The following is a 55,741-nucleotide window of genomic DNA, read 5'->3' on the forward strand; positions in this document are numbered from 1 at the left end:
ATAATGGCCTTCAAAAATTCACCATCGAATTTGAAGAAACATATCAAGTTAAAAATAATATAATACACAAAACACAGCAGTTTGAGCTATCCGTGAGCGCTGGAAGTTAACTAACATAAGCTACCTGCAGTTCATAACATGCTGCGATGTTCACTTAACGTTAACTAGCTGGCTATCATAAAGGCTGTGTCACGCTGAATGGTGTTTTTGATTGACCCACACACACACATATATATATATATATATATATATATATATATATATATATATATATATATATTATAAATCGTAAACCATGGTTCTTTTCATTCTGCTTGATCACGTGCCCCAAAAAAGATATTTAAAATAAGCAAATCAATATGTCTTTTTTGACTGCTTTCTTTAATAACTACATTACACAATAGTTCTACTTTTAATTTCAGTATTTGAGTAGTAAATTTTTTAATAAACTACTTGCAATACTTAAGTAAAAAATATGTTGAATAATTTAGTACTTCCACTTAAGTACGGTGCTTAAAGAGCACTTCAACTTCTACTCAAGTCACTTTTTTGATAGAGCACTTGTACTTTTACTTAAGTCTGGGTTTCTAGTACTTTATACATCTCTGGTCTTAATGCTTATTGTGTTTGCAGAGGACGTGATCGGCAGAGATCTGATTGAGCGGATGATCAGTGCAGAACCAGAGAGCCGTCCTTCAGCAGCGTCAATTCTTAAACACCCCTTCTTCTGGAGTCCAGAGAAACAGCTGCAGTTCTTTCAGGTGTGCGTGCGTGCGTGCGTGTGCGTGTTTAAAAGAATAGTTCACCCGAACATTTTCTCATCCTCCACTTGTTCCAAACCTGCTTGAGTTTCTTTCTTTTGTTGAACTCAAAGAAAGATATTTTGAAGAATGTTGAAAAACAGTCATTGATGTAACATTATTTGTGCTACCACAGATGTTAATGGCTGCTTTTCACCAGCATTCTTCAGAATTTCTTTTTTTGTGTGTTCAACAGAAGAAACTACGGTGATCCCTAATTATCGACTTTATTAACGATTTTTTTAACAACATCCATTTCTTGCTTTATATTTGAGCACTGTTGAGGAGGTTCTTAAAGACCTCTGATTGGCCATCGTGTTCACATGCTCAACAGATAAAACTGTGATTGGCTCTGAAGTTCATTGCTTCATCATCACTGTTTGAGAACATCCTCAACGGCACTCAAAGGTTTGCTGGAAATAGATGTAGGAAAAAATTTAATTGATACATTTGACAACAACAGAGCAAAGAAATTGAGTCTAGAAGTGCTTGAGTTTGAGTACATGGTGAGGATATTTTCATTTTTGAGTGAACTATCCTTTAACTAGTACATAATGAGGACCAAATATCATTTTGTTTGTCCGCATGAGCAAAACTGCTTGTAATTTGTACAAATGTCATGTAAAAATGTAGTTTCCTATTCCTCAGTAGTTAGCACTATCACCTCACAGCAAGAAGGTCGCTGGTTCGAGTCCCGGCTGGGCCAGTTGGCATTTCTGTGTGGAGTTTCCATGTTCTCCACATGTTGGTGTGGGTTTCCTCCTGGTGCTCCGGTTTCTCCCACAGACCTAAGACATGTGCTATAAGTGAATTGGATAAACAAAATTGGCTGTAGTGTATCAGTGTGTGTGAATGAGTGTATGGGTGTTTCCCAGTATTCAGTTCAATTCATGTTTATTTCTATAGCGCTTTTACAATGTAGATTGTGTCAAAGCCCCTTAACAAAAGTTCTGGGTTGCAACTGGAAGGGCAGCTACAATTTAATACATATGACGGAATAGTTGGCAGTTCATTCCGCTGTGGCGACCCCTGATAAATAAGGTATCAGGTAAGCTGTAAGTAAGCTGAAGAAAAATTCATTTAAAAAATCTGTCTATAGAAAGTTCCTACAAAGATAGCCGTAAAAGTTTGTGTGTGTGTGTTTGTGTGCGCAAATGCAATGAAGGAAAAAGGTGCAGTGTTGATTACTGTGCAATTCTTGTGTTTTGGCTGTAGGACGTCAGTGACAGGATTGAGAAGGAGCCTCCAGACAGCCCCATAGTAGGTCGTCTAGAAAACTTGGGCAGATCTGTTGTAAGAACCAACTGGAGAATGCACATCTCAGCGCCACTGCAGGCCGGTCAGCACTCATTTCACTGACACTCATATAATGAAAAGGAATTATTAAATATATATATGGTATAAAATGTGGAAATTTCAATTCATGTATATTTGCATGTCTAATATATAACTCTCTCTCATTTGGCAGATCTTAGAAAATTTCGTACATATAAAGGAAACTCAGTGAGAGACCTACTTAGAGCAATGAGGAATAAAGTAAGTGTTTAGAACTTCAATGTGTTTATGCTAATATAATATAATAAATAATATAATATAATATAATATAATATAATATAATATAATAGTATATAATATAATATAATATAATATAATATAATATAATATAATAGTATAGTATATAATATAATATAACAGAATATATAGTATAGAATAATGTTCACCCATATAATGTTCAGTAAAGTAATTTTTAATGAATTTGAAAGAAGACTTGCTGACTAAGGCTAATCTAAAACTAAATTCATATATTAAAAAATACACTATTTTTGTGAGCATTATAGTTCATTTGATTGATTTCACTTATTTTTTTTTATCAGTTTAGTTAATCTTTGCTAAATAAAATAATTCTCTCTTTAAAGCTTCTTACTGCCCCCAGAATTTTGAATAATGAATTAATATATTGCAATATGATCAATTATAATAAAACATAATGGTCAAAACTCTGGATATATATATATATATATATATATATATATATATATATATATCATGAGTAGCAGTGTGATGTATCTGAATATTGGCACTGATGGGAGGTGTGCTTTGTGTCCCCCCAGTCATGATATACGTCCAGATCGCACTGCTATGAGTGTGATGTTGCGTTTTTAAAACAGTTTGACGACATTATCGTGTATATAAAAAAGAAAATCAAACACGGGGAGTCTAAAAACCCTTTTGTATCAGGAACTACTTTCTTCTGCCATTCATACACATCTGCAGCTTGACGTCAGAACAGCAGAAGCCGTTACCAATTCACCAACGTCACTTTAGAGTAGGCATGGGACGATAACCGTTTTCAAGGTATACCGAAGTTTGGAAAAGTCAAGGTTTTAAAACCGCCAAAACTTTCTGTAATACAGTTCCTAAGGTATGTGTAAGATTTTTTATTTATGTTTTTTAAGACAACAGTATCTCTAGCAGAAAAGATATTCAAAGATGCCGTTTTAAATTGTGAAGAAATCTGTGTTTTAGAAACAAATGAAGAGAGCAGAAGTCAATCATTCATTTGAATTATTAAGTCTGACATGTTTACTGCTACGAAATATTTTAAATGGTTCTCAAAAATTAATTGTGTTCAAAGGGGAAATTTTTTTTGTTTTTTTTACCCAGACATTTAAAAAGAATATATAATAGAGCAGTAATCAAAATATAGTGAAACCATGATATTTTTCTCCAAGGTTATCATACCGTCAGAATCTTATATCGGCCCATGCCTACTTTAAAGCTAGTATTTGAATGATTCTCTAGTGTAATATCTAAAGTGATGACAAAACAGGTGATTTTGCTCACATTTTAAGATTATAAGGCTGAACGGCATGAATCAGTGTACAGAAATATCTTCTTACAGTATTACAGTCTATTACAGTCTACAGTATTTCTCTGTTGCAATCTGGATATCACAATAAATACCCCCCAAAAAAGCAGCGCAATCACTACCAGATTGCTGTTGTGTTTGCGATAAGTAAAAACGCTAAACACATGCGGGCATTTCTTCTTTCTTTCTGCCAACACAACACACATTCCTGATATGCGAGTCCCATCTCACACTCAATACAATACAATTATATGGTATCATATAATCATCAAAAAAGAAAAAAATACTTTTTCATCCTCTAAAGGCTTATTAATTGGTCTCTGTCGCCATCTTGTGGATGGACAATGTCAACCATCTTTGCTCAAAAACAGGCTAATGGCTGCAGACGCGTTGTCTCTCATAAATTATAAATATTTTAAAATAAATAAATAAACTTATAAATAAACTGCATATCTGCAATCTAAACAACTACATTCTTGACTAAAAAAAGCCTCAAAAGTACATTATGATGTCCAACAGCAGCAATATTTGTCAAACTGTAGAGTGTCCTCTGCTTGATGCTGTATGTGGGTGGAGTAATACACAAGGGTGAAGGGGCGGTAAATATTTTTTATGATTGCTGTTACTGGCGGAATATCGCGCAGCAATTAACCAATCAGATTCAAGAACCAGACAAAACTGTTGTGTGTTGTGTGTTGTGTTGTGCCTCTTTGAACTTTTACCTTCTGGTCAACGCTACAGAGCACTGCGCACCAGAACAGCCCGACACAGAAACAGTTTCTTCCCTCAGGCAATCCATCTCATGAACACTTGATGATAATAATTGCGAAACCAACATCACTACTTGCTATACACTTTTATACACATATACACTTATTTAACAACACACTTTACATGCCAACTTGCACATAACAGCTGCACATATAACGTTGTATATAGTAATAAACATGTACATACACTTGTCAATCTGTATATTTGCACTCACTACTTACTTCTATTTTTTTTTATATATTTATTATCTGTTTTTTGTCCTGTGTCTGTAATGCTGTTGCACTGTAGAAGCTCTGTCACCAAAACAAATTCCTAGTATGTGTGAACATACCTGGCAATAAAGCTCTTTCTGATTCTGATTCTGAGATATATATATATATATATATATATATATATATATATATATATATATATATATATATATATATATATATATATATATATATATATTGCAGAAAAACTAAATATCATCACTGTTCAGTTTTTTCCAGTATCATGCAGCCTTATTTATTAATATGTAAACTAAAGTAAAAATCAGTTTGAGCTTGTAATGTTTTCCTGCAGAAACACCATTATCATGAGCTCCCGCCGGAGGTTCAGTCTGCTCTCGGTGAAGTCCCCGATGGCTTTGTGGCGTATTTCACCTCACGGTTCCCCCGGTTACTGCTCCATACGCACACAGCGCTCAGCATCTGTGCCCCAGAGAGACCCTTCCACCCGTACTATCATCACTGACGCCCGTAGAGACACACTGTTTGTTCCTGCACCGGACTGAAGAGGAAAAGCAAGATCCTCAAATAAACACTGCATCCGTCTGCACTACTGGATGAACTGTGAGCACATTTCATTGTGAAGAGCTACTGAGTCCTTTCTCTGAAAACATCCAACTGGACTTGCTGAGAGAAGATGTATTTTTTTATGCATATAGTGTCCTCCGAAAATATTGGTTTTCTTGGTAAATATTAGCAATGGAGGATATGGATGTACACTCGATTAGCCCTCCTTTTTAAAATATTTTCCAAATGATGTTTAACAGAGCAAGGAAATTTTCACAGTATTTCCTATAATATTTTTTCCTCTGGAGAAAGGCTTATTTATTTTATTTGGGCTTGAATTAAAGCAGTTTTAATTATTTTTAAAACCATTTAAGGTCAATATTATTACCCCCCTTGAGCAATATTTTTAATCGATAGTCAACAGAACAAACCATCAATGACTTATACAATGACTTGCCTAATTACCCTAACTTGCCTAATTAACCTTTAAGCCTTTACATGTCAGTTTAAGCTGAATACTAGTGTCTTGAAAAATATCTAGTCAAATATTATTTACTGTCATAATGGCAAAGATAAAATAAATCAGTTATTAGAGATGAGTTATTAAAACTATTATGTTTAGAAATGTGTTTTTAAATATGAAGTTAAAGAGAAATTGAGAAAAAAAAATGTATACAGGGGGGGCTAAAAATTCTGACTTCAACTGTGTGTTTATCTTCATATACACTATTAAGAGGATGAGAAAATCTTCAAGAATCGCACCTGGAGAATTACACTTGTCTCTTAGGCTCTAAAAACTACCATCTGACGTCACCATAAATAGTTTGAAAGGTTTTCAGGAACAAAAGTCTTCTAGTCTCATTCAAAAACAAACTCAAAAGATCAAAATATTAAACGATACTGAAGCTTTTTCACAGGTTTCCATTTTACAGAGAGTGCCAATACTATTGGAGGATATTATTGCACTTCATGGTTTTATAGATCAGTGTAACCAGTAAGTTACTGTGTGTATTACAGGGCTTTTACAGAGTGGCTGCTGGTTTTAGGATGTGAACCAAATAACAAAGATATAAAAAACACAACTTTTTTATCAGCTGATATTAGCCTGCAGTTTGGCATTTGTTCTGTCAGGTTTGTTCATTTTAGTTCAGACTTTTATTGAATCGCCAGCCGACTCCTTATAATCTTAATAGAAAGACTTCGATGTGGTACTTATTTCATAAAAGAATAGTTCTTCTCAAAATTAAAATTGGAAACACAAAAGGGGGGATTTTTTATTGTTACATTGAGTGGGTAACACTTTACTATAACAGTACATGAATAATGATGTATTAATAAATCAACTGAACATGATTATGAATTGATGAGTTAAGGCGTGCGCTAATCATGAACAAACTTTAACTACGACGTGAGTTCATGGTTACCTTAATTACTTGTTAGGACATGTTGTTAATTAATGTATTAATTAACATTAAGTTTAACCTAAATGTAACCAATATTATCTCAGGAGCTGTTAATGTATAATTATGTCATGACTTTACTTGGAGGGGCACATCACCATTAACTCATCCTTAACTAGTCATGAACTCCTGCGTTTAAACTGTTGATGATGACAGAAGACTTTTCTGTTGTTATTCAGTGTAAATGCACTAGATGGACGTGCATGAGAAGTTCATGAGTAGTTAAGTATGGGTTATTTATAGTGTTGTCACGATACTGGAATTCGGAACCTATCGGTACTGAAATTTTAAAAATGTCCATTTCCCACTAACATTTGAGCACTGTTGAGCTCGTTCTTAAACAGTGCTAATTTGCCATTGTGTTCACATGCTCAATAGAAATACTGTGATTGGCCATGAAGGCCATCAGTTCAACGATCTCACGGCTGTTTACAGAGTGCAGCCACAGATACAGGGACACTGTAGCATTTTAAAGCCACGATTCATCAGCGGATCGCTCGTATGCCAGCTTACAGACAAACCAGCTGATTGACATGACTTTGTAACGCTCCAGTGTCCCTGTATCTGTGGTTACACCCAGTAAACAGCGGTGAGTTTGGTGAACTGATGACCTTCATGGCCAATAATCACAGTCATTTCAGTGCTCAAATAAAGACTTATAAAATTCCAGTATCGATTGGTACCGAATTCCATTGATACCGAATGCAACCCTAGTTAATGGTGATGTGCCTGTCCAAGTAAAGTCATGATATCATTATGCATTAACATGTCATGAGTTCATGATGGTTAAATTAAGCATTAATTAACAAACAAGGATGTACTAACAAGTAATTAAGGGGCCGATCACACCGAACGTGCTGTGTTGAGAGGTGCTTTTTTAAATGATTTACTAATGGACGCAAGCAATTTGAACGCTACTTATGCACCGTGCGCGCCTCACGTTTTAACCGTCTGCTGCGCCTCACGTTTTTGCCGCTGCGTACTCGTAGTTGATAAAAAGTAAACTCTGAGTGGAAAAGTGCGTTAAGTCAGTCGCGTCTTTTTCATTCTCCAATCAAATGAAAGCAGAGGCGGGGTTTCCTCTGAGGTGAAAGCAGTGTTTGTGTTGTCAAGATGACTATGAAGACTTTTGAAAATAGAGGAGAGAGACTAGTGGTCACTGTTTTTTATTGTTATTTTTACTGTTTGACTTCACAAATCTTGAATATCACAATATTATTAAATGTTTAAATTATATCAATATCAACAGCAACACTCGCGCACAATACACAGCTGATTTATTGTTGCCAAACGACATTAAAAAACGCACTGTACTTCTGCCTCGTGTTTTTGTAAGGCAAAAGCACATTCGGTATGATCGCCCCTAAGGCAACCGTTACTCACACATGAACTCAACTACTGTTGTAGTTAAAGTAGGCATGGGAATATAAGATTCTGACGGTATAATAACCTTAGATAAAAATATCACGGTATTGTAATTACTGCTCTAAAATATATTCTTCTTAAATGTCTGGGTAAAAAACTACAACTTTTTCCCGTTTGAACACAATATAATTTATTTTGAGTAACATTTAAAATATTTTGGAGCAGTAAACATGTCAGGCTAAATGAATTATTGATTTCTGCTGTCTTCATTTGTTTCAAAAACTGATTTTTTTTACTATTTAAAACGGCATCTTTGAATATCTTTTCTGCTGGAGATACTGTTGCTCTAAAAACGAAAATAAAAAAAATCTTACACATACCTTAGGAATGGTATTGCAGAATATTTTGACGGTTTTAAAACCTTGGCTTTTCCAAACAGCGGTATACCTTGAAAACGGTTATCATCCCATGCCTAAGTTAAAGTTAGTTCATGATTAGTGCACACCTTAACTCATCATTTATTTATAATAATGTTTAGTGTACATATTAATACATCATTATTAATGTATCCTTATTGTAGAGTTACCTCAGTTATAAACAGTTTAAAAAAAAGATCATTTTAATTTGTGTTGAACTATTCTTTAGCTGAGTTACATGCTAAAATGATATCATAAAAGCAAGCACAACTTTTATTGACATCTGCAGATATATGAAGATCTTCAACAATTAGTGGTCTAAAAAAATCATTCTGTACACCAAGTGTACATCTAAATGTGTCTGTGTCAATCAGAACAACTAGAACCGATTGTTGTTGTTTTTTCTTTTGCTTTGTGTGGTTTTAACTGCAGCTTCATGCTATATTTATAACTGATTTGTTACTGTCCGCCACACATTGCAGTTTTATCCTCATCTCTCAGTGTTACAGCTCTAATGTGGTGTTTCCATTAAGTATTTACACAGCCTGCTGTACACTCAATTTTATACTGATAGTTTCATAAGATATCTTTTTATAAATTTAATAATTAAACGTTGAGGATTATTGCCACTGGAGATATTAACTAAGTGAGAACATATTAGTGCCTTTGTTTTTCTACCCAACAGAGAGTTAATGTACTGATTATGTTTCACCAAAAGACTGTCTGTGCGGTTATTTGTTAAAGTGGCACAGACCCAAGAACTGTTATACTTGATATTCACATTGATGGTGTTGTATGTTTGGATTTCCATTACACAAAATACTGGTTATGTCTGATGGTGTTCACATACTGTGGTAATTGCAAGGTACTTCAATAAAGGCTGAATTACCATTGTGTATCGTTCATACCATGGTACTTTTTACTACAGCATCTAAAAGTACCCTGCACAAAAAATTCTGACAGTTAAATTCTGTGTTTATTGCACACAAAACTAAATAAACTGAATGTTTAAGTGATGGAGTATCTTTGCGATAGTTTTCTTTGAAGTTTTGTTGTATGTTTCCAGAATTTCATGATAAATTAATCAGCTTCTAGTCCGTAATTTTACATTGTGCTATTATTTAGCAAATGCAAATAAGTCCATCTCAATCATTTCTTGATTGCTGAAAACAAAATGGCAAACTCAAAATCAAGATTATCTACTCACCGGCCACTTTATTAGACACACCTTACTAGTACCAAGTTGGACCCCCTTTTGCCTTCAGAACTGCCTTAATCCTTTGTGGTATAGATTTAGCAAGGTACTGGAATCATTCCTCAGAGATTTTGGCCCATATTGACGTGATGGCATCACGCAGTTGCTGCAGATTTGTCGGCTGCACATCCATGATGTGAATCTCCCATTCCACCACAAAGGTGCTCTATTGGATTGAGCTCTGGTGACTGTGGAGGCCATTTGAGTACAGCAAAATTGTCATGTTCAAGAAACCAGTTATCCTGCTGGAAATAGCCATCAGAAGATGAGTACACTGTGGTCATAAAGGGATGGACATGGTCAGCAACAATACTCTGGTAGGCTGTGGAGTGGACACAATGCTCATTTGGTACTAATGGGCCCAAAGTGTAAAAAAAAAGAAAATATCCCCCACACCATTACACCACCCCCACCAGCCTGAACTGTGGATAAGGCAGGATGGATCCATGCTTTCATGTTGTTGATGCAAAATTCTGACCTTACCATATCAATGTCGCAGTAGAAATCGACTCATCAGACCAGGCAACATTTTTCCAATCTTCTATTGTTCAATTTTGGTGAACCTGTGCAAATAGTAGCCTCAGTTTCCTGTTTTTCGCTGACAGGAGTGGCACCCGGTGTGGTCTTCTGCTGCTGTGGCCCATCTGCCTCAAGGCAAATTGTTCAGAGATGCTCTTCTGCATACCTCTGTTGTAACGAGTGGCTATTTGAGTTACTGTTGCCTTTCTATCAACTGTAACCAGTCTGGCCATTCTCCTCTGACCTCTGACATTAACAAGGCATTTACACCCACAGAACTGCCGCTCACTGGATATTTTCTCTTTTTTGGACCATTCTCTGTAAACCCTAGAGATGGTTGTGTATTTCAGCAGTTTCTGAAATACTTTGACCAGCCCGTCTGGCACCGACAACCATGCCATGTTCAAAGTCACTTAAATCACCTTTCTTCCCCATTCTGATGTTCGGTTTGAACTGCAGCAAAATGGCCGGTGAGCGTATAGTTAATACCTAAGAGCACATTATTAATGAACATTTCTAGTGAATCACCCTTAGTTTTTACCCAAACTTTGTCTTATTTGAGCATGCCGTCTTGAAGTACACATGCTCCAGAATATGCAGTGCTTGAAGTGAAGATTTGTAAAGATACTTAAAAAAATGTAAATTCCCTTTGTTTGATAAAATAATACAGATATCAAAGTATTAGTCAGGTCAGGGAGCGCCTAATTGACGCTTGCGTGTTGTGCTGCTCACTCTAAAATGGCGATATATCGTAATGCCTGTAGAAAACGCGCATAGGTTTCCTAAAATCAAATTCATTTTATTAAACTATTAAAATTGACATTTTATCCATAAAATACAGAAGATAAAAATAGTAGTTTTAGTTACAAAAAAAAAAACCCCAACATGCTATTTTTTTTTTTTTCATTGAATTGCTACCCCAGGGGTCATTACGTTTCATTGCACCAGGTTAAACAGAGTATATACAGGAATCAGAGAGTGAAATTCATTACCCTTTAAGACCTTTTTTAGGACTCTTTCCATACATTAAGACTTTTTACCCACTTTAGGTTTCAAACGGATACACCGGCGACATTTTAACTTACAGTATATTTACTAAATATTAATGTTAGAAACTAATCCAAAACTAAAACATTACTCATTTACTGAAAAAAATCGATTTAATTTAGCCAAATCAGCAGGTTGGTGCCTGTAGAACTGCAGAAATAACAGTGTTGCCTTTGTTACTGCAGTAAACAATGATCTCAAATCTAGTAGGATAACATTGATTTCATAAACTACACAGCATCCTGATATTTGCAGATTAATTTAGGCAAACTTTAGCATACAACCATACATTGCATAATACAAATTAAATAAAATTTAATAACTTGCAAAATAGCATTTAAGACTTTTTAATGGCCTTAAATTTGACACCTTTACAGCACTCACTTAGATTAAAAATAAATACAGGCCACAACTGAACATGGAGGATCTCTGAGTGGCGTTCTCCAAAATTAAAGGAAAAATAGAGCAGCCTAAAGGGGAATTACCAATCTACATCACATGACGTCATACTGGTTCAACCACGCATACCGGAATAAAAAAAAAAAAAAAAAAGACCAGTTGCAATAGCAACAAGTCATGTTGTACGGTAGGAGGCCAAAATCGAAAACTTAAATTTAGACTTAAATTTTACCGTACACCACACTGCTTTTAATGTCAACCGCAGACGTCTTTGGCTAACAGCCATCAGAAGAGCTGAATGGAGTGAGGACCTAATTAAAAATGCTGGACTACGCAGTTCTCATTTTATATCCGGTAAGTTTATGCTATGCTGAATCATATACATTACTCGTTTTTGATTTGTATATTTTGGTTTGTATATTTAGAACCACCTTAGAGGATATTGGGCCTCGAGAGTCCCTGGCATTGTTATTTTAGGAGCTGCAGGACAAAAAGTTTAGAAACCCCTGGTTGAGAACTTATTTCAGGAAATAGTAGTCGGGTTTTAGTCCTCATACAGCGCCAGTATATAGTATTTATTTTCTTACACCTCTCTTCCAAAGCCTTTTGGTTTGTTGACTGACATCGAACCACTTCATATGGAACTGTAATGTGATCAAGATCTGCCTGGAACCATTTAAGCTTTACATTAACTTGCAAATAAATGCTCATCAGCCAATCATAATCAAGCATTCAATAAGTTGTCATCAATTAAAATCCTGAAACTTCAGCTTTTCAAACATGAATATTTTAATTAAACACTCAAATATAAACTCATATTTATCATTAATAGTATCTAACAGTCCAAAATTTCTCTAAAAGGATCTTTATTTTTGGAATACCAGATTATTTCAAATATTCTTACACATTAAAAGATTCTCATCCAAAAGCTTTTATACAAAGAACTGTCGAAAGAAACAGGTTCTAAAATATTAAAACATGTACAAGAGCATTCACATGATACAGAGATGGCCACAGACGTGCAACCCAGAAGAACAAACGACAGCGAGAGAGTAAACAACAGATCCAGAAGAGGACATCATAGTGTAGAACTCAGAAAACTGTTCAAGTTTTGCTGTAGGAATATTTACGGGCCCTCAGACTCAAGTGAGAGCCGATGGTGAACTCTTAGCTATACAATGTGACGTCAGTGGGTTAGCGTGCTGAAGTAGCAGCTGTTGTGGTGCTTTTGCAGGCCATGAGCTTCTCCACCATGTTGCGAGCATAACGCAAACGGCTAGCCAACTCTTTACAGCAGCCGAACTCCTCGATTAAGGTCATCTTGTAGGTATAGAACTCCCGCTTCTCGTTGATGTACGTCACTGCTCCCATTAGTGGACACAAAATAAGCTTAGTGTGGTCCTGGAGAGCACAAAAAAAAATTAAAAAATCATTCAAATTTCAGATTGATCTTTTTATTGGCCTCTATGAAGTTCACTTTCAGCAAGGAATAATTAGAGGTTAATCTAACAAAATTAAAATAGAAACTTGTGGCTCCAAACCTTTATAGGGTTCTTCATTCTCTTGAACAAAGACTCTTAAAAGCATAAAGCATGTAACATTGACTTCCATAGTAAAGCAAAAATGAATTAATGGTTACAGATTTTCCAGCTTTCTTTAAAATAAATCTAGTGTTCAACAGAAGTCAGTCAAAAGATTGGAAACAATGAAAAGACGATTAAATGACAGATTTGACATTTTCTGGGTGACCCATCCATTTAAAATGACAAGCCAATTATACAAGTGACCACAGCTCAAATGTTGTATTTCAAGACATTTGTCATGTTTTGACCTCAAACTAGGCATGTAACGGATCACGTTAATCCATGATTTGTATGAACCATGACCCACAGTTTAGAAGACACCAAACCCGCAGATTTTTTAATATACGTTTAGATTAATCCTAAATTTGTAACGATCACAGAGATTAGTCTCTCGCGACATTTATAATCACATGTATGAAAGCAATAAGAGCATTTATCATCCTCATAAATTAGGTTCAAACTTTTTTTTTTTTTCATAGACAAGGTTATTAGCTAGTAAATAAAATAACTTTTAAAAAAATAAATAAATACAAATTCTGACAATTCTTTAACAAGGTAGATTTTCACTTGCATCAAAACCAGCCAAATCAACTTCTGCTTTTTTTTTTGCGCAAAAAACAAACACCACACTAAAAAGCAATTAGAGATTTTACCAAACATATCACAAACCACCTAAAATTAAAAAGTACATAAATCGGTCAAGTGGCAGTTCATTCCACTGTGGTAACCCCTGATAAACCAGGGACTAAGCAGAAGGAAAATTTATGAAACCGGTCAAGTAAGTGCATTAAATCAAATCACAATAAAATGTACATTAAATCTTAACATCGTCGTCATTTAAATGATTTAATGCAAGTAATGTAAACATCGTAAACGAAGCTTGTTGGATTCAAATAATGTAGTGTAAAAAAATAAAAAAAATCTGTGCATTGTCCATTAATATAAGTAATATGATTTATTGAAATACAAATAATGTAGTTTTATTCATCATATTTCTTTAAAAAAATTAGCTTCCATTACCAAAATAAAACACGGCCTTTTGGGCAAAAACGGATGTCTCTCAGACACTTTTAGAAGCGGTCATTTATTCATCCTCACCATACTCAAGGTCTTAGTCTCTTGTTTTATCCCCATAGCATCCATGTGGGATAAAAGAACGGCATCTTAACTTGGTCTTTCGTGAAACAGGAGTTGCCGTTTAATGTATAGTAAATTAAGACTAATTTAAAAGTAGCGTCACTGCGCAAAAAAAGTGATGAATGCATGCTACAATTGACTGTACAGAGTGTTCTTTTTCTTATAGTGCACAGTTGAGGTAAAGGACGTTTTCATTTGCCATTCACTGACAGTCAGTCAGGCTCATGCGGTTCAAACTCAATCTTTTAAAATCGAAATAAACACTTCTCATGAAAGCCGGCATACCAGCACAGTTACATTTAAACATGGGATTCGATTCGCACCTTCTCAAAGGTCCTCGGGACATAGCAGCTTTTGCTGTTAAAGGCAAGTGGTGTGTGCAAACAAACTTATTTCTGAATTGGCTGACGCTGGGATTTAGATGATTTGAAGCAAAAATATTTGTTGAACATGTACTACGTGCCTAAAGCATTCGCTCAATGATGTTCTCATTTTTGGAAGTGGCGTTTAGCGGCTTTTGCATCTGAACTCTTCATTTCATTTAAAAAAATAAAAAATAAATAAAAAAAATACAGGTTCTAAGTTGTGTTTGTTAAAACCAAAAGTTTCTTGTAGTACTGTTTTTGTAATAAAAATGGAAAGCAAATTACATTTGTCATCTCTTTTTGGCTGATTTATAAAAAAAATAAATAAATAAAAAGGTTTTATCTGTGACTAAAAACCATAATGTGATCCAAACCATGAGATTTTAGATCCGTTACATCACTACCTCAAACCGCTCTTGATACTGTGGGACTAGTATTTTATGCATCTTATCCAAAGCATTTTGTTTTGAACTTTGAAAGCTACAAATAATTCAGTGCTGGAACTAATGTGGTTAAAACCTGCCTAGAACTTCAGTTATGCATTTATCAAAAAACACCTTAGAACCAATCAGATGCAAGCATTCATCAGAATAGTTTAATCGATAATTTTATTACTGAAAGTTGATTAATGCTAAATTGCTATAAAGTATTCTCTCACCTGGAAAAAATTGATTTGCACAGTCCCGTTACTCAGGTGTAGCACAATGGCACTTTTTGTGCGGAACCAATGGCGGAGGTAAGGCAACCGGGTCAGTTCATCCCCTTCCCGAGGCGTTATATTTGCTCCAGCCTTCAGCAAGTGCTCACTCATGTAATTCCTGAAGTACTTAAGAAGTGTAATCTAAAATAAAGACAATATATGTTAGTTCTGGACACCAAATCAGTGCGACATATATTCAACTAATTTTCAAAACTATGCAGACCTTTTTGGAGAGTGCGGAGGGATACGAGCGAACGCTGAGGTAGGATTCAAGAGAGTTGCGGTCGATGTACTGCAGGCTGTCACCATCAGCACACATGATCAACCGTGTGGAATCGTTGAACAGAACACCTACACTGTTATCAGACAACTGGTAACCTATTAAAAACAAGTGACAATATTTTTTAAAAATGTGTTGTGTAATATGACACCATCAGATGCTGCAAATTATACTTGTACAAAACTGGAACACTGCGCAAACCATCATTTCATCCCACCCTTAACGATCACCATCCAACAGGTGGAATGTTTCATTTTCCTAAAAATATATTGGTCCAAATTGCATATATTGCATTTTAGTTTATTTGCATTTATCATGTAGCATTTTCAAATTCTGATCTTAAAAGTGGGGTGAGTTCAGGGGGACAAAAACTTTGCTTCCTGGAAAACTGCCAAAAATATATTTGTTTTTCTACCCACACATGCACAATAGAGAGGTGCAGAAATCACATAACACCTCTAGAAGAATATTTGATTTCCTTGAGTTTAGAAAATTGGGTTTTATAAATATAAAATCAACCTTCTATGGTAAACAGTACTTGAATGACAATGCACAGACAATCAATTAAAAGCAACTAGTTATATTTTATAAAACGAGTTATTCGAGTCAAATTTACATCATACTTCAAATGAATCAAGTTTACCAAATGCTATTTTACTCTAATTTAAAAGCTACATTATAAAACCCTATAGAACAATTCAGGTTCTGACACCACTAGGAACAATTTTGAACGGCCTACTTGGCTGTATATGGACATTGTGAAATGCTTTCAGCCCTTTGGGGCTTGCCATACACTGGTGATATGCACCACTTTTGAGTTTCATCCTTTTCATTGTTGCAACTAATAAAAACGGAGTTCAGATAAACCATGTCTGAGCTACAGGTCGTAATTTTATTACACATGCAGGTACATTTAAAATGCAAGTGCTTTTCCCCCCAGGCATTAAAACTAAAAAATAAATAAATAATAATAATCTAAAATAAAAAACACTGATGAACTCCAGCATGGTGTCTTACCAAGACCGTATTTGTCAGAGTAGTCAACCCATTTACTAATCCAGAAGACAGGAATACAAGCAGGGTCTTCAGCTTCCTCTGTAAAAGCATAAGGGAAAAAATATTGCGACAAGCATGTCAATTTGAGAACATGTAACCCTTTCCAAACAGCACTTGACTTTTGTATAAATATGCAGACAGCAATTAAATGCAGTCATACAAAAAATCCTTTATTTGAATACTAAAATACAGCAATTAATCAGTTTCCATGTGCAAGACGCATAAATTCATTACCTTGTCTAATAAAGTCTCTATCAGACGGCTTGGCTGCATTCACGACAGCCAGCTGCTGCAGCATGTCAGTTAGGTGACAGTCAGGCTGCTCTGGTCCATCTCTGAGCAAAACAATTCAGTGACATATCAAGTACAAATGTATTCTCAATTGCTCTAAGCCTACATCTGTTAAAAGATTTGCTCTATTTAATTAGTCAATAAAGCATCGGTAAACTTACCTTTGTTGAAGATCTTCTCTTTGTGGCTGATCCATTTTGCCCATTTTCTCAATTGGACTATCTGTGCCTGTGCACCCACACACACAAAACAAAAAACAAACAAACACATTACAGGTAAATTTCATGTTAAAAATTGTTACTTTAAAATTCAGTTACAAAATTTTCAATGTACAAAGAATGCACCAAAACTACAGATCATTTTGAGGGACTTAAACAAATACAATGGTGCCAACATATTTCATGTTTTACATATTTTATTTCTATAGCTTCTGAGAATCCAAAAAGCCACATATTGATAATGTTACAATAGCGGTTTTAATATCAAGTTTGCTGTATTGCCTCTTGTTAGTTATAGTTATGCAAGTTTGATAAGCAGGAAATGTTCATGACCCAACAACAAGACCACATTGAAAGTCTATACATTTATAAAAAAAAAAAACTAAAAAAAAAACACTTGCATACCTTTATTAAGTGATGAGAGAGGTTTGCGGAGGAGGGCAGGATCCAGGCTGGAGGGGGCGATGGAGAACCTGGGAGGAACAGTGAGACAGGAAGTGGGCAGCCGCATGGGTGCATAACCGGAGGTGAAAAACTCATCAGTCAGCAGTTCAGCCACAGAAGGTCTGAGTGTTGGGTCAGCATGCAGCATCCGACGAATCAAAGCCGATGCAACTGGATTAATGTGCTTAAAAAAAAAAAAAAGTAATAAGTCACCAATCTGTTATTTAAGCTCATTTAAATGGGTTAAGCATTCCACATTAGAAGCTACAAATTCTAGATGGTACGAAATCAATTATTTTCAGAGAATCATTGTGCTTTGTGATTTCTCAAGTGGTCAGCCAAAGATTAATTACATTTCAATCTGAATACAATTTATTCTTGACCATTTTCCTAAAACTGATGCCCTTCCCTACTGTGGTGCTGCAAACAAATGTACTACTAAAATTAAAATATCCCGCACAGCAGAGCAAGTAAAATAATGGAAATGACAACTTTAACCCACACACTATCATAGCAAAGCGAATCCTCCTGCAGAAAATATTTTCCTAGCACCATGCTCTACTATTTGAGCAACAAGAATGAAAGAAACATGGAGCTAAAAAATTGATTTAATAAAAGTATGAATGAACACAGCACAATAAGCTTAACCTTAATTAAAAACCTAATATAAAGAATTAAAGACCTAATACAAAGATACATACTCTAGGAACAGAGTACTCATTCTTCTTAATCCTGATGTAAGTCTCTTTCAGACAGGAGGTCTCAAATGGAGGTTTTCCAACCAGCAGTGTGTATCTGATAGACAAGACATTTCTGTCAGTACTGTTCATGTTTAAACAAAATTATAGCTTTTGCAAGAATGAAATACCATGAGAGAACATAACATTGTGAAAACACCCATAAAACATGACCATTATGCAATTAATTCAACAGGGACTCACAGAATGCATCCCAATGACCAAATATCAACTTCAAAGCTGTGGCCTTTTTTGCAAAGCACCTCAGGAGCAATGTAGTTTGGCGTGCCACAAAGAGTCTTCTTTCGCTCTCCATCAAACTCAATCTTAGTGGCTAAACCAAAGTCACCTACAAAGAGAACAAATAGCCTTGATTATACATGTATACATAGAGTCAGATATAGAAATTGTAAAAATCATTGTGTGCTCACCGATCTTCACATCCATGTCATCATTGAGGAACAGATTCCCAAGTTTGAGATCACGGTGAATGACTCTGTTGTTGTGCAAGTACTGAACACCCTGAATAGTCTGGCGCATGAAGTATCGAGCCTCAGGCTCAGTCACTGCCTTCCTCCTCTTGTGCAGTTCAAGGAGAGACTGGAAAGGGGAACAAATTTTCAAACAGCAGAAAACTTCAAAAAAATAAATAAAGGAATAGACCATATTGTAATATTAAATACAGGGTTTCTGCAGGTTTCATCAAGTCAAATCGAAGACTCTTAAGACCATTATAACTGAAATTTCAGACTCACAAATAAGAAATCTTAAAAAAAAAAAAAAAAAAAGAAAAAAAAAAAGGATGAAACCATATTGGTAAATAGAGTTAAATAAACTTTAGTTAAAAGTTTTATTGAGTGAGTTGTATTGCGGGTGATTGGATGGGTCTTTGTCCAAATTGTTAACTTAACATGGACATAGGAAAATTAAGACTCATTAATTTAAGACCAACAACAAATCAGCAAATTTAAGGATTTGCTTGCCCAAAAACGAACTATGATTTAACTACAAATATATTAGGGTTCACAAATTTACAAGGAACATGTTTTATGGTTGTATTGTACATAACCACAGTATGTTTAGTAAAACTTCATAAAGTTAACGTTAACAATGCGCCAAAAATATATAGTTACGATAAGTTTACAACAGTTAAATCATTATTTTGGTAAGGGGTTGAATGTTAAAACCCGCATTACACTAAAATTTGACGACAAAAGCAACGTTTAGACGCAGCTCATTCGAACAACAATTTGTCCGAGAAAGTCAACTGACGTCACTTCCTCCAGTTTAAAATCCACTTGCAGTGTACAGGGGAAAGTGGAGTTAAATCAGTTTATATGTACATCGTTAAAGTAAAGAATTAACATTTTTGAAAGAACTCAATGTGAAGTTGTTAAAACAACGCAATTAAACGAGTAAAACGTCGAGCTTTGTAAGATACTATGAGGCAGTGACAGGAATACCGACCGTTGACGGTCTGTTTTCAAAATGCTTTCCCAGCTCTTACCCTTCTGCGACAGATTTCCAGCACCACATACACGAAGTCATCATCCTCAAAGAACCCGTGAAACCCCACAACATGCGGGTTATCGAGACTTTTGTGAATGGCGATTTCTGTGCTCATTTTCTCCTTCTGGTGCGGCTTCAGCAGCATCGACTTCGGCACCACTTTCCCTGCGAAAACCTCTTTTGTGTCCATATCTGTGATTTCGTAGCATTTGGCGAATCCTCCTTTTCCCAAAAAGCGACCTCTCATGTATCTCTTCATGCTTCTTGGATCCACCAGAACGTCGGGAATCTCTTTCAGAGGAGCAGATTTGGGATCGACGTGAGCCGATGGCTTCGCCGATGGCTTTGCAATTCCAGCACTCATCGTTGTACACTTTACAAAATGCTGTTAAGTACAATAGGACACCCTAAAGTCCTGAAAAATAAATAACCGAGGCGATGTTTCGTGCTCCTTTATCCGTAAACAACACGCAATGCTTTACTCATCCACTGAAATCAGCTTGCAAATAATGACTCCAGCCAAGACAAAAAAAGGCACAATATAGTATCTAAACGCTGTATATTCACCGCATCTGCTGGATTTCGTGGATTAAACGGAAAAAGAACGGGCGCAGGTGAAGCGCGTCGGCCCGCAGCTCGGTTGGGAATGCAGTGAGTCGATGCTACTTTTTGAATTGTGGTCGATTCGTTGCCTCCGCCTCTGATTGGCTGCAACGATTTAAATTCTGACCAAACACAGCGAAGCATCATGGGACTCGGCGTGTACGCTCTGAAAAAACTTTATTTGTGTTGTGTGGATATTTAACTCTAATGGGAAAGGGCATGTGGGAAAATGTAGTTTTGTTTTGGAAAGGGGCACGTTATAATGTGAATCATGTCAATAATAACGATATAAAAACATCATTAACCACGTTTAATCAATGACATATATAATGAATACAAAAAATACGTTATTAAAATGTAAACAGCGTGATTGTGGACCAGGCTACATGATGATATTTTGTATATCGTCAGCTCATGTTTAATATAATAATTATGTGCTTTGAATACTTGAAATTTGTGGTTTGGAAAAACCTGGACTGCTTTTAAAGAGGTTAGAAGTATACATAATTATTGGGGTACAAGTACAAAAATGCTACACTAAATGTACCATATGAAAGTAATTAAATTAATAAATAAAACATGAATTATAAATTAATTCAGCATAAATAATTAATAAAACATAAGAAATGTAGACAATAATTAATTGTAAAACTAATAATATAATATAACAATTATTCATTGTAAAATAATAATTAATAATAAAATGATTAAAATCTAAAAACTAAATAAAATTTATTTTTAAAAAGCATTTAAAAACATTATAAAAATGTATAATCAAAACAAAAATATATAATATTCAAATAAGTATTATTTCATTCATTCACTCTCCTCCAGCTTAGTCCCTTTATTCATCAGGGGTCGCCACAACAGAAGGAACCACCAACTTGAATGAATCCAGCATATGTTTTATGCAGTGGATGCTCTTCCAGCTGCAACCCAGTACTGGGTAACACCCATACACTCTCACATCCATGCACACACATACACTGTGGTCAATTTAGTTTATTAAGTTTCCCCATAACGCATGTCTTTGGACTGTCTGGGAAACCGGAGCACCCGGAGGAAACCCACTCCAACACGGGGAGACCATGCAAACTCCACACAGGAATGCCAACTGAGCAAGCCAGGACTCAAACAAGCTACCTTCTTGCTGTGAGGCGACAGTGCTAACCACTGAGCCACTGTGTTGTCCTCATTGTAAAATAATTATAAAATAATAATTAATAATGAAATGATTACAATGTAAAAACCTAATTAAACTTAGTTTAAAAAGTATTTAAAAACATAAAAGTTATAATAAAAACGAAAATATATAATATTCAAACAGTTAAATAATGCAAAAGTATATTCAAAAGCACAAATACCAATTAGATTAGCATTAGAGTTGCATTTTGTAATAAAAAATAAAATTAAATAATTAAATATAACCAAAATAAAAATTTTCTGAATGACATTTTAGGTCCAGGGGCGGCATGGTGGCGCAGTGGGTAGCACTGTCACCTCACAGCAAGAAGGTTGCTGGTTCGAGCCTCGGCTGGGTCATTTGGCATTTCTGTGTGGAGTTTGCATGTTCTCCCCATGTTGGCGTGGGTTTCCGGGTGCTCTGGTTTCCCCCACAGTCCAAAGACATAAGTGAATTAAGTAAGCTAAAATTGTCCGTAGTGTATGTGTGTGAATTGAAGTGTATGGGTGTTTCTCAGTGATGGGCATCCGCTGCGTGAAACATATGCTGGATAAGGTGGCGGTTCATTTTGCTGTGGCGACCCCAGATTAATAAAGGGACTAAGCCGAAAAGAAAATGAATGAATGAAGTTGTCCGTAGTGTATGAGTGTGAATGAGAGTGTATGGGTGTTTCCCAGTACTGGGTTGCAGCTGGAAGGGCATCCACTGTGTAAAATATATGCTGGATAAGTTAGCGGTTCATTCTGCTGTGGTGACCCCTGATGAATAAAGGGACTAAGCTGAAAAGAAAATGAATGAATGAGTTTTAGCTCCATTTAAATATATATTGCATTTTAGATGGGGTCCCTCACCATGGGCTAAGCAATAACAATTATCAATTTTAAAATTCAAACACCTTTAAGGGACAATTCACCAAAAAAAGATAAATAATTCTGCCATAATTTACTCATTTTCCACTCCAAACATTATTTCTTCTGTTGACCATAAAAGAAGATATTTTAAAGAATGTTTATAAACATTTTTCAAAAGATCTTTCAAGAGAAGAAAGAAACTCATAAATGTTTGGAACCGCATGTCATGATTTTGCGATGCGATCCTGGATTACCATCTATGTTAATCCTGAAGATGTAATCCATACCTATTCCCTACCCCTAAACCCAACCATAACTGTAAATTATTCCCAAACTCAAAGGGGAATAATAGTTGGATAACACTCATGTAAAGGTGCATAAACCAAACCGCAAGCCTGGACTTAACATAAACCGTAAACACATCCCTTAATTCTGATTGGCTGATTGGAATGTTGTTACCGGATCAACAGAGATGTTAATCCAGGAACATGTCCTACTTGGTGAAATCAAGTTGGCAACCACTTAAGAGTGAGTAAATCTGACGTAAAATTTCATCTTTGAGCAAATCCCTTTAAATTTGTACAAGACTTGCTGAAACATTTTTGTCTAGTAAAAAATGAATAAAAGCAAATCAGTTTGTTTTATAGATTATTCCATTTGTTTAATCATGCCACGTGCACATTTGGTGTTGTGTTTATACTATCATCCCAGCATTAAAGTCTGTTTAGTATCTAATCTCAAAGTAAATTTTGAAGCCAGTATCTTGCTCCAGTTTTACTTCTTGCCAGCTATACCCACGTGCTTTTAATGCTTTGTGTACTTTCGTGCATGTGCGAATGGTCAAACGAGGGCACGTTTTCATTTGTGCAGGGAAAAAATAGCATGTCGATTATGATAACACACGTTTTCTGTTTGTACAAGCGTGGGTGTAAGTGTGGGGGAGAAAAACCTGAGATAAACAGAAAGGCTGCCCTTGTAACATTGTTTTGTTTTTTTGTGTAACAAGGTCAGTGAGCAATAACAAACAGTATTTCAATATTTAATATGAAATTATTAGTGTTTTAGTTTAGTTTTAGTCTCATACATCAGAGCCAAGAACTTTATTTAACAGAATTCAGGTTTCTTCTAAATAATCAACATATAAAGATCATGCCAATGTACTTTTTTAATATGATTAAAGCATTAAGAACACACTGTAAATACCTGTAATTAGCACTTCTGCATATTTTGTGATTCATGTTTTTATTTGTTATTGTCCCCCAATTATTTATGCTTTTGAATTGCACGATGAGACCTTGATCTTTTTAAAAGCTGGCAGCTAGCTCTCTGCAACTCTCACAATAGAATGGAACAGAGTGGTGATGCTTGGATGGGAAAAGAAAAATGAAAATAAGAAATCTGTAAACCTCTGTATAATGTTGATGAAAAGTGATATGTTGGAAAGAAAGATTGTAGCGAATGAAAGAGAAAATCGTGATGGATGTATGGAGAATTTTCAGAATGAAACCTGAAGGGTATATAGAAAAATTGTATGTATATTTTAAAAATGAGAACATTCAAACATTAATTTTCTTTTCAGTTTAGTCCCTTTATTAATCAGGGGTCGCCACAGCAGAATGAACCACCAACTTATCCAGCATATGTTTTACGCAGCGGATGCCCTTCCAGCTGCAACCCATCACTGGGAAACATCCATACACAATCTTTCACACACAAACACTACGAACAATTTTAGCTCACCCAGTTCAACTATAGCGCATGTCTTTGGACTGTGGGGGAAACCGGAGCACCTGGAGGAAACCCACGCCAACACAGGGAGAACATGCAAACTCCACACAGAAATGCAAACTGACCCAGCTGAGGCTTGAACCAGTGACCTTCTTGCTGTGAGGCAACAGCGCTACCCAATGTGCCACCGAGCTGCCCAAAATGAGAATGTATTACAGGAATTTTACAAGATTTTGTCAATCAAAATGTTTTAAAAGAAATGAACTGGAAATTGAATGAGATGTTAAACCAAAATCCTGACTCTCTGTGGTCGTTAAAAATCCCAGGAAGTCCTTCGACTTTGTTTAACCCCAGCATCCTGGCCAAATTTGCCCACTGGCCTCTTAACCATCCTTATATCATAATTTGCTTCATCACTCTGTCTCTTCTCCACCACTCAGCTGGTGTGTGGTCTGGTGCAATATGGCTGCATCACGTCATCCAGGTGGATGCTGCACACTAGTGGTGGATGAGGAGAGTCCCCCCAAAAACGTCTAAAGCGCTTTGAGTGTCCAGAAAAGCGCTATACAGATGTAAGGAATTATTAGTATTATTATAACTTTTAACCTTGAAAAGTTCTTTTCTTAACTTTTATTAACATTTTTAATAGTTTAAAGTGATTTATTGTCTAGGTTGATGTTGTATATTATGGTACAAAAACCTTGTATTAAGGTGATGCGGTGGCGCAGTAGATAGTGGTGTCGCCTCACAGCAAGAAGGTCGCTGCTTCGAGCCTCGGCTGGGTCAGTTGGCGTTTCTGTATGGAGTTTGCATGTTTTCCCCGTGTTCGTGTGGGTTTCTTCGCTCCGATTTCCCCACAGTCCAAAGACATGTGGTACAGGTGAATTGGGTAAGCTAAATTGTTCGTAGTGTACATTTTCTGTTATTTTAGGCTTATTTCTCAATATATTATTTCTTATCTTATTCATTATATTATTTCAAGCTACTAACATGTCAATAAAAGTCACTTTGTTAAACTAGGAAGTTGAATTTTTTAACAAAAGTCGACAGAGCAGAGATCAAGCTCCCATAATGCAATTCACAACCATAAATAAACAGAAAACACGTGTGAATCACAAAATAACTGTTCATTAACAGATATTTGTTAAAGTGCAAGACGTTACTTAAATTAGCTGTGTAGGGGTTTTTGTCTGTCTCTTACAGAAGTGTTTCCTAATAAGGTTGTTTACTGTTTTTCATGACAGCTTCTCCACTCTTGTGTTCACGACTTTCTCCTGTCCAATTCATTCACAAATGCACGCGTCACGCGTCCACCATTTCCCCATTAAAGCAGCACAAGTGTCTCTCTAATAGGTTGTCATGGCAGTTCGATAATTTTAGCATATGTGAAATGGTGGGTTGCAGGATGAATCATGAAAGCCTCCTTGAAAGCTGCATAAATTATGCACAGGCTATATTAAACAGTCCAAAAATAGTCGATCAACCTGACAACTGTCTTGTAAATTTGGATGGTTATTTCATCATTTATTCATTCATTTTCCTCAGTGGCTCAGTCCCTTATTTATCAGGGGTCGCCACAGTGGAATGAACCACCAACTATTCCGGCATATGTTTTAAGCAGCAGATGCCCTTCCAGCCGCAATCCAATACTAGGAAATAGCCATACACTCTCACATTCACACACACTCATACACTATGGCCAATTTTGCTTACCTAATTCACCTAAAGCGCATGTCTTTGGACTGTGGGGAAAACCAAAGCACCCAGAGGAAACCCACGCCAACACAGAGAGAACATGCCAACTCCACACAGAAATGCCAACTGGCTCAGCCAGGACTTGAAACAGCAAGCTTCTTGCTGTGAGGCGACAGTACTAACCACTGAGCCACCATGCCGCCCTGGATGGTAACTATAGGGTTTTTACTTGTGTTTATCATCATTTTGGTCATGGCTGTGATAACTACATTGTCTTATTTTTTAAATAAATAAATATTTTATGGTTAATTTTTTAAAAGGAACAATGCAGGGATGTATTAATGTGGCAATGCATAAGTGGCAATTTTAATGATTATTGCTTTTAAAACTATACTCTAAAAAGGTACTGATTACAAATAAGCATAAGTTGAAATACCACAGACTACTATTATTATTTTTGAACGATGTAGATGGTTGAACTGTATGATTTTTTTAAAAATGTTTTTTCCATTTTATTTTATGTTTTTAGTCCCTTTATTCACCAGGGGTCGCCACAGCGGAATGAACCGCCAACTATTTTTTATTTTTTATTTTTTATTTTATGAGAAGGGAGTCAACCGACTGACAATAAATCCATCTGGAAGGTGCAGAGCTGACTTTACATCCTCTAATCAAACACACAGCAGTGCACCTTATATGGCTGTGCAATTTGACGATATATGTTGTAAAGAGGGCCGGCGCGGTTGCACAGTGAGTAGCAATATCGTTTTACAGCAAGAAGGTCACTGGTTTGAGCCTCGGCTGGATCAGTTTCCATTTCTGTGTAGGGTCCAAAGATATGCGGTATAGGTGAATTTTATAAACTAAAACACAAAAATACATTGTTTTGGTAATATACTTTTTAATCAACTGGATGAAATCTGCCTGCCAATATGGAGATGATGACAGAAATGTGAATAACAGTAAAATAGTTCCAAGCTTAAAAGTGTTATATTTAAATTTAGCATTTTATTTAGCAATATCTAATGTTGGGACTGTAATCACCAGTTTTAGAAAAGTGTTTTATATTTCATTAATATTTATATTATATTTTACAGTCTTAATCAAACATTTTTCCATATAGTTCTAAATAGAGTGAAAATAAAACTCATTTCTGAGTATATATTTTTAAATCTAAAAAATAGTTGTTTGCACAGAGTGTACATAAGGTATTACCTGATTGAATTTATAGAAAAGGTATCTCGATATATAATTATCACGATATGAGATGATGTATGATGATATGAGATTTTTGTACCACACAGCTCTACACAGGTATGCTATTGTAAGTAGAATTGTTTCCTACACTGTCCAAAAAATCTGTGTAAAAAAGTTCCCTTGTGGAGTACAACAGTTTTTTTTAATTTTTCATACTTTTTTTACTATTAAATTTTGATGCAATGTTTCTCCCAGAACGAAAAAAAAGATGGGTTAAACTAAGAAAGCATGTTGTTATTGCATGCTGTTATCTGGCCATGGATTATATATATGCACGTATATCCATGCCCATAAACCAGGGTCTATATGTTTAGTTAGATTAGTTTAGTCTCTTTATAGGTCAAAGACAAGATGCCCAGTTTGTGTCTGGATTAAACTGCATTTTCAAAAGTGATTTTATATGCATAGAAAGGATATTGAATATAAGTAATACACTTTAATGTTTCAATAAAATGTATAAATGTACAAATAAGGGTAAAATAATGTTTCATCATTTAGCGTAAGAGACATCTAAACATTTTACCACTTATTCTGAGCATATTTATATAAAGGAATGAGAGATTCATTTTATTTATTTATTTTATTATTATTAAAAAAGTTATAAACCAAAAGTGTTTTGAAAGATGGCAAAGTATGAAAATTATAATGACAATTATTTCGTTTTTTGGGGTGTGGGAAATGCTTGCAGTGATTTTTTAAAGAAATTCTTGCTATAAATATGCCTGACAAGATTGTCATAAGCTTTTGGTGTATAAAGTAGCCTAATGGTTTGTCTCTTCTGACAACCAATGAATGTCATGTGTGAAAAAAGGTAAAACTGTACTACACTTTTATTGTTTTTGATGGATGAAAACCCCTCTCCGCCTTTGACCTGTGAGAGACAGTTTCTTTAAAATGCATTATTAAAATTTCATTAAAAGCAGAACACAAGTTGACTGTAACATATTTGCATTTATTTACTCACAAAAGATAACTATAGCTCTCATTTAGAAAGACCAGACATACAGCATTCAGAGAATCCCCTTAAATGATAATGATAAAGCATAAACACACATAAAAACATTTATGTGGGGTCTATATTTGATCCAGATCACTTAAGCATCAGTATGATGCATAACTACAGTGTCATATAAATGTCCATCAAGACAAGATGCAGCTGTTGTTTTTCTTCATTGGGGGCTTCTCCCGCTTCTCTGTGAGCTCTCTGGACATTGTCTGTGTCCGTCTGCGCAGTGCCGGACTCACCCGGCTTGGTAACTTCATCTGTTGAAGTAAGTCCCGAAACACGGCTGTGACATTGTCGCCGGTGCGCGCGGAGGTCTCCACGAAGCCCGCGCCCCAGTCCTCCTCCACCGCGCGCATCGCCTCCGCAGTGGCCTGGCGACTCCGGCTGCACAGATCCGCTTTGTTCTCTATCACCGTGATGCCAGTGAAACTCTCCCCTTTCAGCTCCAGAATCTCCTCTCGGAGTCTCTGCACCTCCTCCAGGGAATCTGGCTCGTCGGCTGCGTACACAAGCGCAAACGCGTCCCCGGTTCGGATGCACAGAGCGCGCATCGCAGGGAAGGCATAACTTCCGCTCGTATCCAAGATCTCAATGCGGACCCGCGCGCCTTCAGTGTCGTACTCGAGCGCGTGAAGCTCTTCCACCGTGCGCGTGTATTTGGTGTCGAAGCGGTCCTGCAAGAAGCGGGTGATCAGGGCTGTTTTTCCAACCCCGGCTGCGCCCAGAAACACAAAGCGCACCGTCCGATGCTCCTGTACTAACAGCGACATCTTCCTTCAGTTAATAATTTAATGAGTTATAGCTCTGAGAGGGGACTTTTGATAAGCAAACCAGAACGTCATCGAGATGCTGACCTGCAGTGTTTAACAGACGAGAACTGCTGTCCTTATATTAGCCCACCTGCGTCCTACGCACTGATCAGGTGTGGCCAATGGAAACGCGTGACGCGTGGGTGTCTTGCGTTGTAGAGGTTCAGTTTGACAGACAGAGTGCATTATTCAGTGTGTTCGGGAGTTCAGCGAAGGTCAGTGGGAAATTTTCGAGTCGCAATTTGTGCAAACTGTTGAGGTTTAAAAGTATAAATTTTCAGTTTCTTAGCCACACCAATATTTTAGTTTCAGCCTTCAGTGTATCATCTGAAGACATTTGATTGATTTTTGTTTCACCTACATTTTTTGACTCTAAGTGCCAGTAACCATTCACATGTATTTGAAGAATCAACAAGGATGATTTCAGCTAATAAACTTGTTTAATGTTCTACTGCAAAACACTTACACATTCTTGTGGCTTGAGGGGGATTTAGCAGATTGTAAAATAGCAGATTTTCATTTTTAGGTGAACTATCCCTGTCAATGACCAAATATCTACTTGCTTTTCCACATAAAACAATTTCCTTGACATATGCTATATATTAAAAATGATAAACTATTATGTTTTGTGACATAACACACCATTAAAATACTGTGTCTGGTTACTTCCTCAAAGGAACATGGTTTTTGCATGCATTAGTCTTTATATCTTTTCTGAAACATTTGAAAAAAGTCAAATGTCATGTTAATAATTACATTTATTTGCAAATTAATTTAATTTAACGTCATATGTGGATCTGTTTATATGTCAATTTAAAATGTTTGGTACATTTGTGCATCATTATCTATTCATTCGAAAAGAAGAAATCATGAACAAATAATTGCAGTGACTACAATGCTGCTGTTTAAAAAGTGCTGCTGCATATTTTGTTCTCGATCATGCTTTATCTATAAATAAAACCCATTTTAAATGTGTGAGTCATTATAGAGCTCTGCTGTTCCAAACAGGATTTCTGACTGGAGAATGCTTGACTTCTTGTAGGTGTGGTTTGGCAGCTTGTTAAGAACACCTACAGCAGGGTTAATTATTGAACTACTGTACAAGCCAATTATTTGATGAATGTTTAATCATCTCAAGCTTGATGTTCTAACTGACCTTTCATAAGACTCCAGGAAATTACCAGTTTAATTAGCTTAATTATTCATCATACTACATATTTTATATAATTCCTGTATGAAAAAATGAATAAAAATAAAGTCTTAAATGGTCAAATGCTTCTATAAGCAAGGCTGTGATTGTCATTAAAGCTGGCAACCCCATTCCGAGGTCAGTTATAGCTCAAATGTTTCATGAGGCCATCACGTCAGAGATGACTTTCCACTTGCTGCATATTAAAAATCATGCTATCTGACGGTAGTCATGGCAATACACATGGTCATCTCAGAGCACAGACATTTTCCAGACAAAAACTGAATTTACGCAAGTCTGATGCGACAATCCCAATTGGGTTTTAGTTTTGTTGTTGTTGTTGTTTTTATGCTTGCTCTATTATGATTCACTTTAAAATTGATTCTATAAGAAATGCAATTAAAATTTAGTTCAAAATTTCAAATCTACAAAAATGCATTCGTAATTGCATTTAGAAAACAGGATATTTAACAAGACAACCATGGCTTCATGTATGTGTGTACGTTTAGTATTTTGTATTTATGAGCAACATCAAGGTAAGCTTTTGTGAAATCAGACCGGAAATGTCAGAGAGCATGAGCTGACCTTTTATGTGCAAATCCTCAGGATTAACCTACTGGGGACACACCGTCTTCACTCCACAATGAGATACATCTGAATAACACTATCACCTCCAAAATCCATTACGTCAGACAACAGGTACTGTACATGCTAGCAGAGAACAAATGTCCTGATTCAGAAACACTAAATAAAACTGATGCAGATCTTATTAGGTGATATTAGACGTGTGATATTATTTTTCTAGTATAATAAAAGTGTTTTTTTCATGTGTGTACCAAAGATTGATGACAGCCTTTACGCATATTCACAATCTCAAGAAGTTTTCCTGGTAAAATAATTCTTTAAATAATAAAACATGATTTGCAGAAGGAATTTCAATCAAATCAAATCTTTCAAGTGTAAACGCCGTGTAACATTGTTATTTGATCATTTTAATTAAACTAGCTTCACCTCCCCTACTTTTAAAAACTGTTTTACTTAATTTGTGCACGATTTGTTTCTATATAAAATTAAATAAAACTCATAAATATACATTTTATACTACTATTTTTCTACTGTACGGGAGAGCAGTGACGAAAGTAACAAAGTGATTTTCTCGAAGCCCTGACAACATTTAATTTCCAGGCTATAACAGCACATTCTGTATGCAACCCTTGATGAAGCTGCCAAATATCAGCTGATTTCAGGACCGTGTCCCGGGGTTAGGTCCGAATTTCTGCTTGAAAATCAAATTATTAAAAGTAAATTATTGTCATGGTTCTTTTTTCCTTATTACAAGTTGTGTTTCCTATATCGTGTGTCACAATAATGATCGATCTACAGGTTATTTAGTGCAATAACGCATCCTTGAGTTTTTCAGATTAAAAATAAATTAGGTTTAAATGGCAAGAGTTCCTGTGGGAACAAAAGTAACACTGTTATTTATGTCCCACTGCTAATAGCCATGCCTTTATTTTTCACTTTCACATTAGAGTTTGCAGTGTTTTGACTAATATGTTTTAGAAGATTAATGCATATTGCCAATAATAACAATAAAAAACATTCAAAAATAGAAAACTTTTACATTTTGGATTGTTGGATTGCTTTTGAAGCAAAAAACAGAAGTGCGCGCACATCAGAAAATCTCAAAGGCAGGTGCTCGATCAAAAACAAACATTTGTAGAAAAAGATCCAAAGAAAATCGGCACACTGCCACTTTAGCTCTCAAAAAAGTCTTTATTGTCACAACGTTTCGACCAACATGGTCTTCATCAGGTAAAGCATTATAAATGGAAGTACTCAAGAAATAGTGAAGCAACTGTACACAGCATCTGCAGTCAATCATCACAATCAGCCAACAAACCAACAAACAGGAGCATTTACATACAATAATATACATATGACAATGTGACATGCATACATACTATTACAAAAAAGATTTAAAATGCAAATCCAAATTTTAACTTTTAACTTGTTCAGAGACAGAGTATTCAATATATAAATATAGCGCATTACACCCGCACAAAATCACATCAATCAACCACAAGGCCAGTGGACCTAGGGGAAAACAATTGTGTACACATATTTAGTATATAACAGTATACTAAATAAATACAATATAATATAATATAAATACAATATAAATACACTTACAAAAAGGATTTAAAATCAAAATCCAAAATGATTGACTGCAGGTGCTGTGCAGAGTTGTTTCACTATTTCTTGAGTACTTCCATTTGTAATGCTTTATCTGATGAAGACCATGTTGGTCGAAACGTTGTGACATTAAAGACTTTTTTGAGAGCTAAAGTGGCAGTGTGCCGATTTTCTTTGGATCTTTTTCTACAAATGGATTGCTTTTGAAACATTTAATGGACTTGAAATTTAAAATGAAAATGTTGTTTGATTTAATTTTTATCTTGCAAAAATAAAGGACAAAATATGTTTGCAGTGAACATTAACAAGGTCATAGTCACAGGCCCATAGCCAGGGGGAGTTTTGGGTGGTTCCCCCAAGTCCAGAATTTGGCCACTATATGAGCTCATTTGTCCCATTTCTGACAACAAGCCATCATAAATTGAGAAAATAACCTATAGAAGAAGGCTTCAAGAAGAATAACCAATAAAATAACAAATAAAATTATTTAAATGGACATTCTGACTGAAAAAATGAGCTGGCCAGTTTGTTATTTGCCTATAGGCAACAGTTTTCCATTTAAAACAGGTTTTAAAAGATTCCCAATGTTTTTTGTTGTTTGTTTTTTATGATGGATGATAATTAATTAGCTTTTTAAAATAAGTATTTTTTAATATTTCTGAAATTCTAATCTCATTTCATTATATATACACTACAGGTCAAAAGTGTTGGGTCAGTTTTTTTATTATTCATTTTATTTAATAGTTTAAATAAAATGATTCTGTTCATCAAGGCGGCATTTTGTTAAATGTAAAAAAAGTTAAATTGTTAAATACTTATTTATTAAATATTTATTTATTACTTATTGTATGTAGTTTTAAATGAAATTATTACTCCAGTCATTATTGCTTTTATTACTATTACCATTAATAATAATAATATTAATAATAATAATAATGATTAATATTAGAGTGATTTCTGAGTAATAAAGCTGAAAATTCATCATTAAAATCACTAGAATAAATTATTAAATTAAATTATAAACTACATTTGAACAGTTCTTTTATAGTGCAATAACATTTTACAATTTTAAGTTTGTATTTTGGAATAAATAAATGCAGCCTCGGTGAACAGGAGAAGCTTATTTTAAAACATTTTAAAATCTTACTGACCCTGTAATACTGTAACAACTTGTAAATAAACATTAATTTTGCAAACAAAAAAAAATAGTATAATAAGCACTTTGACAAAAATGTAGGAAGTATTTTTGTTGCTTCAAAAAATATGGTAATGATCACCATCCGACAAGCTAATCCAGCACAAATTAGTGCTTAAAATGTCACTAAAATGCAGTATTTGAACCTCAAATAACTGCAAAAATGTCCACTTTTTGAGAAAAAAAGAACCACCGTTAGGCTGGCTATGGGCCTGAGTCAGATATTCATTCATTCATTTTCTTTCCTATTATTCAGGGGTCACCACAGCAGAATGAACCACCAACATCTGAGTCAGATATATTTAAAATAAACAAGATTAAGCCAGTAAATCTAGGAAATATTGTTGTGTTACTTTTGACCCATTCATGTGTTACTTTCATCCCTAATGATGTGGAAAAAAGTAACAATGTGCAACTTTTGTGTAACGTGAAGTTATATTGGAGTTGTTCTACACAGATACAAAACACCTTTCATAGAGCACACGTATGAGTTAGTAACTACAGCAAAATATCTATTTCTGTCCCCGCTCTCCCCTAGTTTTTAGAGTAAACACCTTCTAATGCATTGAAAAGAGACACATTTGCAGTCTTGGCAAATGGCAGGAAGGTTAATGATAACTGCAGAAACCACCTGCTATATTTGCCACTTGAACCTACTGTAGCAACTAATATCTGTACACGTGAGCCTTTAAAAAACAAGATTTATGAAGCACCATTCTCTCTTATGCAAATATTCACCTTTAGCTAATATTTAATCTACAACTGCTAACCTTAAAGCAGCCAGATGAGGGAGACGACCTCAAATTTGCTGCCAAGTACATGAGAAACACTGGTAACAGACATTACTGACGAATCTCGATGACATGATGAGACATGATGCACAAGTCTGTTTTAACGTAAACACCATCCTTCTGCGGCAATTTAATGTGATTATTTAATATATTACACATTGATATTAGTAGCAAAACTGAGTTACATCATATACAGTCTTTGTTTGGGCTATAGTAAAGTTATAAAAAACTGATGTGTTATCGATTGGTATAGTCTGCAGTCAGAACTCGCGGGACGGTTAAGCGTGGCAAAATATTCTGCAAGTCTAGTCAGGTTAGAAACAAAAGTATAAATGTACTTTTATGAGTATCGTTTTTCCTTTTGAGTGTGTGAATGTATGTTTAGTTTGTAAAAACGATCGTCTGACCAGCCAAACCTGTGTTTATTTATTTATTGATTTACGTCAGAAGATATGTGGTTGTTTTCGTTACTCTGTTGTGATTAATGTCCATTTTCGTGTGTCAGATTTATACTTGACAAGTTGTAGCTGTAAATCTTGTAGCTGTATATGTAAATGAACATATGTGCATATTAGTTTACAGGATGTCGGAGGAGATTCTCCATAACGAAGATAAAGAGACAGTAAGTTTATGTTTATATATATGTGTATATGTATGTATGTATGTATGTATGTATGTATGTATGTATATATGTATGTATTTCAGAACGAACCATGTTTTAAAAAGGTTTTAATGGTCCAAAAAACTAATCAACAACTGTTTTAATAACCGAACTACCCGTGCAATTACAGTGTTGACATGTAAGTTACCATGGTATATTTTAAAGTGCTCTATGTAAGTATGGTAAAAGTTAAAGAGGTAAAGTTGGTTTAATATTTGCACATTCGTTCAGTGACAACTTGTTGCATGCTCCCTACATTGTTTACCAAGGTACTTTGAATGTTCGGCTTGAAATCACGTGTAAGTATGACTTCAAAACAACATTAAAACAATTAATTTGACTGTGAACAATGTTGTACTTTGATTGTCACTGGCTGCTAATGTGATTTCAGTCTTGACAATTTCCAAAGAATATTTTCTTAAGTTATATTACAGTTTTTCTCAGTCACTATGGTGCATCTCTCACAACATTTGTGCAACAATTAATGCATTTTTCAAAACAATTAGTACAAACTGCAAAACCTAGTTGATAACCTGCAAAAGCGTGTCACTTGCTCAAAATGGATGGCTTAGTCCTCATAGCAAGTATTGATGTCAATGAAAGTGTCAGATGAAAAGTCCTTACCCCATTGTTTATGAACAATATAGTCAATGGCTTTATCATGTTTTCAGTAGGACAGTTTACTCTGCATTTTTTTCCAATGCAAAAAAAGTTACGTTTTGGTGAAACTTCCTGAAAATGCTCAAGACAGCACTATAGACTACAGTAAAGTTAGACATCACTGCATTTAGTGAGGTATTGGAGTACAAGACACTGAATATCTATGTTTAACATTTTTACTGCAGATGCTCTTTGCAATTCTAATTTATTCACAGCATTGTGCAAAAGAATAAATACACCCTTATTTACAAAACACATAAACTCCCTTTGGGTAGAGCTGTGCACAACTGTAAACAATATTGCAGTACAAATTGGAACTGAACCTACAACACACATAGGTCTGTAAATCATTCATGAAATTGTTCAATTTAGAAGACATTTCAGGAAAAAAAAATATAAAGACATTTAAAATGAAATTAGCTTGACAGATTTTGACAACTAGTTCAACATTTTTGTATGTAATGACTCGAGGAATGAAATGAGGACTGTTAGTTTAATATGGAAAGACTATTCAGCATTCACAAGTTTAGTTAATCTTGAGTGACATTACATAAGCGAATGATAATGTTATAAAACAGCAGAGAGTTGTATGAAAGCAATTTATGCATGTCCAAAAGCATTTGCAATTTGTTGGAAAGAATGAGAAACTGCTACTATGAGGTGCACAAATGACTAATTGTTTTGAGAAATGCATTAACTGTGGTGCAAATGTAAATAATGTGAGAAATGCACCAAAGCCACTGAGAAAAACTGTATTAAGAAGAAAGTCCAAATGTGCAAATATACAACCAACTTCACCTCAATAGTATGGTGTAGTGTCATGGTATTACATTCAATCCTACCTGTACCACAGTAGCGTGTTTAATTACCTTAATATTTAATGTTTCATTTTGTGTTTGTATAAAATTGTTTCAATTGTCATTGATAACATTCTAGCTGAGGAGAAGACTGGAGCACTTGAAGCAAGAATATGAAAGGACGGCACAAAGACTACAGGTAAAGATGATTGAGGTAAAGCTCTTTTTATATTCGCACATTCAGACGTTCTCCTTAATAATATAATTTCAGAAAAGTATTATTTGCAAATTCTAAATAGGAAAATCATATAAGCAGCTGTGAGTGACACGGTGGCTCAGTGGTTAGCACTGTCGCCTCACAGCAAGAAGGTCACCGATTCGAGTCCCGGCTGGGTGAGATGGCATTTCTGTGTGGAGTTTGCATGCTCAATAAACTAAATTGGCTGTAGTGTATTTGTGTAAACAAGTGTGTATGGATGTTTCCCAGTACTGGGTTGCAGATGGAAGGGCATCCGCTGCATAAAACATATGCTGGATAAGTTGGCGGTTCATTCCACTGTGGTGGCTGATGAATAAAGAGAATAAGCCGAAGGAAAATGAATGAATGAACATTAACAGCCAATGACTATCAAATACAGCATTATTTACAGTCAAGGAAATAGTGCTAATGTTGTTCGTTTTGAAGTCATACTTGCATGCTATTTAGACTGAATATTCAAAGTTACAATATAGGCACCATGTCACAAGTTGTCACTGTTCAAAAATGAACGAATGTGCGAATATAAAACCATCTTTACCTCAATGTTATAATTGGCTATATCTGTGGTTATGCAAGAATTATTCATCAAGCTGATGTTCAAACTGAGGTTTCAACAGTGTAACAAAGCTTGAATTGTAGTATAGTTTAACAAGTCAAACTTGTAAATAATGTTTGTTTGTGTTTGCTTTTTTTAAGAGAGCAGAGCATCATGATGCCATTCGCAGACACAGACTTACACAGATTGAGTCGTCACAGATGTCTGAGCCGTGCTCTGCAACTTCTTCCACGTCAACCTCAGATCATTTTGAAAACCATCAGAATCTGCAATTACAAACAAGTAAGGCCCGCTTCAATGTCAAGTCAGTCAGAAACACATGCAAATAGAACTGTTAATGTTACTTATTTTATTTTCTTCTAGAACATATTAGTCTGTATATGTGTTACTATTCATTTAGATGTCTTTGTCTTATTTTTGTATTGCAAAATATTATATATAATTGCAGGTAGCGTTGGATATTCTATAGGTAGCGTTTAATTTTTTGTAATTTACATTTTATGTTTTTTTTTTTTTTTCATTTACATTCTTATTTTACAACTTATTTTAGTTTTACCACAAGGCGACATTATTTTCATTTAGGTAATGCTTTTCATAAGGCAATGCTTTTCTCAATATTTTTATGTTTTACATTTAAGATATCTTTAATATTTTATTTTAAAATTGATTTTATGAAAACAAATGTATATATTTTTTTAGTTAACAATATCAAAACAAATTTTTATAACTTTCGCCACACATTTTCACACTATTAATACTACAGGAATTGAAATGACAGATTCCTTGCAACTGCACATATGAACAGAAAAAAATACAACTCTTACAGTGTATCCTCTAGGATTTTTTCCAGCTTTTACACAGATCCTATGGTGTTATTTCAATGACAGACATCGTGAGCGCAGTATTACAAGTCAAGATTGCATTCATGTAATTCAAGCATGCGAATCTCTTTGCCTGCACAACGATTTCCTCTGTTTGTGCACAAAACTTCTTGCATGCCCTCAAATATACGCTGCTCAAGTGCAGATTTTCTTGTGCGCTCTCAAATAAATGATAAGTGCGATTTACTGCGTTTATGTAACGAGTATGTCTCCAACATTTATGAGATTTGCTAGGAATATTTATGAATGTCTCCAACACATCTATAGAATGGCATTGATGTGTCCTGAAGTAAAGTAAAACGGTCATACACTCCAGCAAGATAAAGTCATTCTATGCAAAACCATAGACCTTTATCTATAAATAAAGTATTATTATGGAAACTCTGTTCATCATAACTGAAAGCTACGTTGTGTTTGCTGGCCTCACGCATCGTGCAGCTCTGTCAGTCAGCCAGTCAGCATGTAACCTTAAAGGGTTAAACAAATAAGGCACAGCACTACTACGATTACAGAAAAGTTTGCTCTGCTAGAATTCACTTACATTTGAATACATTTTGGTGCAACTATAACCCGCTATAAACAGCAACAACTAAAGGTTTTGAATGAGAAGCTGTAATGTAGCCATGGCGGGAATACGTTTTGGTGTGGCACCCCACAATGAAAGAATGAATGTAGTGGAAACCATGCCTTAGACAATAAGATTTTTTTTTTTTACCAGATTTAGGTGTAGTGCTAATGTTAAAGAGTATTAAAATTGCATATCAGATGTTAAAGCATAATAAAGCCTATTTAAAATGCTAATTAACTCTGAATGCTAACAGACATTGGTTTTCATTTTGCTCTCCAGACAGAAACATCTCAGGTTTTTCTGCTGCAGAGAAAATCCCTGCCATCCAGTTGCAACTTGCTGAGATTACATCCACACCGCCTTTATATTCCCCTGCATGCAAGCGAAGCCCTGCACACCGGCTCCGTTCAAAACGCAGTCGACTGCGCCTACAGAACAAAGAGCGAGAATCAGACACTGACCTCAGCCAAGAGAATATCCATGAAAGAGAGAACGCAGAAATAAGGGAATGTCCTAACATTAAAGAGAACAGTCTGAAAAAAGTTAAAAATGAAGAGAAGGACTTTGAAAAGATAATAAAAAGAGACACTGAGAAGGAGAAGAGCAATGATAAGCCAATAAGAGTAAAAACAAATAGTAAAAATGAGAAGCCACCTCAAGATCTGGAAAATGATGGGAAAAAAGAGGAACATTGTGTATTAAACTGCTCTGTGAGCCAGACAAATGACAAATTGTCAGTGGTTTCAAGTGTAGAAAATCAAAACACTGACAGTAGCAAGGTAGAGGTTGATTTACCTCTTACTGATCGGCCTGTTAAGGAAGAATTACACTCCAGTTCACCAGGGTCTACCCATACCTCATTTTTCTCTCAGTCTGCTCAGGCAACTGACAATTCAGGAGAGATGCTAAAACAAACCAAACAGTCATCCACAAAAAAAGATTATGATGACAAGATGGATGTTAAACACTCCTCATTTACATCTGGTGTTCTAGACTCATGCACACTTGTTGAGGGTTTACCATTCCCAGTGGAGTATTATGTTCGGACGACACGACGGATGGCTGCTTCTAACAGCTCCATCGATCTAGATGCTGTCATTTATAGCCAGCTCACTGGGGGGCGGGGCAGACGCAGACTCAGCCAATCACAAGTGAGCAGTAGAGGTCAGGTAACCCCAGAACGTTCGGAACCAGTCTGTAGGTCCACTGACCAACCCAGAGGCAGAGGTAGAGGACGGAGAGGGAGGAGAGGACGTCGAAGAACGTCTGTAGGACGGACCTCAAGTGCCAATTTTACAGCATATTCTACAGAGTCTTTTAACAAATCTCAGTTGGTCCTTGAAGGTCCGCAGGTTGAGTCTCATTCAAACGATTTGCATGGGACTGCAGTGAATTTGAACCCAAGTCCAGAGCATGGAGCTACTCAAGATTTAAAGCATCTCCCAGATTCTCAGCTTTACATTGATTCCCAACTCCTCCCGGATTCAAATTTGTACCCTATCTTCAGGAGAAAGCTTGGACAAACTGGACTAGAGTCTCAGACAGCAACAAATAAGAATGGTGAGAAATATTTCTTTAAAGATCTACTACTGTCTAAATTATTATGCATTCTGTTTCAGTCATGGATTTGTCATTTGTTTTGTGTTTTGCATTTTAGATCAGTCACCTTTTTTACCATCATTAGCTACACTCATTCAAACTCTTCAAGAAAAGGAAACAAAAACTGGACAAATAACTCCTGATGGTATCCAGGATTTCCACTTACCCGATGAGGATTTTGGCCAGCTAAAGCTTGCAAGATTACGCTTGCCCACTTCAATTGTAGAACCCTTCCCACAGCACCCTCTAGTGTACAAAACAAGGCAGAGCAACAGGCGCCAGAGAGTCAGAAAGTGTAATACTGAAGCACATTGCTCAGTGGGGGAAATATTTACTCCAGAACCCATAATTACCTCTTCATTTGAGGATAGTTTACCACTTTGTCAATCAGACCCCATTGATCAATCACAGACAGAGATACAAAAGGATCTTCATGCTGTTATTGAAATCTCTTCAGCTCTGATGAACGGTACTGAATCAGACGAATGCATAAATAATGAGAAAAAGGTTGAGGTTCCACTTGAATCCTCTGAAACAGAACATATTAAAGGGCAGCAATCACAAATACAAAAACAATCTGACATACTCTCAGAGAAAACCTCACTTTCCCCTGTGATACTGAAGTTGAGTCCATCTTTGACCACGCACACGCAGAAGAGTCAAGATCCTGTGCTGCCATCTCTAGGAATGTCCCCTCACTTTTTGACTCCAGGTTCACCCTTAGATCTCCGGACACCTCTCTTTTCATCATCTGGCATCCTTAAGTCTCCCTCTTCAGTGACATTCATAGGTTGTCTTTCTCCAGATTCAGTCTCAGCCAACATTTCAGAGAACATGAAAAATAGTAACTTTATAAAGCGAGGAGGTCGAGCTGAAGTCCGAAGAGGCTCTAGGATACAGACACCATCTAAAATTAGTCAAGAATCAATAACAAAAGCTCAAAATAATGTGCAACTGGATATGTCATCTCAGAGCAACATTGCATTGGGATATGAACATTTAAAAAGCTCAGAAACCCCAAAGAGTGAGACCTCATGCATCTCAGGAAATGAACTGGAACATGAAAGCAGTTTTGATAAAGAAAGCAATCTTGAATGTGGAAATAAAACCAACTGCACAACAGAAAATGAAGCTCAGCTCTACAATAATCACCAACTGGAGAGTTTTAATACTGATCAAAATTGTGAAAGCTCTGAGCTTTGGTGTCAAACCCAAAGTAATGCAACTATAAATGCAAAACCATTTCATTGTGAGAATGAATCTGGTTCTGTAAGTCAAACTCCCTTTGATAAGACCTCTTTGGACACTTCTGCCAATCAGAGAACAGAAAGAAGCAATCAGTCAGAGGAATTTTCTTCCAACAATCTGACATTATTTCATGAGCAAGCGCCATTCTCTGATGCAGGTCATTTTTCCACAGTCTTGGAGCAGATGCATACTTTTAAGGTGTCAGTAATGGTTTAAAAATTATTTGATTGATTTGCAATGAAAATTATATTTGCTTAATATGTATATCTTTGTACTCAGGCGCTGGAAGATGGATGCGTGTTGGATTTGTGTTTGGTGCGATGGCCATCAGAGGACTGCTGCATATGTGTGGCTGGACAATGGAGTGTTTGTCTTTGGGCTCAAAGGAAGGGAGATCAGACGTGGAGTCTTTTACATTCCTGGACATTTGCTCAGGTGAATTTATTTGCTAACTGCATTTCAGTGTAAATTTAAAGAGTAGTTGTTGTGGATGTTTACAACTAAAAAATTAAATATACAGTCAGGGAAATAAGTATTAAACACATCACCATTTTTCTCAGAAAACAAATTTCTATAGGTGCTGTTGACCTGGAACTTTCACCAGATGTTAGTAACAATAAAAGAAATCCATATATGCAAAAAAAACAAATCTATTTAGTTTTCAAATGAAGTTATGTGTAATAAAATGAAATGACAGAAGGAAAAAGTATTGAACACATGAAGAAAGGGAGGTGTAGAAAGGCAGTGAAAGCCCAGACAGCAGCTGAAACCTCTCAGTAAGTTCTTCAGCAACCCTCTGCCTTTCCTCATTGTAAATGAATATTAGTTGCTTCAGTCCAACATCTACATTAGCAGGAAGATGAAGATAAAACAAGGGTGGACATTTAAGCAAAACAATGATCCAAAACACAGCCAAGGAAACTCTCTAATGCTTTTAGAGAAAGAAAATCAAGCTGTAGAATGGCCCAGCCAATCACCTGATCTGAATCCAGTAGCAAATACAAAATTAAGATCAGATTTGATAGAAGAGACCCACAGAACCGTCAAGATTTTTTCACTGTAATAGAATCTGTGAACGAAATCACACCTGAGCAATTTATGTGACTTCATTCACCATATGAGAAGCGTCTTTAAGTTGCCATCACCAAAAAAGCCTTTTATATAAAGTATTAAAACATTTCAGTAGTTCAGTACTGTCTCATTGTGTCATTCCATTGTTATTACACAGAACTAATTTTCAGATTTTTTTTGTTTTGTTTTATTTTTATGTTTGTATTGTTTGGGTTTTTATCAAAATCTGGTTCAATTGCATGTCAACAGCTCCTTTAGAAATATTATTCCCCCCAAAAAAACATGACGTGTTCAATACTTATTTCCCCCACTGTATCTGTGTCCCTGCAATATTTGATTCTTCTGCTTGTGTTTGCAGTCCGTCATGTCTTTGCAAGCAATTGCAGACTCTTCTGGGTTGCTTTGTGTGACTCTTGGTCACTTGGAAATTGCAGAGGCAAGGTAATAAAAACGGCTCAAATGAACCGCAAAATACTGTCTGGTAGACCTTTTGAGGGGTTTCTTTTTGCTGTTGCTGTTGTTGCAGAACCTAAAATCTAAACTAATGCTCTCTTTGTTTTTGAGTGTAGGGTGCTTTGCTGTCCAGGTAATGATGGACCATTCTCTCAGACTGTTGTGTGCACGGACACGTTACAAGCAGTGGTCGGTGTGTCCAACTGTCGGCTTGTGTGTTGCTCCACCCCTGGATATCAACAAAGAGTCAGCATGCTAACATTGTCTCAAGAGGGAAGGTAACAATCCATCATGTGTATTATAAACACCTGAACTTGTAAAACTGTCCATCATTCACTCATGTTTAATTCGTCTTAAAATTACAGTGTGGTGAAAACCCTTCCCTTCATCTCTGCTAAGCAGAACATTCAGACTCTTGCTGCTGTAGAGGGAGAAAAGAAGGCTCTAGTTGGTTGGACAGAATGTAAAACCCTCCTCATATGGTAATGATTTTGACAGCTTATCCTGTTGAACTGCAGTTCTTTTCTTGAGAAACCATTTTAAATGTATCCATCCTGTGCAATGAGATCAAATCAAACGTTTTTTTTTGTCTATTGGAAGGAATGCGTCAATAGAGCCGCCATTTTAGTACAGGGTAGCGCTCCTTTGAAATAATTGTGGGAGCAAGGTGCAGTGGAGGACTGGCCATCCAGAGCCATAGATATATACACATCTATACATATATCTATGATCGAGAGTTTTCCCGGTGGTCAGTATGCAAATATTTGATTAAATTCCGAAATATATAATATAACATCACTTTTCTACATCAATGGATAAGTGACCACACGGGCATTACCGACAAAGAGCGTGTATTTATGTGCATGGAAATATATTATCCTCCCTCTCCGTTTAATTTGATCTAATCCATGTCCTGAAACACACCTTCTCTCTTGCTTTTACTTCTCATTTTAACAAAGGGAGCGATTAGTTGGTGAATGAATTCCCGATATGAACGACTCGTTCACTTAGCCGACAATAATACAAGTTTCTGGAACCGCTGCATCTTGTTGTCATATTTAATTTACATTGTTTGCTGATTTTCTTCAGCAAAACTAGCATAAGCCTAGTATTTAATGCAGGTTTGTGCTTCTTTGCCTTATGGTCAGTGCAGTAAGTGACTGTATTATCATCAATAATGTTACTTGTTGAGCACAAGAGTTCGTAACACAAAATCGTAAAAAAAACTAAATCTTACCTATGAAATGTTCTACCTTTGTGTTTTTTTTTGTTTGTTTGCTCGTTACTACGCCTGTTCGCAGCGCTAAAGTCCAGCATCTTCAAATTGGCTTTAGTCTTGACTAGTGCAACTGAATGACTTTTGTCCTGGGAGCACTGTAAAAATGTGGCAGCGCTACTGATGCATGTTCAGGGTTCGTATGCGATATCTAAAGTCAAATAATAAGGATACATTCAGTTACTGCACTGATGTTTTACAGTTTTTTTATTATTATTGCATTATGATTAAATTGTTTTCTTGTCGATAGCTAAGTGGTGTGTATAATTCAGATACATTTTGTGCATGTTGTCAGTAAATGACTTTTAGTATTCCTTAAATCTTTTCTTTAGTATTTAAATGTTATAATTGATTATCTCTTTGATGAATTATAGGAGCATGAAGTCAGGCCAGCTGCTTCAGGCTGTATGCCTGGAAAAGACTTTAACCATGACCAACTGCATGAAGGGATATTCTTATAGAGTAAGTAAATGTGTTGTTTTTGTATTATTCATTAAAATTTTTTTCAACTTAACCCCTAATTATCAGGGGTCACCACAGTGGAATGAACCGCCAACTATTCCAGCATATGTTTTACTCAGCGGATGCCCTTCCAGCTGCAACCCAGTACTAAGAAACACCCATACATGCTCACATTCACACACACTCATACACTTTAGTTCATCCAATTCACCTATAGCGCATGTCTTTGGACTGTGAGGGAAACTGGTGTACCTGGAGGAAACCCACACGAACATGGGGAGAACAAGCAAACTCCACACAGAAATGCCAGCTGGCTTTGTTTTTGTATAAAAGGGACAATTTTCTGGTAATTTACACATTTTCAGGGCATACTGAGTGACATTTTTTTCTTCTTCAGTAGAACATGGTTAGAGTTTTAGTTGAAATATTATTAGTCCTTCATAAAACGCAAGTCGGAAACTATCAGCACTATATACAGACAAATAAAGTTAATAAACGGATATGTCAGCTCACAAATAAGACTGTCATGAATGCACTTAGGACTGTTTGCAGAGGCTTTGGATTAAAGGTAATAATGCTGTGAATTTTAATGAATTATCACTTTAAATGGATATAGTTCACCCAAAAATAAAAATTACCTCACCGTTTATTCTCCCTCATGTGGTTTTAAACCTTTATGAGTTTCTTTCTTTACTCTGTTGAACACAAAAGAAGATATTTTGAAGAATGCTGATAGCTGGCATTCATCGACTTTCATGATAAGAAAAAAATTACTATCAAAGTCAATGGGTGCCATCTACCAGCATTTTTCTAAATATCTTCTTTTGTGTTCAACAAAAGAATGAACCTCAAACAGGTTTCAAGAGTTCCCACTTAGATATGCTTGGCGTATAAAGCAGGTTTGGCATGCTGTCCAGGGAGAGAACCCTGAGCTCGGAGATATTTGAGCCCAGGGCTCCCGCCCGGTCGATAAGCATATCAGGAGATCCGAGATCAGGTAGGTCTCGAGAGCTCCCCCTTTTAGAAAAGGGGGGAAAAGGAGGAGAAGGGGTGGAAGGGGGGATTCTTCCAAACGAAGATAAAACATTAGAGAGAAAAAGATCCATTTATAGTAAACTAGGATCACTCTGATTGGATTATTACTGATTACAGATGAGTGGCCAGACGTGCTCAATCATATCACGTGCTCCTCTCGAAATTGGTTTATGAAACTTCACTTCGAACAAGTCAAGGGGGAGTAAATGATGACAGAATTAAATATTTTGGGTGAACTATCTGCTTGTTAAGTCTGACATCAACATATGGTAATAATATATGTTTACAATGGACTGTAATATTTTCCTTAATCATAATCGCAATATATATATATATATATATATATTCATGCCTAATATAAGATGGCTAGAAAGTTTTTAAAAATGTTACAATTTTAAAGTTCAGAGACTGTTGTGTATGCCATAACTTTGTAAGAAACTCACTTTAATATGTAATATGACTAAAAAGTGGTCATAAACAAATATTTTTTCAAGCGGATACCCTTTAGTAGATGTGTCAGTAATAACTTGCTTCAATCAAATGCTTGTTTTCCTGCAGGGTGTGCTGTGTGTATTGCTTCAAAATTCTGGAAAAGTGTGTGATGAAGAGATTAACACATGCCTTTTTACTCTGATTGCCACAAATCCTCTCACTGGCAAACACATCACACTGTCCTCCATCAACCACCCTGATCAGCCCAAACAGCAGTAAGACTCTGATTTTAGTATCCATAAAATCTTAGCTGCATTTTTTTATGAATTTTATGGCAAATTACAGTAAAAAAAAAAGTAAAAAACACTTCTATTTTATAGTATCAACTTATGTAGCTGATGTTTTGAATGAATAAGCATGCTTCTCTTTCTCCAGGTTAATAGATAGTGATGTCTCGGGCTCTAGGCTGGTTGGTGTTTTCCAGAATGGTCATCTTGCTGTTTGGGATCTCCGAGAGAGTGTGGCTAAAGCAGCTGTTGTGCTGGACGAGTCGTGTCGATTAGCTCGCTGGGCAGGACCAGACACACTACTGACCGGATATCTCAATGGGGATGTCAGTGTGTTTCGTTATAAATCGACATAAATGGATCATACAAAATTTCTGTGAATCTTTTTTAATTGTTAAAGAAAAATTAAGATACATTTAGAGATTTTGGTTGTTTGTGCGAGTTGTGCACTGTCCCATGCAAACTATTCATTAATATAAGCATTACCAGAGAAATATTTATACTTTTGCATATGTAAAAATATATTTTACAAAATAATAAAACATAATTCTGCAGATTAAACATTTGTTGTATTTAATTATTATTATTACTGTAGCTGTAAAAATATGGAGGATGAAACCTGCATAAATAAATAAATACGCAAATTAATTAATAAATGAGTAAATAAGATTCCTGCATAAATAAAACAATAAATAAATGCACAATAAATAGATATAAAAATTCACAAATTCCTGCATAAATTCCATATTTAATTTTCCTCAGCTCAACATGCTAATGAGTGTTTCTGTCTATCATCAGAAGTCAGTCAAAAAATTGAATGCACATTTTTTTCCTAGATCAACCAATGATGGCATAAAGACCGCCTTCTGATGGTTGACAGACACCCTCTCATTAGCATGTTGAGCTAAGAAAAAGTAAATATGGAATTATGTTCAATAATGAATTACATTTGAAAGGGGAAAATAATTACTTTTAGTTTAGCATTTTCCTATTTCCCCAACATTCTGTAAATTATTTCATTATTCATCAGCTCGTACTATTAATTATTTACATATTTATTTATGCAGGAATTTGTAATTTTGTGTATATATATATATATGTATATATGTATGCAGACAATTATGGAGTTTTTTGATCATTTATTTATTTATTTATTTGTGTATTTATTTATTGTTTTTGCAGGTTTAGTCCTCCATATAAAAATGTCTATAATTTGAAAAGCTGCTGTTCTTTTTTTTTTATAATAAATGCCAATTACAACATATTATACAAAGTAATAAGTAAAAAGTTTGCAACAGAGCTTTTATATTTGACACTACTTCTCTTTATGTCCCAAACTGATCAAACATGTTGTATGAAGACAATAAATGTTGCCATTTCTAGGATTTTTACCAATACCTAACTAATGTTTTAGGTGTTCATCATCAGATTTATATTTGTACTTTGTACAATAAGCTTTTAAACAAACATTAAAAACAATATCAGCTAAATCTGTTATAGATGATTAACAAGTGATATGTATAAATATATTTTATAAAATATAATTATATGAAATTACTGATACACATTTGTCATTGACCACTTAGCCTTCAGTTTAATTTGTCGTAATTTTCACGTTTTTAGATTAGAGAAATCATCTTAAAAAGCTTTTTTTTTTTTTAAATATTGCTAGTTACTGTGTACAATTTATTGTTTATGAATAGAGAACAAAGGTGCAAACGTGACGTCGCTTTTTCAAATTTCCAAAACTGGGTAATTGTTGATGTTGTACATTGAGGGTTAATATAATGTATAGATACTATTAAAGGTTATTCTCAAATTATTTTAATTTGATCAACTCGAGGGATTGTTTCGGTTTATTCTTGAGAGGGTTGTGTCGCGCATGCCCAGCAGCAGTCTCGTGCATTGTGGGAGCTGGTTAAGAAACATGGCGGCGCGCATCATTGCCCGGTGTGTCCGATCGCTGAGCCACCGTTCAGTATATTTTAACCGTGTAAACTCTGTCGCGACATTAACAACCGTTCCGCTCATCCATGGCCGGACACTTTCACATCTGACTACCGGACACAAGTCTTCACTTGCGCAGGTGTGTGTTTCTGACTGACTCATGACGTCCGATGACCTACCCGTGTCTTTAGATAGAAAGACTTCAACATAATGGACAAACAACCTCATTTCGCTTCATCTCACTGCTGTAGTATATAAATCTAACGTTACAGATGTTTAAGACAAATGAGATGAATGGTAATGATTAACTGTTATGTTTCTGCTTTAACTCGTGCATTATCTTTCCGCTGTATAAACGATTATCGGTGTAGTTTTTGTGTACATGTTTAATTGGCTCTTCTGCCGTATTAATTTGTGGTTTAAATGCAGTTATAATGATTCACACGTGAATGCGACACTACAAGATCGCTTGTAAACCTTTATGCTAGTTTAAAAGCGCCCTTATTTGTTTAGTTGTAATGTATATTAATCTAGAATCTAATCTAGAAGTGTGTTGATATTAAAGATGCACCGAATTTTCGGCCACCAAAGATTTATTGGGCACATTTTTTGTGGCTTCAGTCATTGTTGGGGTACTCTTTTAAACCTGAATGCATTAACAACTCGTAATGAAATTTATATTGTTACCTTCAATAGGAAAAATAATTATCGATATTGCATTTTTGTCATATCGCCCTGTTCTATTTTGAAGTCATACTTGCATGAGATTTTAGACCAAATATTCAAAGTGCCATGGTAAACAATATAGTGAGCATGGCATATGTTGTCACTAAACGAATGTGCAAATATAAAACCAACTTTACCTCAATCATTAGAGCGTGTCTTTGGCTTTTGCCAATTTGTGAACACGCAAAATCATGGACATGACTGGAAAATGTAATTAATAATGTGGGAAAAAAGAGACACAATTGTGTTGTTCAGACTCAAAACTGACAGTACTGGAGACAAATGGGAAATTAATTTCAATAATGTGGGCAAAATATTTTAACGAAGACAATTCTTCTCAGATTTTAACAGTTTGTTTACTGATACTTCATATTAAAAATCAAAAATAGTATAGTAGCAATGAGTACTCATTGATTTTATTTCTTTAATTGTGTAATCTTTAAGTGCTCAAAAGCATTCAATTATAATGACAGTCTAAGCTGGATTCTAAATTATTCATACCTTTTTGGTATCATAAAAATATACAAAACTAAGCCTAAAAGGCATAGTGTGTTATTGATAATGTTAATATTATTATTTGTATAAATAATAATAAATTAAATAATATTAATAATAATTTGACAGCTTTGTGACACCAGAGCTTTCATCTAATTTACATCTTACTTCGTCGTAATACCCATGTCATTTATTAATAAGTAATTATTAACCTAAATCTCCAGTTTCTTATTAATGAAAGCTGTTAACATCCTTTTTAGAATTTTAAATAAAATATAAATATTGGATATAAATTTTGAATAAAAAACTTGTAATTATTAACTATTAAAATTGAAATATAATAAAGATATAGAAATATTACAAAGCTAAAATGGTACAAAACAAAAGCCATAGTAGCATCTGTTTGTATATTCATGGGTTATTCTAAAATAGCACATCTCCAGCTTAAAGGTTTTGTTGTGTTTTCTAGGTGTCTGGCAGTTCATTTCCAGTCTTTCAGTGGAGGCAATTCTGCGACTCGCCTCCATTAACCCTAAAGACTGTCCATGAGCGTGTGCTCTACGTCCTGAAGCTTTATGACAAGATCAACCCTGAGAAGGTAAATACACTCAGTTTGAGCAGTGATTGAAATAGTTCAAAGCAGCTTTAGCTTTACATTAAACTCTGGAGATGAACTGTGTTTGGTGAGGATTTAAAAGTTGTTTTTATATTTTCTGTACAGCTCCAGGTCACATCTCATTTCATGAAAGATTTGGGATTGGACAGTTTAGACCAGGTGGAGATCATCATGGCCATGGAAGATGAATTTGGTTTGTAACTACATTTACAATTGTAATTCTCCCTGGTATCACACTTATTATGTGCATTGTTTTTTTTTTGTTATTATGCACTGCATGGCCACAAACGTGACTTTTTTTTACTTTTACTGTGGTGATTTATGTTTCTGGCTTGTTAAACATTTCACAACAATCATTTTAACTCTGACTGATGCTGCGTGGATCTGCTAATTTTTAAAACAACTACAGTTGCAGGCCCTCCTGTGAAATTTGTATTAGTTTTCAAATATTTCCAAGTGCTGTTTAACGATGAAAAGATTTTTTAAGATAATTTTTTTTTGATAATTGTCTAATAATATTTTTTCCCTCTGGAGAAAGTCTTATTTGTTTTATTTTGGCTAGAATAAAAGCAGTTTTTTATTTTTTAAAAGCTATTTTAAGGTCAAAATTATTAGCCTCCTTAAGCAATTTTTTTTCCATAGTCTACAGAACAAACCATCATTATACAATAACTTGCCTAATTACCCTAACCTGCCTAGTTAACCTAATTAACCTAGTTAAGCCTTTAAATGTCACCTTAAGCTGTATAGAAGTGTCTTAAAATATCTAGTAAAATATTATTTACTGTCATCATGGCAGAGATAAAATAAATCAGTTATTAGAAATGAGTTATTAAAACTATTATGTTTAGAAATGTGTTGAATAAATCTTCTCTCCGTTAAATAGAAATTGGGGAATAAAATCAACAAGGGGGACTAATAATTCTGACAACTGTGTGTATATATACTGTCCATGTACCTGTATATACACATACATATACACACATATACACATACATATACACACATGCTTACTTATGACTCTTTTTTTTAATATGTTATTTTATATTTAAGATCTTTTTTGTATCTATAACTTTCCTCTTTCATGTATTTGTAAAGATGCTTGGCAATGTTTTATATATAGTTTTTGGCACGTTTGTTGTTAAGCAACCTTTGGTGTCCGTAAAGGTGCTATTTTATCATGCATGTTTATGATGAACTTTGCAGGTGTTTACATTTGAAGGACAGCAACTTTACAAACGGCAAATTAGATCTTTTATTATCATATATTTTATCATTATTATTTAATTATAGATATTAGCCAATGTCTCTTTGCATTGTAGTCCTAAAACATGATCATGGTATATGTTGTCCAACATGATTTTAGAAATAAGGTACATAATGCATCAGTTAGGCATAAATGTATTGTTGGCAAATGCATGCCATGCAACTATTATCATAACTATTTGAAGGTTATGAATGTGCAATCCAATAATATGTTTATTTACCCAAATGATACATTGTTTAATTTAATGTCCAGGTTTTGAGATCCCTGATGAGGATGCAGAGAAGTTGATGACCCCAGAACAGGTTGTACAGTACATCGCAGAAAAGAAGGACGTTCATGAATGAGCATTACTATTCATTGTGAGTTAATATTTACATCTTCGAGATGTTATATTGTTACTTCAGATGAATCTCCTGCATAAACATTTGTTTGTTCCTTTTTCATCCAGATCAAGACAATCCCATCAGATGGAAAAGATCATGGAGACTCTGTCGTCAACTCTTTCTGCTGTTCTTTATTCTTTTTGTATGTATTTAGATACATGTTTAAAACTGTGTTCATTATTATGTTGGTGGCCACTTGTCATTTTCTGGTTTGCAGTATTCTTCTGCTAGAGACATGCACAAAGTCTTCAGTCATACAATAAGAGCGTGCAAATATGTGAATAATTCTTATGAATGCTACAAAATAAAAACTTTAAATCCGTTTAAAGGGTGTTATTTTTGTCTTCACAATATTTACATTCATGGCTTGACATTAACACCTGCCAACCACACCCACTAGCCACTTTTGCCGGTTAAAAATAATTTTTAAATTGTATTTTTTTTTTTAAAAGCAAAGTTCGACAATAAGGATGCCTATAGAGAAGCACAAAAACAAAGACAACTGTTCGTGCACGCAAAAGAAAGCAGGTGAATACCGAATGAGAGGATGATGACTCTCACTCACTGACGAGGGCTTTAGTGTCCCACGCACAGCTGATGTGATGCGTGCGAGTGTTTAAATGCTTGTGCGCTCCCATTTCCTTGCACAAATTAGCAACCGTGCCTGGAAACAACTGATGCGATCGGTTGCCTTTAAAATAGACTGGACAAAAGCGATGCTTGCTTTCAAGAGTTTGAGATTCTTTAAAAAAAGGCTTTGTGTATGCAGCAGATGGTTGCCACTTTTGCTTTAACCATTTTATATATATATATATATTCTTATTAAACTTCACAGCCACAAATAAATAAAAACACAGCGTGTAATAAAACTGGGTGGGGATTGGATACTTAGATTAAGAATCAGATAAAACGGGTCAGAAAAAACTACTGAATCTCCGCGAATATTTGGTTAACTTAGAAAATGTTGTCTGGTTTAGTAATGTTAGTATTAGTAATGCATAGAAAAATGCAAAGCAGAATACTACTGAGCTCATTAACCCACTGACGTGACGACAGCCACTTTGTGATGGCTTTTAAGGTGGTTAATGAGTTTTTTTGTGTTACCTTGGGAAGTTTGGACTGAACAGGAGCAAAGGCTAGCTGATCAACATTGCATTTCTCAAAAAAACACTTGCAAGCTAGACATAGTCACCTCATGCTTGTGGTGTTAAACTCCACCCATTAAAATAACGGCTTGGTCTTTATCCTGTAAAATCGAAACGATATTTAAATATTGATCGTGGGCCACAAACATCTTTATAATACCATGATAATACGACTAATTTTGCAGCCCTACTACACACAGTATGTTTTTTTACCTGCTTTCTTTTACAGTTATTTTTTATTCATGGTTTAATTATCATCTTTTACAATAGCATAGCTTTAATTGAAGATTACCTTCCCATTTATGTATAGTAAACTGGTGATCTGGGACATTTAGCAAGGACAGACTACTGTGCATAGTTTAAGATGCATGCCAATAATTATTTTTAAAATGTAAATTTTCAACTAAAGTTTTGTTGAATAAAAAGTCCATGTATACAGCTATATTTTTCTTCCTTTGAAAATTTCTAATTATTTAAAATGTATGTCTAAGAAATGATTTATTTATGTTTATTTTTGGTGGGGCCAGAGAAAAAAAAAAGGTAAATCCTTAGTGTTGAGCTCTGAAAAGTCTTGTAAAACAAGAACTAATTGCAAAACGACAAAACGACCACAACCCATTTGCTCATGCTCATTGAGCAAGCTCATACACAACACACAAAAAGTTAAATAAAAGAGTACTCATGTGGACATAAAGCAAGATATAAATTAAGTAATTTTAGCATGCCAAAAGTCAAATATATGCATATAAATATATATTTTCCTAACAACAAAATTGTGGCTAGTGAATATGGTGAGTGGCTAGTAATGTTGAAAAACTACTAGCCACAGTGGCTGGTGATCAAAAGAGTTAATGTCAAGCCTTGTTTACATTATGAATCTTTATCAATATTTTACACTCATTAAAAGGTCGGGTATTAAAAAGGATTTATCATTGATATGACAATTAAAAAATCTGGGGTTGGTAGGATTTAAATGTTTTTTTTAAGTAAGTCTCTTGCTCACCAAGAATGCATTTATTTATTTAAAATGCAATAATATTACAAAATATTACAACGTGACATATTCGGTTTCTTTTTTTTATGTCATTTATCAGCGTTCAGTGTCACGATTCAACAGAATTCATTCTAATAGGCTTATTTGCTGCTCAGAAATATTTATTGATAATATCAGAGGTAAAATAATTTTGTGGAAAGCATGATACTTTTTACTTTATTATTATAATTTTTTTTTAATGAACACAGTTTAAAAGAACAGCATTTATTTGATTCAGATTACTATTTCATTTGTAATGGTGTATTAGTGTATAAAACCATAAATTGCATGATTAGTTCACATATACTGTATATATTTAGTAGTGTGATTTAGTGTGATATAGCACCACCCAGTGGAAATGCTATCCAAGTCCAAAGTTTTACCCAAGACTTTTCCACAGTTGGAGCCAGGAGACGTTGTTAAGAAATATTTTGTTTATTCCTCAGGCTTTATCCCTGAAGTAAATGCAAATAAAAATAATACAGTCTTTCTCTATGACCTTAACTTACTCTAACTGCAATTAAGCTCTTAACATTTTATTGCAGTAAGGCTTAAAATAGTAGTTGAACATTCTTGCTCACATTCGCAAATGGATTCCTTTGATGCCATTTCTACATTTTGGCCTTCAGGATTGGCTCCTTAGCATAAAAGGACCTTCTGAAGCTTTGGATATTCTGATATAATATTTAAAGCATTAAATAAACATAAGTTGTCATGAAATCATTGCAAACTAATGTATATATTAAAAAATCTTTAAATGACCTTTATATGAACCATTGTGAATAAATAACTATGCCCAATAAAATATTTCAAAGCTTAACATAAGTAAACAAGAATATTGAGATTTTTAGTTGTTTAGACTTATTTTAACGCTTGTATTGTTTTATTTTCAATTATTTTTAGTCATTTTGACTTTTAAAAGTTGTGGCCTCACTAGTTGAGAACTGATATAATGGTTCATCTCTAGACTTTATAAAAATGAGCAATGTGCTTGTGTCATTATTCAGACTTGGAATTTGAACTTAACCTTCAATTTACTATAGTAAACACAAACATTTTAGAAAAGTTCAAAAGAGCTAAGATTTACAATTCTGTTCTATTTTCCCAATTATGAACTTAAGGACATGTTTCCTGTTTTCAGGTGTAATAAATCCTCCTCCCTCCCTCTGTGTTTATGTGTATTTTAGTATGTTAGTGGACGTCTGTGAACATACCTCTCACTGTGATGATGAGAAGCCAGGCAGGGACGCTCCAGGCATTTCCTTCATTTTTGTGTTTGTAATGGTTTGGATTCCTGTGCATTAGGTTAAGTTTTAAATTAAATACTGAATATACATTCTCAAGCAAATGTTTGAGTTTTATCTAATGTTATAGGCCTACCTCC

General features: G+C 35.1%; 5 protein-coding genes across 5 annotated transcripts in view; 3 read left to right on the forward strand and 2 right to left on the reverse strand.

Annotated features, from left to right (window-relative positions):
- Positions 1 to 7,529, forward strand: part of ern2 (endoplasmic reticulum to nucleus signaling 2) — a 31,768-nt gene extending 24,239 nt beyond the window's left edge. The window contains exons 19-22 of the mRNA XM_056462578.1: positions 634 to 761; positions 2,016 to 2,139; positions 2,269 to 2,336; positions 5,005 to 7,529. Coding sequence (XP_056318553.1) covers positions 634 to 761; positions 2,016 to 2,139; positions 2,269 to 2,336; positions 5,005 to 5,175 — 491 coding nt within the window. The 3' untranslated portion in view covers positions 5,176 to 7,529. The remainder of the gene's footprint in view (positions 1 to 633; positions 762 to 2,015; positions 2,140 to 2,268; positions 2,337 to 5,004) is intronic.
- A 4,919-nt stretch (positions 7,530 to 12,448) lies between these two features.
- On the reverse strand, positions 12,449 to 20,659 carry plk1 (polo-like kinase 1 (Drosophila)). Its single transcript, XM_056462588.1, has 11 exons — positions 19,996 to 20,659; positions 18,920 to 19,088; positions 18,693 to 18,837; positions 18,453 to 18,546; positions 17,713 to 17,935; positions 17,251 to 17,317; positions 17,033 to 17,133; positions 16,760 to 16,837; positions 15,686 to 15,840; positions 15,421 to 15,603; positions 12,449 to 13,078 (listed from the first exon to the last, which is right to left on the reverse strand). The coding sequence occupies exons 1-11, from the start codon at positions 20,359 to 20,361 to the stop codon at positions 12,872 to 12,874; spliced, it is 1,788 nt and encodes a 595-aa protein (XP_056318563.1). The 5' UTR covers positions 20,362 to 20,659; the 3' UTR covers positions 12,449 to 12,871.
- Positions 20,660 to 28,283: 7,624 nt separating this feature from the next.
- rasd3 (RASD family member 3) lies at positions 28,284 to 29,163 on the reverse strand. The gene has a single exon (XM_056452437.1). The coding sequence runs from the start codon at positions 29,088 to 29,090 to the stop codon at positions 28,455 to 28,457; it is 636 nt and encodes a 211-aa protein (XP_056308412.1). The 5' UTR covers positions 29,091 to 29,163; the 3' UTR covers positions 28,284 to 28,454.
- Positions 29,164 to 34,759: 5,596 nt separating this feature from the next.
- palb2 (partner and localizer of BRCA2) lies at positions 34,760 to 47,294 on the forward strand. Its single transcript, XM_056462596.1, has 13 exons — positions 34,760 to 34,813; positions 35,076 to 35,122; positions 36,758 to 36,817; positions 37,574 to 37,715; positions 39,162 to 40,442; positions 40,540 to 41,927; positions 42,009 to 42,164; positions 43,159 to 43,241; positions 43,370 to 43,531; positions 43,619 to 43,735; positions 44,904 to 44,991; positions 46,585 to 46,733; positions 46,894 to 47,294. Exons 2-13 carry the CDS (start codon positions 35,084 to 35,086, stop codon positions 47,099 to 47,101), a joined length of 3,873 nt encoding a protein of 1,290 aa, XP_056318571.1. The 5' UTR covers positions 34,760 to 34,813; positions 35,076 to 35,083; the 3' UTR covers positions 47,102 to 47,294.
- Positions 47,295 to 48,640: 1,346 nt separating this feature from the next.
- Positions 48,641 to 52,507, forward strand: ndufab1a (NADH:ubiquinone oxidoreductase subunit AB1a). The gene is made up of 5 exons (XM_056452482.1): positions 48,641 to 48,831; positions 50,383 to 50,511; positions 50,635 to 50,722; positions 52,049 to 52,155; positions 52,245 to 52,507. The coding sequence occupies exons 1-4, from the start codon at positions 48,673 to 48,675 to the stop codon at positions 52,138 to 52,140; spliced, it is 468 nt and encodes a 155-aa protein (XP_056308457.1). The 5' UTR covers positions 48,641 to 48,672; the 3' UTR covers positions 52,141 to 52,155; positions 52,245 to 52,507.
- Positions 52,508 to 55,741: the final 3,234 nt, after the last annotated feature.

Source organism: Danio aesculapii, chromosome 1 (genome assembly GCF_903798145.1).
Source record: "Danio aesculapii chromosome 1, fDanAes4.1, whole genome shotgun sequence".
Lineage (NCBI taxonomy): Eukaryota > Metazoa > Chordata > Actinopteri > Cypriniformes > Danionidae > Danio > Danio aesculapii.

Coding starts and splice junctions, on each gene's coding strand:
- plk1 (XM_056462588.1), bottom strand. CDS start 20,361: ATGAGTGCTGGAATTGCAAAGCCATCGGCGAAGCCATCGGCTCACGTC. Junction 19,089..19,995: donor TGGAAATCTGTCGCAGAAGG/GTAAGAGCTGGG, acceptor TCCCCTTTCCAG/TCTCTCCTTGAACTGCACAA. Junction 17,318..17,712: donor TCTCTCATCACTTAATAAAG/GTATGCAAGTGT, acceptor GTGGGTGCACAG/GCACAGATAGTCCAATTGAG.
- rasd3 (XM_056452437.1), bottom strand. CDS start 29,090: ATGTCGCTGTTAGTACAGGAGCATCGGACGGTGCGCTTTGTGTTTCTG.
- palb2 (XM_056462596.1), top strand. CDS start 35,084: ATGTCGGAGGAGATTCTCCATAACGAAGATAAAGAGACA. Junction 41,928..42,008: donor AGCAGATGCATACTTTTAAG/GTGTCAGTAATG, acceptor CTTTGTACTCAG/GCGCTGGAAGATGGATGCGT. Junction 43,736..44,903: donor TGTAAAACCCTCCTCATATG/GTAATGATTTTG, acceptor GATGAATTATAG/GAGCATGAAGTCAGGCCAGC.
- ndufab1a (XM_056452482.1), top strand. CDS start 48,673: ATGGCGGCGCGCATCATTGCCCGGTGTGTCCGATCGCTGAGCCACCGT. Junction 48,832..50,382: donor ACAAGTCTTCACTTGCGCAG/GTGTGTGTTTCT, acceptor TGTGTTTTCTAG/GTGTCTGGCAGTTCATTTCC. Junction 50,512..50,634: donor ACAAGATCAACCCTGAGAAG/GTAAATACACTC, acceptor TTTTCTGTACAG/CTCCAGGTCACATCTCATTT.